The sequence below is a fragment of the Callorhinchus milii genome, unplaced genomic scaffold, assembly GCF_018977255.1.
Source record: "Callorhinchus milii isolate IMCB2004 unplaced genomic scaffold, IMCB_Cmil_1.0 Scaffold7, whole genome shotgun sequence".
Taxonomy (NCBI): domain Eukaryota; kingdom Metazoa; phylum Chordata; class Chondrichthyes; order Chimaeriformes; family Callorhinchidae; genus Callorhinchus; species Callorhinchus milii.
Genome location: NW_024704748.1, coordinates 27,202,356 through 27,270,269, shown reverse-complemented (window position 1 = coordinate 27,270,269; position 67,914 = coordinate 27,202,356). Strand labels below are relative to the sequence as shown.

Here is a 67,914-nt window from a genome sequence, read left to right as displayed (position 1 = left end):
GCAGGTCAGCCATCATCCCCCCATACCCCCCCCTCTGTAACCCACCCGTAAAATCCCTCGCTATCTGTCCGTCCATCCGTCCATCTGTCTGTCTGTCTCTCTGTCTCTCTCTGGCTGTCTCTCTCTCTGTCTGGCTCTCTCTGTTTAGCTCTGTCTGTGTGTCTGTCCGTCTGACGGTTTCTCTCTGTCTCAATTTGGTTTGGAGACTCTTAAGCCCGGTGATGGGTTTCCATGTGAGTCAGAAATGAGGCTGACCAAAGCAAATCTTTCTCTCTGTCTCTCAGTTTCTTTCTCTCTGTCATTCTTTCTCTCTACATCCATCTTTCTCTCTCTTTCTTTCTCTCTCTCTCTCTCTTTCTCTCTCCCTGTCTCTGTCTCTCTCTTTCATTCTCCCTGTTTCTCTCACTCTCTCTGCTTTCCTCACTGTCTGCGTCTGCTCTCTCAGGTACACAGGGGAATTAAAGGGATGATTCTGGATGAAAACGGCAACGGAATCGATGAAGCTGTCATTTCTGTCGATGGGATTAACCACGACATGACCTCAGGTAATCCCAGCCCCCAATTCTGTGATGATGAGGGGGAGCAGGAGGGAGGGGGGTGGGCACTAACTCAGCCACCAAAGATGGGGTTCTCCCCACCAACTCGCGGAGTTCGAGTTCCGGCCCAGTGTGACCGAGGAGCTGCCCATCTTCGTCGGTGATGTGATTGAAGTGCTGAGCGTGGTGGACGAGTTCTGGCTCCTGGGAATCAAAGATGGCGTCACTGGTAAGTGTGGCTCAAGCCCGGGGGATGGAGGGCACACTGGGAGACAGCCCTGGGGAGGGAGGGCACACTGGGAGATAGCCCTGGGGAGGGAGGGCACACTGGGAGACAGCCCTGGGGAGGGAGGGCACACTGGGAGACAGCCCTGGGGAGGGAGGGCACACTAGGAGAGAGCCGTGGGCAGAAGCCAAGGCTCTGGGAAATGGTCCCAGGGCATGAGCCCTTGTGAAGCGTTGGGAGCCATTCCATCTATCAGTGGTCGGGCCTTCTGCCTTTCTGCCACACCCTCTGGAACTCCATCCCGGAACCCCTCCGCCTCACCCCCTCCCTTGCCTCCTTCGAGGCCCGTCTCAAGTCCGTCCTCTTTGACCGCTCCTTCGGTCGCCCTCCCACCCTCTTTGCCCTCCACCCCTTTTGATTCCAACCCCCAGCTCAGGTGCAAACCCTCCGTCAGTCTCTCTCTGCTGATGGGATGATGAAGGTCTCTCTCCTTTTCCTCAGGACAGTTCCCGAGCAGCTTTGTGAAGCCGGTCTTGCTGCCGATCACCAAGCAGGGGGAGAGGCTGTACGTCTGTACCCATGATTTCCAGGCCTGCGCCCCTGGAAACCTGCCCCTCAAACGCGGTGAGTCACGTGTTCCGCCTGCTCGCTCTGCTGTTCGAGACCCAACACACGACTTGCTCTCAGCCGAGGTCGGGGGTGGGGGGGGTCGAGTCAGCGCAAAGTCAAATCCTAGGGTTCTGGAACCATGGGTGGGAATGGGGAACCCGGTTCTGAGGCCCGGCCGTCACTGAGGGAGGAGTTGGCGGAGGGGGAGGGTGGGTAAGGGAACGTTCTCACTCAGAACTGTGAGCCGTGAGCAAAGTAAGTGACCCGATTTGGCCACCAGAGGCCGCATCTCTCCTGCCCACAGCAACGTGTCCTCTCATGGACTCCACATCTCCACCATTAACTCATTCTCTCCCAGAGCCTCAAGCCCAGGAACTTCTTCCCTTCCTCCAAACACGTCTGAGTTCTCCTCTCTTATCCCACTCGCTGCTCTCTCCCCATTCCATCTTTTGGAGGGGACGTTAAACCGAGGTCCTGTCTGCCTGTTCAGGTGGATGTTAAAGATCTCACGGCTCTTGTCCTGGCCAACAATCCCCCAAGTAAAATTGGTGGCTTACTCCGTGGCTGTTCGTGTGCTATGCACAAATTTTGCTGCAGTATTTGCCTCCAAATACACAGTCACTCCATATCACAAAATCCTGTGAAGCACTTTGAGACATCCTTCCAGTGTGATAAGTCTGTGCTGGGGCTCTCTCCCCCACTGGAGCTCTCTACTCTAACCCCATTCCCTGCTCTCTCTCCCCATCGTGTCTGTGCTGGGGATCGCTCCCCCACTGGAGCTCTCTACTCTAACCCCATTCCCTGCTCTCTGTCTCTCTCTCCCCATCGTGTCTGTGTTGGGGCTCGCTCCCCCAATGGAGCTCTGTACTCTAACCCCATTCCGCCGTCACGGTGCGGTGAGCGAGGCTGACTCCGCTCTCTGTCTGTACAGGGGACGTGGTGTTGGTGGAGGATTCTCCGGACGGTTCCTGGCTGTGCGGTGCCAGCTGCCGGGGATGCCGGGGGAGTTTCCCGGTCTCGTGTGTGCAGGAGCTGCGGCTCTCATGCCGGACACGTTGCTTGTCTCACCGATCGGCCCCGGAGCTGCCTGCACATGGCCTGGGCCACGCCCGGGCCCTCATCCCGCTCCGGCCACAGCTGTCAGAGGAGCTGGAGTTCACCGAGGGCGACATCATCACCATCGTTGGCGTGCCGGAGCCCGGCTGGTTCCAGGGCGAGCTGGATGGCCGGCGGGGGATCTTTCCGGAAGGTTTCGTGGAGCTGATGGGTCCGCTGCGGGCGGGGGAAGGGGGCGCGGGGGAGAGTGGTCAGGGGCCAGGGGACTGGAGTCAGGGGGAGGGGAGTGAGGGGATGGGGGAAGGGAGTGAGGGGATGGAGGAGGGGAGCGAGGGGGTGGGGGAAGGGAGTGAGGGGGTAGGGGAGGAGAGTGAGGAAGAACCGGGAATTTTCGGGGAAGCCTTGTATGATTTCAGCGCTCTGGAGCCGGAGGAGCTGGACTTCCGGAAGGGAGACCGGATCCGAGTGCTGCGGAGTGTGGAGGAGGGCTGGCTGGAGGGGGAGGTGAACGGGAAGAGCGGGATTTTCCCAATCCGCTTCGTCAGGCTGCCTCCAGCACCGGGAAACCCTGAGAGCATGAGGTGGGATCCCGGAATGGGCCGGGGCGGAGAGGGGGAGGGGGGAGTGGAGCCGGACATTGGATCCGCAGAGACGGGAACGCCAGGGTGGGACCAACCGCTGCTTCCCCCCGAGCTGGAGCTGCAGCCAGGATTCCGGGGGGTGATCGTGTATCCGGCCGGAGTGGGCGACGAGGGAATCCCCCACTGGCCCCCTCGCTCATCACCTCAACCCCCGGTGACTCCGCCCGGCTCGGGGGAAGGGCCAGCCTTTCAAAGGGGGGTCAGGGTCTGCCTCGAGGCGGAGAGGAACCCAGCTCAGCCATGGGACACGTCTTGCCCCCTCACCCCCACCCTCGGCCCCACACTCCCCGCCTCCCTGGGCCTCGTGACCTCTGATCTGGACTCGGTGTGTACTGAGCAGATTGAGGAGTTTGGCCGGAGCCTGCAGCCCCCCCTCGGGCTCCCCCAAATCACCCGCTATTTCTCCATCAGCGACTACAGCAGCGAGGAGGACGTGACGCGAGGGGCCGGGACCCCGTCCAAATCCCTGCGACCGGCACCCCCTCCCCCACCAGCCAGCCCTCGGCTCCTCGCCCCGCCCTGCCTGCGCCCCTCCCGCCCTGCGCCCCTCCCTCCCCCTCAAGCCCCCGGCAACCGCAGGAGGGACAGCGCCTCGCCCCAACCGGCCCGGGAGTCTGGCTTCGAGCCCGTGGACCTCCCCGGCCCAACCCATACCAATGGGGCCCAGAGCAGCAACTCCCAGCCCCAGGACACAGAGCCGGAGCCAGAGCCAGACCAGGCCCAGGAACCTTTCTCCCACCGCCTCCTGGCCCAGGCACAGCAGCTGCAGAGCGAGCTCCAGATGTTGGAGCAGAGGCGGGAGGAGCTGCAGGCGCTGGTGGACAGGCCTGGGGATGAGACCACCGGCTCCCAGGCCCGGCACGACCTGCTCACCTGCAACCAGAGCATCGAGACCCTGACCGTGGAGCTCCGCAAAATCACAGGTACCAACTCGCTAACACCCCATGTCACTCGTGTGCGTGTGTGTCACTCTCTATCTGTGAGTGTGTCACTCTGTGTTTGTGACTCTCGCGATCTGTGTGTGTGACTGATTGACTTGACTGGTTCAGATCATACCTCTCATACTGTCCACTAGCCCCCCCCACCAACTTGTGCAGCGTTCCTTGGGGCTGTGTCCTTGTTCCCCTCCTCATCAATATCTACGTGCTCCCTCTTGGTGACATCATCCGCAGACATGGGGTTAACTTCCACATGTATGCGGATGACACCCAACTCTACCTCTCTGCCTCCACCCTTAAATCCAGGACCCACCGCTGTGCTGACAGATTGTCTGTCGGACAACAAGTCCTGGATGAGAGCGAACTTTCTACAGTTAAACATCAACAGGACAGAGGCCCTCCTGATTGGCTCCCGTCAGCGCCTCCACACCTCAGGCACTGACAGCATCACCATCCGTGGGGCTCACTCCCCCTCACTGAGCCAGTCCAGAACCTTGGGGTCTTGTTTGACCCTCAGCTCTCCTTTCTACCCCAGATCTGCGCCATGACCTGCTCTGCCTTCCCCACCTCCACAACGTTGCCCGGCTCCGACACTGTCACACCGCAGGCCCCCGAAACCCTCATACACGCCTTCATTACATCGAGGCTCGACTGTGAACTCATGCCTTGTCGGCCTCCCCATCTCCTCCCTCCACAAGCTGCAGATCATCCAGAACTCTGCAGCCCATGTCCTCTCCTACACCAAGCTCCGCGACCCTGTCACCCCCATTCTCGCCCGACCCCACTGACTTCCCATCTCACAGAGGATATAGTTCAAGATCCTGGTCCTCACCTTCAAAGCCCTCCATGGTCTTGCTCCCCCCGACTTCTGCAGCCTCCTAACCCCCTACCATCCTGCTCGCTCCCTCTGCTCAGCGGGCTCCAGTTTGCTTCACGTCCCCCGCCTCACTCGCCCCACTATTAGCAGGTGGGCCTTCCGCCACTCTGCCCCCACCCTCTGAAACTCTAAGCCACAGTCCCTCCGCCTTCCTTGCCACCTTCAAGACCCATCTCAAGACCCTCCTCTTCAACCATGCTTTCAATCCCCCCGCTTCCCCCCCGCGGCCCACCCTCCACCCTCCCCGACCCCGACCCCCAGCTCGGGTCCATAACTCTGTCTGTCCAGCACCTTGGGACGTCCTCCCAATGTGAAAGGCGCTGTACACATGTCATTTTGTTGTTGTTCGTTGTTGTGTGTGTCTCTCTCTCGGGGTTGGGCTGAGTTACATTCTCCAATGACCCATTCACATGGCAACATTCCACCGATGCTGCCTCTCAGTTTGTTAAACCTGATTTTCTGCTGATTCCTTTACCCAAGAATTTCCTTCATTTTACACCACTCCCTCCTGGTGCAGTGCCTTCCGATAACAGGCAACGATTCCCTGCCATCTGCCCTGTGTGTGTGTGTGTGTGTGTGCCTGTATGGCTGTATGTGTATGCCTATGTATGTGCATGTGTTTGTTTGTATGTCTGTGAGTGTATGTGTGTGTGTGAGAGAGAGTGCGCGCGCGTGTGTGTGGTGGTGGGGGGGACATGATGGGGAGAGAGCAGGGAATGGGGTTAGAGTAGAGAGCTCCAGTGGGGGAGAGAGCCCCAGCACAGACACCATGGGGGGAGAGAGAGAGAGAGAGCAGGGAATGGGGTTAGAGTAGAGAGCTCCAGTGGGGGAGAGAGCCCCAGCACAGACCTATCCAGACAGATAGAGAGATTAGATTAAAGTGAAATAGTGTTGTTACAAACTGTTGGATTAAAACTCGGTGACATTGTGATTGTGGAATCCACTCAATATTCCACGCCTCACCCCTCAGCCCCGCCCTGCCCACCCTAACCCTGCCCTGCCCGGCCTGCCCTGCCCGCCTGCCCTGCCCTGCCCTGCCCGCCCTACCCTACCCTACCCTGCCCTGCCCTGCCCGCCCTGCCCTGTCCTGCCCGCCCTACCCTGCCCTGCCCGCCCTGCCCTGCCCGCCCTGCCCTGCCCTGCCTTGCCTGCCCTGCCCTGCCCGCCCTACCCTGCCCTACCTGCCCGCCCTGCCCTGCCCACCCTACCCTGCCCTGCCCTGCCCTGCCTGCCCGCCTGCCCTGCCCGCCCTACCCTACCCTACCCTACCCTGCCCTGCCTGCCCTGCCCTGCCCGCCCTACCCTGCCCTGCCCGCCCTACCCTGCCCGCCTTGCCCTGCCCTGCCCTGCCCTGCCCCACCTGCCCTGCCCTGCCCTACCTGCCCTGCCCTGCCCTGCCCGCCCTACCCTGCCCTACCTGCCCGCCCTACCCTGCCCGCCCTACCCTGCCCTGCCCTGCCCACCCTACCCTGCCCTGCCTGCCCTACCCTGCCCGCCTACCCTGCCCTACCTGCCCGCCCTGCCCTGCCCGCCCTACCCTGCCCTGCCCTGCCACCCTACCCTGCCCTGCCTGCCCTACCCTGCCCGCCCTACCCTGCCCTGCCCGCCCTGCCCCTGCCCTGCCCGCCCTACCCTACCCTGCCCTGCCTGCCCTGCCCGCCCTACCCTGCCCGCCCTGCCCTGCCCTGCCCGCCCTACCTGCCCGCCCTGCCCTGCCCGCCCTGCCTGCCTGCCCTGCCCTGCCCGCCCTGCCTGCCCTGCCCTGCCCGCCCTGCCCTGCCCGCCCTACCTGCCCGCCCTGCCCTGACCTCCCCTGCCCTACCCTACCCTGCCCGCCCTGCCCTGCCCTACCCTGCCCGCCCTACCCTACCCTACCCTGCCCGCCCTGCCTGCCCTGCCCTGCCCGCCCTGCCCTGCCCTGCCCGCCCTACCTGCCCGCCCTGCCCTGACCTCCCCTGCCCTACCCTACCCTGCCCTGCCTGCCCGCCCTGGGGAGTGTGTGCGGGAGTGTTGGTGTGAGAGAGAGTGTTTGTCAGTGGGGTGGAGGGCTAAAGTCCAACTTGTCGCTGCCTTTATTAGTATTTTTATAGCTTGTGTTCATTCCTTCACTCCCTCTCTCTCTTTCTGCTTTCACACTCACTCTCTTTCACACTCACTCTCTTTCACACTCACCCACTCTCTCACACTCACCCACTCTCTCACACCCACTCCCCCTCCCCCTCCCTCTCCCCCCGGGGCTCTGGGGTTGTCAGACCGGTCTCCCCAGTGATGGGAACATTACCAGTGACCGCGGTTGGAGCCAATGTCAGGCTGACAGACAGCTCCGGGGCGGGGGGCGGGGCCTGGGCTGGCTGTGTGGGCGGGGCCGGCGCTGTGATTGGTGCTGGGGGTAGGGGCGGGGCCTGGGCTGGCTGTGTGGGCGGGGCCGGCGCTGTGATTGGTGCTGGGGGCGGGGCCTGGGTTGGCTGTGTGGGCGGGGCCGGCGCTGTGATTGGTGCTGGGGCGGGGCCTGGGTTGGTTGTGTGGGCGGGGCCGGCGCTGTGATTGGTGCTGGGGGTAGGGGCGGGGCCTGGGTTGGCTGTGTGGGCGGGGCCGGCGCTGTGATTGGTGCTGGGGCGGGGCGCGGGGCGGGGCCTCAGCCTCCCAGCTGGTCGGGGCTGAGCCCCAGTCAGTGTCGGCTCGGGCTCTGGGATGGGGCTCGGGCTCGGGCGCGCGGGCGGCCGCCCCCTGACACCCGGACCATGAGCGGTGCTCTGCTCCTCAGCCAGAGGGGCTTCTGCACACGGCTCGGAATGAGCGGGTGGGAGTGTGAGGGGTCCGACCCCCCCCACGGCACCGACTCGCTGGTCAGGAACACACGTTACCGCAGGACGGCCCCCGGGTCACTCCGCCGCCCCGTCTACATCCACCCGCCCCGGCACTACCCAGGTGACGAGAGGCCGAGCCTGAGACAGAGGAGCAGTCTGTGCGTGTGTGTGTCTGTGTGTGTGTGTGAGTGTGTGTCAGTTAGTCTGTGTGTGTGTCTGTGTGTGTGTGTGTGTGTGTCTGTGTGTGTGTGTCAGTTAGTCTGTGTGTGTGTGTGTCTGTGTGTGTGTGTCAGTCAGTGTGTGTGTGTGTCTGTGTGTGTGTGTGTGTGTCAGTTAATCTGTGTGTGTGTGTGTGTGTCTGTGTGTGTATCAGTCAGTGTGTATCTGTGTGTATGTCTGTGTGTCAGTGTCTGTGGGTGTGTGTGTCAGTGTCTATGTGTGTGTGTGTGTGTCAGTCTGTCTGTGTCTTGTCAGTGTGTCTGTCTGGATCGGTGTGTGTCTGTCTTGGTCGGGGTGTGTGTGTGTGTGTGTGTGTGTGTCTTGGTCGGGGTGTGTGTGTGTCTTGGTCGGGGTGTGTGTGTGTGAGTGTCTTGGTCGGGGTGTGTGTGTGTGAGTGTCTTGGTCGGGGTGTGTGTGTGTGTGTGTGTCTTGGTCGGTGTGTGTGTGTGTCTTGGTCGGGGTGTGTGTGTGTCTTGGTCGGTGTGTGTGTGTGTCTTGGTCGGGGTGTGTGTGTGTGTGTGTCTTGGTCGGGGTGTGTGTGTCTTGGTCGGGGTGTGTGTGTGTCTCGCGCTCTCTTGGTCACCTTTGATATCTCTGGTGTTTGATGCCTCTCATTATTTGATGAGATAAACTGTGCTGTTTATGTTGGAGCTGACACTGAAACTGCTAATAATAATAATAATCCTGGAATCTGACACAGCGAACGCCTTATCACAGCTGCGGCACAGCTCACAGTGTTTGGTGTCAAGTGGAGAGGGGTTGTTTGTAGGCGAACGTGGCAGCCAACGTGTGTACAAATGTGTTTGCGGATCACATTCCAGGTGTCTGTGGGGAGTGGGTCCCCTCTGCCCCCACACAGAATGTCAGTGATATTGGATTGTGTCAGAGTTTCGCTGTGAGTGTAATTGCAGTGAACGCCCTAACCCTAACCTCTCCCTGGTTATTCTCTCTGACACTGTGTGTGTGTCTCCCTCTTGGTCTCTCTGTCTCTATTTTCCTTTCCCTCTCTTTCTCTCTGTTCCTCTGTCTGTGTTTCACTCAGTTTCTGTCTCTTGCTCTCTCTGGTGTCTGTCTCTCTCTGTTTGCCTCTTTCTGTTTCTCTTTCTGTCTCTCTCTGTTTGTCTCTCTGTTTTTCTCTCTCTCTCTCTTTGTGTTTCTGGGTTACACACAGGCACACCCTGTCCTGTTCAGCCTCTGACTAATCTGTTGGCAGATTAAACCATTAATGGATTTAACAAACTCAAGTGTTGAGAGAGACGTGCACAGACAGACAACAACAACAAATTACATTTCACATCGGGAGGATGTCCAGGGCACTGTAGATGGAGAGAGACACACACACACAGATAGACTGACACACAGACAGCGAGACAGACATACACACACACACGGATAAACATACAGGCACAGAGAGCTGAACACACACACGCGGTGAGCACGTTGTCTGTGGCCGGTAGACGTGTCTATCTGCTGCTATTCTGGGAGCAGCTGGTGCTGATTTCCCGCCCTGTAATCCCGGGAAGAGCCCGGCTCTCCGATTGGGATTTATTCCAAGCTGCAAATCTAATTAGCAACTGGGGTGGACAGATGGCGTGGGGTGCAGCCCCCGCTCAGTGCTCAGTGACTGACCTTGCGTGGGGGGCGACGTTGACCGATGCAGCTGAAACTCTTGTCCGTACCTTCGTCGCTTCCAGGCAGGTCTATTCCAGCGGCCTCCCCGCTGGTGTCCCCAGGCTTCACCGTACACAAATGTAATTAATCCCACACTCCGGCGCCCGGATACTCACCTGCACAAAGCTCTGCGCCCCCATCACCCCAGTCCGTGCCAGACTCCGCTGCCTCCCAAATACCAAATGGATCGATTTCAAGATCCTCTCACTGGTTTCCAAATCAACCACAACCCGGTTGTTAGTCGATTGGTGAATGGCTTTTCTGGAGGTAATAACCCCTTCAAAAACATTTTTTTTCAATTATAATAATAATAATGTGATCACCTAATCCACAACAGTCTGTGGGACAAAATATACGACAGTCAGTTCACTTTACAGTATATTCTGTGAAGTTTTGAGATGCCTCAAAGACGTGACAAGGCGCTGTATCAAGTGCAAGGATGGATTACTGATTATTATTGGTGTCTCGCGCCCGGGTCAAGGTCCAGAGCGCAGAGCAGCCGTCAGTCAGGATGACCTTTGCCCTCCAGCGCCCACGGGCCTTTAGCAAACGTCTGAATTATTTAAATAGAAACGCTCCCTCTCGTCGGCGTGGCAATGGCAAGGGCACCGGTGACATTTCGGGATGGCCCGTAACTGGCATTTGCCCGTAAACAGCTTCCCTCACCTTTGTTATTCCCTGACGCTGTCTCTCCTGGTCGCTTTTTTTCCTCTTTGTCTCTCTGTGAGTGTGTGTGTGCGCGCGAGTGAGCGTGTGCGTGTGCGTGTGTTTGCGTGTGGGAGGGGAGGGTGGGTTCGCGTTTCAGTGACTGGAGCAAATTGCAGCTCATAGTGGTCACCATAGTCACCGGTGCTGGCCTCACAACAGGGTTTCTGGTAATCACTGTAATTATAGGCCTTGATTTCCCTGCCCCCACTCCCCCCCCACTCCCCCCAGTTTATAGTTTTTTTATAGACTATAAAAGATTTTTTTGGTGCCTTTGGCAGATATTTTACATGTGCCACAAACAGTGAGGGAGCAATTACACCGGGAGATTGTCTGTCGGCCAAGCGACCGGGAGAGAGAAACTACCTTCTCTTTTCCAATAGCACCACAGGATCTTTAATGGCCACCTGAACGGGCAGGCGTTTGGTTTAAGGACAGCATCTCCAACAATGCGATGCTCCCTCCCTCCCCCCCCAGCACTGAGCTGGAGCCTCAGCCTAGATTGTCAGCTCAGAGTCCCCAACGTGGGGCTTGAACCCACAACCACCCGAGTTGGAGGCACGGGTGCGAGTGGCTGAGCCTTTTGTTGTGGTCAGCCGGGTGCTTGACACGTGCGGAAACCCATCACCGTGCTTCAATATTGCAAACCAGACTGAGAGTTCCATAAATCCCACCAACACATGGAAATTCCAGAGGTGTTAATTGGAATGAGATGGTCTCTCTCTCTCTCTCTCCCCCTCTCTCCCTGGAGGGACACATCCTGTTTACCTAATTCTGGAATGTATTAGCACAGGTTGGCAAGAGCCAAGGCTCGGAGACCCCAGAGTCCCTGTCCCCAGTGACTGGTTGGCCCTTCCATCGCATTGTTGGAGATGCCAGTGAGCCGGGCCGGGCCGGGCTGTCATCAGCAGTGAGTGCCCTGGGATACTGTGGACCCTCCTGGCTCAGGAACCGGACTAGAGACCGTCACCGGGGGGGGATCCATTCTGATATGCCATTGCCAAACATGTCACCTTGGAGCCAGTTCCACTGCAAGGAGACCCCACTCCCACCTCCCCCCCCCCCACCCCCGCCCCAAAGAGGATAAGGAGAGCTGACTTGACAGAAAGCTGTAACCTGGGTGGGGGGGGGGGTGCTGGCACCTGCCTTTGTTCAGTGGGTGTATTGGATGCCCACGTGGTCAGGTCTTTCTAACGTGCCCATTGTGCTAACCTGTCCCAGCACGTCTCAAACACTTCATTGTGTGTTTCCCTGACAAGTTTCTCCTCTCTCTCTTTCAAACTCTCTCTCTCTCTCTCTCTTTCCTTCCCAGATGATAAACTCGCTCACGGCTGTTTGTGAGACATTTGCTGCTCGCAAAATTGGCTGCTGCCTTTGCCCACAAATTCACTATATTTTACACTAAGGCACTGTGAGACGCCCTTCACTCCTCACCTCCCTCCTCCACTCCTCACCTCCCTCCTCCACTCCTCACCTCCCTCCTCCACTCCTCACCTCCCTCCTCACCTCCCTCCTCCACTCCTCACCTCCCTCCTCCACTCCTCACCTCCCTCCTCCACTCCTCACCTCCCTCCTCCACTCCTCACCTCCCTCCTCCACTCCTCACCTCCCTCCTCCACTCCTCACCTCCCTCCTCCACTCCTCACCTCCCTCCTCCATTCCTCACCTCCCTCCTCCACTCCTCACCTCCCTCCTCCACTCCTCACCTCCCTCCTCACCTCCCTCCTCCACTCCTCACCTCCCTCCTAACCTCCCTCCTCCACTCCTCAGGAGGTGTAAGAGGGAGGTGAGGAGCCTCTGGGGGTGGGTGTCTCTGGGCAGTGATCAGGAACGAGGGGGGGACCTGGCAGATTTCCTCCACCAGACGCTCAGAGCTGATGTGACTGAGCCTGAAATTGTTGCTTGTGACTGTGCCACGAGTCTCTGCGAGGGGCTCCGAGGGGTCACGAGGGGCTCTGAGGGGTCGTGAGGGGCTCTGAGCGGTCATGAGGGGCCGGGCACAGATCGGGATTATTATTTTCCGGCTGATTGCGGAGACGTCACTGTGCACAGACCGGCTGCCGCGTTCGCCCTCACTACAATCACTACAATTCATAGTGAGTCCTGTGACGCTGTGAGATGCGGCTTCTGTTGGAAAGGCACCGGGTCAAATATCAGAATATTTTAATAATAATAATCCTTCCATTTGATACAGCAGCTGATCATGTTGTGGAGACGTCTCAAAGCGCTTCACAGGATTTACTGTAAAGTGGATTGACTGTATTTTGTGGGAAAAAGATTATTATTATTATTTACCTGCCCCCAATCCCCAAGATATCAGACTCCGAGGTCTCTCTCTCCTCGCTCTCTTAGGGGAAGTCTTTGTCTGTTCCCATCTATTCAGATGCTAATGTGAGCGGAGCTGTAAATGGTCTCCTGTGTTTGGGGGGGAGAGAGACAAGGAGAGCTCCTCAGGTCCCCCACCCCCTCCCCCGGGATCTGTAGGCAACCCTGAGGGAAATGTGACTGGAGACGCCCTGTCAGGGAGAGAGAGGTATCACTGTGCCTGTGTGTGTGAGTGTCTATGTCTCTCTGTGAGTGTGTGTCTCTGTTGTGTGTCTGTGAGTGTGTGTCTCTGTATGTGTGTCTGTGTCTCTCTGTGAGTGTGTGTCTCTGTCTGTCTCAGTGTGAGTGTTTGACTCGTGTGTAGGTCTCTCGCTTGTGAGTCTCTGTGTGCCTCTGTTGGTGTGTAACTCGTGTGTGTCTCTGTGAGTGTGACTGTGTGTGAGCGCATGTGAGATGGGCTGAGAGGAACGTCCAAGAGGTGGGGGTTGAAGGATGGGAAAGTTTAGCTGGTGACAGGGGAGGGGGTTGCAGGATCAGAGAGTGGGGCTGAGATCAGTGGCACGGAGGAGACTGTGTATGTCTCCCAAGTTTTTGTGTGTGTCTTTGTGTGTGTTTGTGTCTCTCTATCCAGTATAGGTGTGAGTGTGTCTCTCTAGTATGTGTGTGTGTCTCTAGTATAGGTGTGTGTGTGTCTCTCTTGTATAGGTGTGTGTATGTCTCTCTAGTATAGGGGTGTGTGTGTGTGTCTCTCTCTTGTATAGGTGTGTGTATGTCTCTCTCTAGTATAGAGGTGTGTGTGTGTGTCTCTCTTGTATAGGGGTGTGTGTGTGTCTCTCTCTCTAGTATAGGTGTGTGTCTCTCTCTCTCGTATAGGGGTGTGTGTCTCTCTCTCTAGTATAGGTGTGTGTATGTCTCTTTCTCGTATAGGGGTGTGTGTGTGTGTGTCTCTAGTATAGGTTTGTGTGTGTCTCTTGTACAGGTGTGTGTGTGTCTCTCTTTCTAGTATAGAGGTGTGTGTGTCTCGGACTGAGTGTGGTTTACAGCTGCACCTCAGTCAATCAGAGCTTGCCATTTGATGGCACGCCCGTCATGAATACTTAACCTCCAAACTGTGATGAAATTGTCTTAAAGGAACAAGGCAGCTCAGTGAGCAGTGTTCCCCTCCACACACAGTCACTACACTTAACAGCGGTTTCTATCAGTCACTGAGACGTGTGATATTAGTCTGTGGCTCAGGCCATAGTTAAACAGAATCCAGCCAACTCCATCTTAATCCTGATCAATAATACCATCGGGAGCCTCACCCCTGTCACTGTCTATATCAGGGCTGAGTGTGAGAACCTGTGTCACGGTGTCAGCCTGACCTAGTCTCGCATCTCCAGTCAGCAGGTTGTGGGTTCAAGCCCCGTGTCAGGGATTCTGCGCTCACAGTCCCTCCAGGCTGACGCTTCAGTGCAGTGCTGCGGGAGCGCTGCAATTGTCAGAGACGCTGTCCTCAGATGAGGTGTTAAGCCGGGCTCCTGTTGTGCTGCTTCAGGTGTTCAATGTCCCGCTGCGCTGTTGGAAAAGAGAAGACAGTTTCTCTCTCTCAATGTCCTCGCCGACAGTTTCCCAGATAAAATTGCTCGTTCACTTCACGGATGTTTATGGGTTGCTGCAGTGTGCAAATTGTCTGCTGTGTTTGCTAACAAAGTCACTGAGCTGTACAGTGAAACTCTTTGAGACATTTTGATGTATGTGTTGTATTAGGCTGAGAATTAGTGCCTGTTGGTGATTCCACTGTTCACACCCACAGGCTGAGAGAAGGTGTACACATGAAGGCCTGGGAGCGTGTTAACACTTTGTCACAAGGGGCCAATAAGGCTGACATCCGTGGGAAAATTTGAGAGGGAATTCAATACAAAAGATAACAGAGAGAGAGCAGGGAATGGGGTTAGAGTAGAGAGCTCCAGTGGGGGAGCGAGCCCCAGCACAGACACGATGGGGAGAGAGAGAGCAGGGAATGGGGTTAGAGTAGAGAGCTGCAGTGGGGGAGCGAGCCCCAGCACAGACACGATGGGGAGAGAGAGAGCAGGGAATGGGGTTAGAGTAGAGAGCTGCAGTGGGGGAGCGAGCCCCAGCACAGACACGATAGGGAAATGGCCTCTCTGTGTAATTGCTATGATATCCTCTCTCTCTCTCTCTCTGGCACAGACATGACGCTGCTCTCTGCTCAGGCCAGCTCTCTGGAGGCCACGGGGCTGATCCCGCGGGAGAACCCGGAGCAGAAGATGCTAGAGAAGCGAGCGAAAGTGATTGAGGAGCTGCTGCAGACGGAGGCAGATTATATCAAGGACCTTGAGATGTGTGTGAGCACCGTACTCACCCCACTGCGAGAGAGCCAGGTCAGCTTGGCGCTTCCTTCACCCCCCCACCCTCCCCCCTGCACTGCCCGACTGCCGAGTTAGCGAGGGGTAAATCAGATAGGGATTTCCCCCCAACACACTTTCCCTCCCTAATAATTGCCTGGTTCCCCTCACACTGTCTGTGTGTGTATATGTCTGATGTGTTTGAGGGACGGACATTGCTGTGTGTAAAATGCCACAAACGTTGACAGCGATTCCCAGTGAAGAGAGTTTTCCCTGACGGGCGAGTGTGAGTGTGTTGACAATGACGACGATGGTGATGGAGATGTTGAAGAAGATGATGATGTGATGATGATGATCTGGTTCCCAGGTACAGAAGGTGGACTGCGAGTCTTTATTTGGGAACATTCTCACTGTCATCGACCTGGCCACGAGATTGCTCACATCACTGGAGGAGACAGACACAATAGGTAATATATATAGAACTTAACATGTAGGAGCAGGCGTAGACCATTCGGCCCTCCGAGCCTACCCCACCATTCAATCATGGCTGATCTTCTAATCTAACTCCAGCTAATAATAATAATAAATAATCCCTCCAAAAACAAAACAATAATAAATTGGTCATTTTCAATCTACGACTGTTTGTGGGACATTGCTGTGCGCAATTGGCTGCCGCGTTCGCCCACAAATATACAGTCAATTCACTTTACAGTGTGTTCTGTGAAGCGCTTTGGGACGTCCTCCCGACGTGAAAAGCACTATATCAAATGCAAGGATTATTATTATTATTATAACCTGACGCCCTGCTTTATCCCCATATCCCTTAATCCCTTTTGCAATAAGAAATCTATCTATCTCAGTCTTGAATATGTTCAAGGACTGAGCGTCAACAGCCCTTTGGGGTAGTGAGTTCCATACATTCACCACCGTTTGAGTGAAGAAGTTCTTCCTCAACTCAGTGTGAAAGGGCTGCCTCTGATTTTAAGGTTGTGAGCCCTGGTTTTAGTTTCTCCAATCGGGGAAACAATCTCCCACTATCTACTCTATTATGGCCTTTGATGATTCATAGATTCATAGAATGTTACGGCACAGAAGGAGGCCAATCGGCCCATCGAGTCTGTGCGGCTCTTTGACAGCAACTGACTTTTATTAACCCCACTCACCAGCTTTCTCCCCATAACCCTGCAAACCCGTCTTCCCCAGATACCTGTCCAGTTCTCTCTTAAAAGCTGTTATCGAATCGGACTTCACTGCCCTTTTGGGCAGATCATTCCAAATCCCAACAACTCGCTGAGTGAAAACATTTCTTCTAACCCTAACCTCCCCTCTGCTTCTTTTGGTAGATATCTTAAGACTGTGACCACAGGTCACAGACACACCTACCGGCGGAAACAGCTTTTCCCTATCTCGCCTGTCGAAACCTTTCATGATCTTGAAGACCTCTATCAGGTCCCCGCGTAACCTTCTCTGCTCTAATGGGAAATGTCCTAACTTCTCCACTGTCCTCATAGCTAAGGTTCCCCATTCCTGGTATCATTCTCGTGAATCTCCTCTGCACCCTTTCCAGTGCCTTAATGTCCTTCCTGAGGTAAGGTGCCCAGAACTGGACGCAGTACTCCAGCTGAGGCCTAACCAGTGTTTTGTACAGATTAATCATAACCCCTACTCTTACACTCTATGCCCCTACTAATAAAGCTCAGTACACCAAATGCCTTTTTTACTGCCCTATCTACCTGCTCTGCTACCTTTAATGATTCGCTTACTTGAACACCCAGATCTCTCTGTACGATCACCCCCCCCTTAAGATTGAGCTCCAAGTCTATATTGCCTCCTATCATTTTTCCTCCCTAAGTGTATCACCTCACACTTATCCACATTGAAATCCATCTGCCACATGTCAGCCCATCCCACCATTCTGTGTATGTCTGCCTGCAGTCCGTCACAATCTGCTTCACTATTTACTGCCCGACCTAACTTGGTATCATCTGCAAACTTGGAAATAGTGCTCTCTATGCCCAAGTCCAGATCATTAATATATATTAGAAAGAGCAGTGGTCCCAATACCGATCCCTGGGGGACACCGCTGCACACCTCCTCCCATTGCGAGAAACACCCATTAACCATCACCCTCTGCTTTCTGTCACTCAGACAGTTCTTAATCCAAACTGCCACTGTCCCCTTAATACTGTGGGCCTCTAATTTTTGGATTAATCTCTTATGCGGTACTGTGTTAAAAGCCTTTTTGAAATCCATGTAAATAACGTCCACCGCATTTCCCTCATCAACCCTCGCAGTCACCTCTTCAAAACATTCTATTAGATTTGTTAGGCAGATTTGCCTTTTCTATAGGTTTCTATGAGATCCCCTCTAATTCTTCTATATTCTAGAGAATATAGGCCCAAATTGGTCAGCCTATCCTCGTAACTCATCCCCTTCATCCCTGGTACTAACCTACTAAATCTACGCTGCACCCCCTCTAAGGCAAGTACATCCTTCCTTAAATGAGGAGACCAAAACTGCACACAGTATTCCAGGTGTGGTCTCACAGGGCCCTATACAGTTGCAGTAAGACTTCCCTACTCTTATACTCTAATCCTTTCATAATGAACGCTAACATACCGTTCGCCTTCCTAATTGCTTGCGCACGCGCGTGTGTGTGTGTGTGTGTGTGTGTGAGAGAGAGAGAGGGTGGGGGGACAGTGTTTTAAGGGGAAAAAATGATCTTAACAAAATGAGAATATTGTTTGATTTCCACGCTCCCCCCCACCCAGGCCCTGTGTTCCTGAGATACCGTGACGAGTTGGAGGAGGTTTACAATGTTTATTGTCAGAACCACGAGGAGGCCATCGCTTTGCTCGAGGTGTACGAGAGAGAGCCCGAGATCCAGGCTCAGCTCAGCTCCTGCCTCCAGGAACTCCGGTACGCAGCCTGGAAAGGGGCGGGGGGGGGGGGGGGGGGGAGATGGGCAGGAGCTCGCCGGGGCCGGAGCTCATGGGAGTAAGCCCCCCCATGTCACTGACTTTGAGCCCACAGTCCAGGCCAACGCTCCAATGCAGCCCAGGGCAGGAGAGGGCATTGTCGGAGATTCTGTCCTTCACGTGAGATGTCAAACCGAACTCCTGTCTGTGCCCAGTCCAGGCGGATGTTGAAGATCCTGCGGGGCTGTTGGAAAAGAGAAGAGATTTTCTTTCTCTCTCTCTCTCTCTCTCTCTCTCACTCCCCAGTGTCCTGGCCAGCAATTCCCCAGATAAAATCGCTCATTTACTTCATGGTTTTTGGAGGTTGTTGCTGTGTGTGAATTGGATGCCGTGTTTGCCTCCAAAACAGTGTCACTATCTTAACACAGAGAGACCCAGACACACGCACACACAGACCCATGACACACGCACACACAGACCCATGACACACGCACATACAGACCCATGACACACGCACACACAGACCGAGACCCAGGTACACGCACAGACTCAGGCAGACACATGCACAGACCCAGACAAACGCACAGATCCAGGCACACACACACACACACACACACACACACACACACACACATACATACATACACGGAAGTGTAGACAGACAGAAAGACACGCAGACGGACGCAGTGAGTCTCTTGTGAAGTTTGCAAACTGCTCTTCTTGTAATCCCGTTTTCTTTCCCCCATTTATCCCCCGCTCCCCCTCCCCCACAAACACAGGACAATATATCGTCAGTGGTAAGTGAGACCCGTGCGTGCAACCTTTAACCCTTAACCTTTATCACAGCTTGTGTGTTTGTTTGACCCTCACCAATGCTTCAGTCTAACAGACGAACGATTTCATGGCTGATCGCTCCTGCGGGTTCCATAAGCTTTTGCTCTGTGCCTCACTCGCTCCTTTATCCCACGTTTCGCCCACAAAGTATAGTCACTTCACTTTACAGTATATTCTTTGAGACGTCTCAACGATGTGATCAGGCGCTGTATCCAATGCCAGGCGCGACTGGGAGAGAAAACAGAGTTTAATTCGTCCCGGCGTCCTGGCCGACAGTCCCTCAAATAAAATGGCTCACCTCATGGCTGTTTGTGGGATGTCGCTGTGCGGAGATTGGCTGCTGTTTGTCACTGCACTTTACAGTAAAATTGTGTGAAGCACTTTAAGACATCTCGATGGCGTACATCAGGAGGTGTATCAAGGGTGAAGATTTCAAACAGAATGTAGCATTGCTGAAACTATTGCACCCTCCGCAGGGCACACATGGCATTACAGCAGCTGTGTGTATGGGGGGGTGGTATATGGGTGTGTGTGTGTATGGGGGTATGTGTGTATATGGGGATATACATGGGTGTGTGCGTGTACATGGAGGTGTCTGTGTATATGGGGGGATGTATATGGGGATGTACATGGGGGTGTGTGTGTGAATATGGAGGGGTGATTATGGGGGGTATATATGGGGAGGGTGTATATGGGTGTGTGTATATGGGGGTTGTATATTGGGTAGTGTATGTGGAGGCTATGTATAAGGGAAGGTTGTGTATGTGGGGGGGTATATGGCAGGGGGTTGATGATCTCGGAGTCCTGCTAACCCTCTCTCTGGCTACATTAGGGGCAAAACCAACTACATAAACCTGGGCTCGTTCCTGATTAAGCCGGTGCAGAGAGTGATGCGATACCCACTGCTGATCACTGAGCTGCTGGGCTCCACCCCAGCCTCGCACAGCGACCACCAGCCCCTCGCACTCGCCCTCTCCTCCCTCAGGGAGCTCAACGTCCACATCAACGAGTGCAAGAGACGCAAGGACCTAGGTAAGAGATGGGCTCGACCTCATCACCCCCTCCCCCAGCACAGCCTAACCCTCCCCTCATCCCTGACGCCTCACCCCCCCACCCTGACCATCACTCTCTTTCACACTCTCTCTCCCACACTCACTCTCTCCTCTCTCTCCCACTCACTCTCTCCTCTCTCTCACACTCCCTCTCTCTCCTCTCTCTCTCACTCTCTCTCTCTCTCTCTGTGCAGTGTTGAAGTACCGTAAAGGGGACGAGGATTCTCTGATGGACAAGATCTCAAAGCTGAGTATTCACTCCATCATCAAGAAATCCAACCGTGTCAGCAGCCACCTCAAGCACCTGACAGGCCTGACCCCCCAGGTAACCCCGGCCCCCACAGGCAACCCCGACCCCCCCAGGCAACCCCGGCCCCCACAGGCAACCCCGCCCCCCACAGGTAACCCCGCCCTCCCACAGGTAACTCCGACCGCCCCAGGTAACCCCGGCCCCCACAGGCAACCCCGACCCCCCCAGGTAACCCCGGCCCCCCCAGGTAACCCCGCCCCCCCACAGGTAACCCCGACCGCCCCAGGCAACCACGCCCCCCCACAGGTAACCCCGCCCCCCCAGAGGTAACCCCGACTCCCCACAGGTATCCCCGACCACCCCCCCAGGCAACCCCGATCCCCCTCCCCAGGCAACCCCGTCCACCCCAGGCAACCCCGCAGCCCCCCAGGCAACCCCGCAGCCCCCCAGGCAACCCCACAGCCCCCCAGGCAACCCCGCCCTCCCACAGGTAACCCCGACCCCCCAGGCAACCCTGCACACCCCAGGTAACCCCGCACACCCCAGGTATCCCCGTCCCCCCCCAGGTAATCCCGCAGCCCCCAGGCAACCCCGCACCCGCCAGGCAAACCCACACCCCCCCCAGGCAACCCTGCACCCCCAGGCAACCCTCCCACCGCCCCCACCCCGGGAACAGTGGGGCACTGACCGTGGACAGATCTTGTTAGTGTTCAAACATCTCGGGTGAGATGGCTGACCGCCCCCTCTCTCTCTCTCTCTCTCTCTCAGATAAAGGACGAGGCTTTTGACGAGGCTGAAAAGCAGTTTGGAGGCCTGGAGCGGCTGATAAAGTCCTTCGTCCGGGATGTGTCCCTGTACCTGCAGCACATGAGGGTAACTTGGAGGAGGGGGTGGGTGGGACAGTCAGCGCCACCGCAGGAGTCATGGCAACTGGGGGGGGAATCACCGTGATTACTCCCCAAGATCAGAGACTCACTGGGGGGCGATTCCATAGTGAAGCGCGGCACAGCCAGGCTGACTGCCCCCCCCTCACGATCCCTCTCTCGCACACACTCTTCTCTCTCGCACGCTCGCTCTTTCTCTTCCTCTCACACTCTCTCACACACACTCTCTCTCCCACACGCAAACGCTCTCTCTCACACACTCATTCCCACTCTCTCTCTCAGGAATCGGCCTCAGTGACGGTTTTAGCTGCGATGAGTATGTTGGACCTGCACCGGGAGCAGAGTCGGACCGATCTCGAGAGTTTCCATCGCGTTCAACGCTGCATCAGCGACAAACTCTTCACCGACTTTGTGAGTGACCACGTCTCACACCTCACTCTCTGTCTTACTCCCTCTCATTCTTTCTGTCTGTCTCGGACTCACTCACACTCTCATGCTCTTTCTCTCACTCTCTTTCTCTCTCTCTCTCCCTCGCTTCCTCTTTCTCTTTCTCCCACTCTCAGTCTGCTCTCTCCTCTCTCTCTCTGTCAATCTCCCTCTCTCACTCTCCCCCTCATTCTCTCTCTCTCTCGCCCTCACTCTCCTCTTTCTCCCAATCTCTCTCTCCCCGGAGCAGAAGGAGCGTACAGAGCGGTTGGTGACCGGGCCGCTGAGTCAGCTGCTGACCATGTTTGCGGGGCCGCACAAGCTGGTGGGGAAGCGCTTTGACAAGCTGCTGGATTACCACACATGCCGGGAGCGAGCGGAACGCCTGGGTGGCCGCCGGCCGCTGGAGGAGCTGCAGGCCGCTCGCAACGACTACGAGGCCCTGAACGCCCAACTGCTGGCCGAGCTGCCGACCTTCCACACCAAAGCCCAGGACCTCTTCCTCGCCTGCGTCCGCAGCTTTGCCGAGGCTCATCGCGAGTTCGTGAGGGTCACGCTCGATGAACTCGAGCCGCTGGCTCAGGTACGGGGACGTAGGAACCAGAGGAGGCCATTCAGCCACTCCAGCCTGTTCCACTATTCCATTAGATCATAGCTAATCCGTACCTCAACTCCAACTATCTGCCTTTGTTCCATATCCCTTGATACCCTGACCTGACAAACATCTATCTGAGGGGTGGGGGTAGGGAGGGGCTGACCAGCCGCTGGGATCCCAGTCCGGACTGACGCTCCAGGGCAGCGCTGGGGGAGAGCGAGCTGGATGGTTGATTGAGATGTGAATCCGAGCTCCTATCTATGACTGTTCAGGCGGGTGTTAAAGATCCTGCTATGCTGTCGGGACAGAGAAGGGAAGAAGGTCAGACCAGTCACTGGGGCAGGGAATCCTCCCACTCAGCTCTCGCTAACCCTGCGAGCCAAAGCCCTGATGGATTGGGTGGTCCTCGCTGGACAAGCAGCGGGAAAGCTGGACAAGCAGCGCTCTCAATATGTGGTTTAGCTGATTAGACTCCAGCAGGTACCCCAACACACTCTCTGGGGTCTCTAAATCTTGGGCCAATCTACGCCTAAAACTTTTGGGAATTCGGTAAGCAGGGGGTACGTGACTTCTGGGAGTCGTGCACATTCCATTTGAGAGACAGGAATCTCCGTGTGTAGGCGGCACGTGTGGAACTCTCTGGTTTGGAGACTCGTTAAGCACAATGATCCCCCAGTGCCTCGGCCTTCGCTTCCTCCCTTTCCTCCTTCAAGGCCGGTCTCAAGACCTTTCTCTTCGACAGTGCCTTCAGCTCCACTCTCAACTCTCTGCCCCCTCCTCGCTCCCTCCCTTCCCTCCCCTCACCCTGACCATGTCCCCCCTCTTCGGCCCCTCCCTTCCCTCCCTTCACCCTTTTCCCCCCTCTGCGCCCCCTCCCTTCCCTCCCCTCACCCTGACCATTTCCCCCCTACTCGGGTCCTGACCCAACTGTCCAGCGCTTTGTCCAACTGTCCAACTGTCCTCCCGACGTGAAAGGCGCTCTGTAAATGAAATCTTGTTGTTGTTGTTGATGATGGGTTTTCTGTATGTGTTTGACAGCGGCTGAACAAAAACCACCTGTCATTCTTAGTCGTTCTCTCTCTCTCTCTCTCTCTGCTCTCTTTCTTTTTCTATTTCTGCCTCTCTCTGTCTTTCTGTTCTCTCCCTCTCTCTTTCTCTGTCTGTCTGTCTGTCTGTCTCTCTGTCTGTCTGTCTGTCTGTCTCTCTCTCTCTCTCTCTCTCTCTCTCTCTCTCTCTCTCACGCTGACTCTCATGGTGTTGCTCTCGGTCTCTCTCTCCCCCGCAGATGACCGCTCTGGGTCGCAGGGACGCGAGCATCGTGGCGATGTTCCAGGAGCAGCACGGAGCTGTCCTGCAGCAGCTACAAGTCTTCAGCTTCTTCCCGGACTCTCTGCCCCCGGCCAGGCGGCCGTTCGAGCGCCGGGTGATAGAGCGTCAATCCTGCCGCGGGCAGCCGGTGAGCACCGCGCAGCCTCGGGACTCGGCTCCACCACCCCGGCCCCACCCTCCCTGGCCCCCCCCACCAAGGCCCCTCCCCCCAGGCCCCGCCCCACTCGCTGCGTATCAGTTCCTGACCTCTCGCTCAGTGAGGATTGTGACCTGTGCCCCAGTCTCTCGGGGGGTGGGGGGGTGTGATGGTGTCTCTGTGGGGGCGGGTGGGGGGTGTTTGAGGTGTGACGGTGTCTCTGGGGGGGGAGTGGGGGGTGTTTGAGGTGTGACGGTGTCTCTGGGGGGGGAGTGGGGGGTGTTTGAGGTGTGATGGTGTCTCTGTGGGGGTGGGTGGGGGGTGTTTGAGGTGTGATGGTGTCTCTGTGGGGGTGGGTGGGGGGTGTTTGAGGTGTGACGGTGTCTCTGTGGGGGTGGAGTGGGGGGTGTTTGAGGTGTGACGGTGTCTCTGGGGGGGGTGTTTGACATGTACCTGGTGTCTGGCAGGCGGCACAGCCGATGCAGACGGAGGAGCAGAGGGCAGGGCTACTGGCGCGGTTCGAGCCGGAGAAGCTGTACCAGGCCAATCGTAACTTCAACGCTGCCCAGGAGCTGGACGTGACCCTACAGGAGGGCGACCTTGTTGCTGTCATCAAACTGCAGGACCCCATGGGCAGCCAGAGCCGCTGGCTCGTAGACAACGGAGGTCAGGCCTCAGCTTGTCACTGAGGAGCGCGGGAGGGGTGGTAGGGGGGTTGGGGGAGCTTCTTGGCTGGATGGGGTACTGGGGGGCACGGGATAATAATAATAATAATCCTTGCATTTGATATAGCGCCTTTCACGTCGGGAGGACGTCCCAAAGCGCTTCACAGAACACACTGTAAAGTGAATTGACTGTATATTTGTGGGCGAACGCGGCAGCCAATTGCGCACAGCAATGTCCCACAAACAGTCGTAGATTGAAAATAATCAATTTATTATTGTTTTTGGTTTTGGAGGGATTATTATTTTATTGGGGGGCCAGGGTATGGGGGGGCGTAGAGTACTGGGGGGCCAGGGTATTGGGGTCGGGTGTCACTGGGTTGAGTAGCCCTCACCTCTCTCTCTCTCTCTCTTGCCCTCACAGTGATGAAGGGCTTTGTGTACAGCTCGTTCCTGAAGCCGTACAGCCCTCGCCGGAGCCAGTCTGACATCTCGGTCGGCAGCCATTCCTCCAACGAGTCCGGTTACGGCGGCTCCTCCCCCATCATCTCCCAGCAGAACAGCAGCTCCCAGCAGCCGGCTCCGAGCCCCAGCCCCAGCCCGGCACAGCGTCCACAGGGCAACAGCAACAGTACCCCCAACCCCAGCGAACCCGGCCCCACCGCGGATACGAGGGCCCCCTCCCCTCAGCGACGGAACCTTCCAGAAGCTCCTGCCTCCCCCCCGCGGAGGCCGGCACCGGGTGAGCCCTACGTGAGGTCCAACGTGTCGGACTCGCTGGTGACCTACTGCACCATGCCGGCCCGGCGCTGCTCCCCCAGCGAGCCCTCACTCCCCCACCGGGCACAGGGTGCGGGCAAAACCAGGGGGCTGCGCAGGGCAGCTTCACAGGAGGATTATCTGGAGAGTGACGGTCGGGACCCCAAGCAGCAGGTGAGTGGAGAGCGGGGGGAATGAGGTGGGGGTTAATCCCTGTTATCTCCAGCAGGGAGCCAGTTTGGGGGTCACACACAGACACACACATACAATTCCATAGGCTCTGGTGCATTATACAAAGGTATTTCTATTGTACCGGCCCTGGTTGTCTGGCGGAGTCCAGGCTTCTTGTCACCTGTTCACAGGCCGGAGCTCAGCAGAACTAATGGCCTGGCCCAGCGCCTGCCCGCTCTGTCAAGAGGCTTTTTNATGCCCAGCCGGGTGTCTGTCACACACAGAAACCCGTGACCGGCCGGGTGTCTGTCACACACAGAAACCAGTCACCGTGACCGGCCGGGTGTCTGTCACACACAGAAACCAGTCACCGTGACCAGCCGCGTGTCTGACCCACACGGAAACCCGTCACCGTGACCAGCCGCGTGTCTGACCCACACGAAACCCGTCACTGTTGTTGAGAGTCTCCAGAACAAACTGAGAATTGCATGTATCCCACCTATACATGGAAATCTTAGAGATTGGTTGTTGGAATGCAATGCGCTCTCTCTCTCTCTCTGTCTCCAGGGCGGGATGCCTCCTGCTGACCCAATTACGGACAGTATTAGGCGCAGGTTGGCAGCCTCTGGGCTCTCCCTGGTCCTCATGCTGCACCGCTGCCCTGGTCACACAATCTCAATGGCACAGCCCAGGGTGGGGTTGCCGTCTGTCTCTCTCTCTCCCCCGGTGACGGTGCTCTCTGTCCCTGTTGCAGGTTTACTACGCCCTGTATGATTTCCGCGCTCGCTGCTATAATGAGCTGTCGCTGAGGAGCCAACAGCGGGTGCACATCCTGCGCTTTCACGACAGCAACGGTAACCGGGAGTGGTGGCTGGCCGAGGCCAGCGGCCGGAGGGGCTACGTACCCGCCAACTACATCAGGAAAACTGAGTACACGTGAGCCGCTTGGGGAGGGGGGAATGAGGTGGGGGTTAATCCCTGTTATCAGGGCAGCTGCAAACAAAAGGACCATCGATGGGGACCCAGCAGGAAAGGCTTCTCCTTCCTCTGAACCCGGGCATCGCCTTCTTTGTGGACGTTTGTTTCAGGGGAACGTTATTGTGTTAAAAAACTTTTTTAAAAAAAAGGAGAGGGTAAGGTTTGTATTCGGCTGAGAGGGTTTATGGGGGTGGGAAAGGGGTCTCTGTGGGACCTCGCTTTACTCAAAATGGCCAACTTACGTCACTACCCTCAACACCGAGGCTCTCTGCAGAGTTTTGATGTAAAACTTAAAGCAAAGCCGAAATGAGGCATTGCTTTAACTTCCCTTCCTCTGGCAGGAAACTGGGGGGAGGGGGAGCAGAGGTTGACCACAGGCCAATCTGTGACCGTCTAGTGGTGCGGGTGGGGGGGGCGGTGGGGAGAGGGGATCCTGAGATGTTTTGTTTTAACGCACCAACATTTTTAAATCTACTTTGTCCCCCCCTTCTCCCCGTGACGTCTCTATATAATGTTTTTTTAAATAAAATCCTGGTTCAAAATAACCACAGGAACGGCTGCAGCCAATTAAAGTCAGGCTGGAGGGCAGTTGGGATGAGGTGGAAAATCTTAAACTTGCAAAACAAATAGCGAACCTCCTCGTGTGGGGGGGTGCAGGGGAGGTGCTTGGGTGCAGCCGAGACATGAGGGGAGGGCTGGGAGGGGTGTGTTGGTGAGTTTTATACGATTAGTATTTGTATTTTACACTAGTGAGTGTGCGAGCCTCAGTGCCTCCGGCAGGAATCATCGCCTCCTAATGATGAGGTGCCGAGACGCTGAATTTGATCAAATGGGGGCTATGATTCTCAGTGTTACCCACAGAGCGACTTCCCCAGGGACTAACCTTCTCACTGGCTGGCCCACTGCCTTGGGACGTCACCAGCCAATCTGTCATCTTATGGGGGGGTGGTCACTAACCCTCCGACCTCCCTCTGTCTTTCACTTACCCCAACCCTCCAGCAACCCGGCCCGTCCCAAGCCTGTGTCGGCAGCTAAATCATGGGTTGGAGTTGCTGGGCCAAGACCAGCCTCGGTCGGGATCTTTTCTCACTTGTAAATAAAGGATGTGTTGCTCTGAATCGTGGCCGCCTCTGTCTCCTGTGTGCAGCTCCCGCGCTTGCTCGCTCTCACCTGGGGCTCAGGATGGATTCAGTCACCCAGAGGGAACAAGGGTTAACAGGTGGGGGGGGGTTGGGGATTTGCAGGACACTGGTCTGTCAGCAGCAAAGCCTCGAGTCTTGCAGCAAGAACTCATGTGACGAGTGTGGGTCGTGTCAGTTTGATTGTGGGCTGGAGCCTCGGGCACAAACCCAGCCTCATACATCTCCTCCCCATCATTCAGTCAAGACTGGAGCCAATCCTCAAGACATTGCTCTTTTATTGTTGTGTATCAGCCTGGCTCAGCCTGATCTCGCCTTTGAGTCAAAAGGTTGTGGGTTCAAGACCCACATCGGGACTTGGCATCACACAGTCTAAGCTGACATTCCATTACAGTGCCGGGGAGGTGGGGGGTGTTACATTGTCGGAGGTGCCGTCCTTCAAATGAGATGTTAAACCGAGGCCCCGTTTGCCTATTCAGGTGGGTGTTAGAGATACCGCGATTCTATTCAAAAACAGAAGGGAGTTTCTCTCTCTCTCTCCCCCAGTGTCCTGGCCAACAACCCCCAATAAAATTGGTTGCTCAATGTTTGTGGGACGCTGCTGTGCCCAATTGGCTGCTGCGTTTCGCCCACAAAATACACAGTCACTTCCCTTTACAGTGTATCCTGTGAAGTTCTTTGAGACATCTCAAATGCAAGAATTATTATTATTTATTAGACATACAGCATTGCCAGGCCCTGCGTGCTCCCGGCCAGGCTGGTAGTGAGGCACTCCCTCAAGACCAGTATTGTTCCTCCTGAGTCCAGCCAGGCACTGCAGCAAGACATCAGAACATCACCGTCCACACTGGCCGCTCAGAGCCTCTTCATCACCTCACAGGTGTAACCACCAGCTCTGTGACCGACCAGCAGCCGCTCAAACCCAACACCTCCCCATCCCTCCTCACTGTCAGTCTCTGGGAGTGAGGGTTGTTGGGGTGGGGGGAAGTAAGAGCTGCCAATGGGCAGCCTCTGTTGGCCCCGGTGTCACAGCGCTGTGTTCTCCTGCGACATCAGTCCCGCGTCACACACCATACGGTAGAAATGGCTTCTTTGCTGGAGCAGAGCCTCGGGGGAGTCAAACTCAACGATCATGCCAGCGTCCAGCACCATCACCCTGAAACATCACCAAAACCACCAATGATATCAGCACCCAACGTTGTCAACACTCGCCATCTCTCTCTCCCCAGTGTCTCCCTTCCTCCCTCTATCCATCCCCACCCAGTGTCTCTCTGTCCCCATGTGTGTGCGTCTCCCTCCCTCTTTCTCTACCCTCCCCTACCCCTTCCCTGTGACTCTCTTATCTCCCTGTGTGTCGGATGGGCAGGGCTGGTAGTGGGCAGAGCTAGTAGTTGGCTGGGCAGGGCTGGTAGTTGGCTGGGCAGGGCTGGTGGTGGGCAGGGCTGGCAGTGTGGGCTGGGCAGGGCTGGTAGTTGGCTGGGCAGGGCTAGCAGTGGGCTGGGCAGCGCTGGTAGTGGGCAGGGCTGGCAGTGGGCTGGGCAGCGCTGGTATTTGGCTGGGCAGGGCTGGTAGTGGGCAGGGCTGGTAGTTGGCTGGGCAGGGCTGGTAGTGGGCAGGGCTAGTAGTTGGCTGGGCAGGGCTGGTAGTGAGCTGCGCAGGGCTGGTAGTTGGCTGGGCAGGGCTAGCAGTGGGCTGGGCAGGGCTAGCAGTGGGCTGGGCAGGGCTAGCAGTGGGCTGGGCAGCGCTGGTAGTGGGCTGGGCAGCGCTGGTATTTGGCAGGGCAGGGCTGGCAGTGGGCTGAGCTGGTACCTGGTGCTGTCCATGATGGTGTGCAGTCGATGTGCGATGGTGAGCACGGTGCAGTCGGCAAACTCGGTCCGGATAGTTATCTGAATGAGATTGTCCGTCTCCAGGTCCACAGCGGCCGTGGCCTCGTCCAGGATCAGGATACGGGATTTGCGGAGGAGGGCGCGGGCGAGACACAGCAGCTGGCGCTGCCCCACACTGCGGAGAGACCATACCCTGCATTAGTGAGGGTCCTGTCATCACCACCAGCATCTCTGGGGGATTCTCCACGGGGAACGCGGGAGGGAGGGGAACTGCTTGTTCAGGTGGACGTTAAAGCTTCCTGTGACGCTATTCGAAAAGAGAAGGGAATTTCTCTCTCTCTCTCTCTCCGGTGTTCTCACCAACAATCAAAACTCAAAACACTGCAGAGGCTGGAAATCTGAAAACAAAAAGAGAAGTCGCTGGGAACACTCAGCAGGTCAGCACTCCGAACTGACAGAGTCGTGGACCTGAAACGTTGACTCACTACTTTCTCCATAGATGCTGCCTGACCTGCTGAGCGTTCCCAGCGGCTTCTGTTCTTGTTTTCATATCTCCCAAATGGCTCCATGGCTGTCTGTGTACTGCTGTGTGCACACCACCTGCCACATTTTCCCACAGGGAGTCCTGTGGCTCAGAGGTTAGAGCACTCGCCTCACAAGTGCGAGGACCTGGTTTCGATGCCCAGGAAAGACAAAACGTTGGGCAAGTTTCCTCACTCCACGCGTATCTGTTTACTTAGGAGGAAGTAGGAACCCGGTTGTTAGTCGATGGGTTGATTGATTTATGAGGGTAATAATCCCTTCAAAAAATAATAATAATTTGGTCATTTAATCCACAACTGTTTGTGGACATTGCTGTGCGCAATTGGCTGCTGTGTTTTGGCCACAAATATACAGTCAATTCACTTTACAGTACATTCTGTGAAGAGCTTTGAGTCCTCTCGAAGACGTGATAAGGCGTTATATCAAATGCAAGGATTATTATTATTCTCCAGGGCAGGGTCTCAGGGTGGGGGGGGGCGGCTCTCACCGGGGGGTGGGGCTGGGGGTCCTGTACCTGAGGTTCTCTCCGCTCTCGCTGACCTGGTGTTGGAGCTGGGAGGGTAAGGTGCTGACATACTGTTTGAGGTGAGCGAGCTCCAGCGCCTGCCACACTTGCTGGTCCCCATAACGCTCAAAGGGGTCAAGGTTCATCCTGAGTGAGCCAGAGAACAGCACCGGGTCCTAGAGAGAGGGAGGGAGGGAGGGAGAGAGGGAGAGGGAGAGGGAGGGAGAGGGAGAGAGGAGAGGGAGAGAGGGAGAGGGAGAGAGGGAGAGAGGGAGAGGGAGAGAGAGGAGAGAGGGAGAGGGAGGGAGGGAGGGAGAGGGAGGGAGAGAGAGAGAGGGAGAGAGGGAGAGGGAGGGAGAGAGGGAGGGAGAGAGAGAGAGAGGAGGGAGGGAGAAAGGGGAGAGGGAGGGAGGGAGAGGGAGGGAGAGAGGGAGAGGGAGGGAGGGAGAGGGAGGAGAGAGAGAGGGAGAGGGAGGGAGGGAGAGAGGGAGGGAGAGGGAGAGAGAGAGAGGGAGACAGAGAGGGAGAGGGAGGGAGAGAGAGAGGGAGGGAGAGGGAGGGAGAGAGGGAGAGGGAGGGAGGGAGGGAGAGAGGGAGAGGGAGGGAGAGAGGGAGAGGGAGGGAGGGAGGGAGAGAGAGAGACAGAGAGGGAAAGACAGAGAGACAGAGCAACACAAAAGCCGTTAGACAGCCCCGACACGAGGGCTCCCGTGTCCCAGCCTCAGCCCCACTTCCTGGAGACTGTCTCATTCGCTAATTCCCCGCTGCGTAAAGCAACACTTCCTGGTTTCTGCCCTGAAATGCTCCTTTTTGCTAAACTAAACTCATATCTTTTTGTTGTACTGTCTTTGAGGCCGAAAGTATCGATTTTCAATCCAATGACAAACCTCTCTTAAGGTTCACACACCCGATGCAAACACCCCTCCCACTCCCCCCCATACACACCCCCCACCCCGCTCCCTCCCATACACACCCCCCCACCCCGCTTCCACCCCCATATACAGCCCCCGCACTCCCCCCATACACCACTCCCCCCCATACACACACCCCCTCCACCCCGCTTCTGCCCCCATACACACACCCACCCCGACATATACGCCCCCCACACAAACACCCACCTGGGGGATGATTGTGAGTCTGTGCCTGAGATCGTGTAAGCCAATGGTGGCGATGTCCAGCCCATCAATCAGGATCTGGCCGCCCGCGGACTCGATAATACGGAAAAGGCAATTGGTCAGCGAGGACTTCCCAGCGCCCGTCCTGCCCACAATCCCAATCTGAACATACACATAATTATTACTATACACACCACATGCCATACACAACAACAACAACAACTTGGATTTATATAGCGCCCTCCATGCCGGGCGGCATCTCAGAGCGCTTAAACACACACAATATAATAATAATAATAATCCTTGCATTTGATATAGCGCTTTTCACATCGGGAGGACGTCCCAAAGCGCTTCACAGAACACACTGTAAAGTGAATTGACTGTATATTTGTGGGCGAACGCGGCAGCCAATTGCGCACAGCAATGTCCCACAAACAGTCGTAGATTGAAAATGACCAATTTATTATTGTTTTTGGTTTTGGAGGGACTATTATTAGGCTCTGTGTGGAGTAAGGAAACTTGCCCAAGGTTTGGCCCTCTGCCTGGAATTGAACTCAGGTCTCTCACTTGCAAAGCGAGTGCTCTAACCACTGAGCTACAGGACTCCACTGTATACACACGCACCCGCTATATACATAAACATATACACACGCACACGCCATATATACACACACAATATATGCATCATATACACACACACACCAGACTCATACATACACACACCAGATACACACATACATATACCATTCATACATACACACAGACATACACCATACACACATACACACACAACACAAACACATACACACACAGAAACACACACACAAACAAACAGTTAGAGGAATAACTTTTGCACCAGGAACATTTACGAAGAGAACTGATGATTGAACTTTTATCATGATGACAAATAATGAAGCTCATTCCTGTCGGGTGTAGTGACTGAATTTTATTGGCTAAAGCGAATTTGCACACAGCCAAGAAGTGACTGTCTGTATCTGGGGTTGTTGGCCAGGTGTTGGCTGGTGAATGTGAATAGCGCCGCGGGATCTTTAACATCCACCTGAACAGAGCACAGACTGGGACTCGGTTTAACATCTCATCCAAAGGACGGCACCTCTGACAATGTGGTGCTTTCCCCCAGTGCTGGAGCGCAGCCTGGACTCGGAGTTTAAAGTCACTCACACTTACACCCATCCCTCTCACACTCACACGCTATTACCTTCTCGTTGCTGGCGATGGAACTGCTCAGGCCGTGAAGAACGAGCTCTAGTTCAGGACGGTAACGAGCCTTATAGTCAACAAACTGGATCCTCCCCTCCACCGGCCAACCCTGGGGAGGCCGACAGTCTGACACCCAGGCCCCCTGCAACATGCAAACACACCGTCAGACAACACGCAAACACACCGTCAGGCAACACTGGGGGAAGGGGAGCGAGAGAAGAGGAAGAGGGGGGAAGAAGTGGGCATGATGGGGATGTGCGGAAGGGGGAGAGGGAGCACTGACATACCCTCGTAGAGCCCCTCCCGGTTCTCTGTGTACCTCATTCTGCATCCTAGTGTACTCCGACACTCTCTCCACAGACACAATGTTGGTCTCCAGCTCCGCAGTCTGTCTGACCAGCCAGTTCAGGACCTGTGTCACCTGATGCCAACACAATCACACGTGAGGGCTCAGTGACCACACCCTCCACTGCCAGCCCACCCTCCGCAACCCCTCCCCTGCCAGCCCCTCCCACTCATAGCCACACGCCTCATATCCACACGTCCCTCACCCGCACGCCCTTTGTGGACTCACATTCAGTGCGTAGGAGATGGAGAGCCCCACCAGCCCACTGTCCAGCTTGTCTCTGGCGATGACGGCAAACAGTGCGGAGAAGAACACCACCAGATTCCCAACCAATTCCAGCCGGATCGCCAGCCATCTGTGTGCACAGTGATCAGATCAAAACAGGAAGTCAAGTAACAGTGATACAGTAAGTGATGCAACAATGACAGAAGGCGGCACGTCAGATGGAAACAGGAAGTGATATGATACAGACAAAGGAAGTGATGTAATATTGACTCATGAAGTACAGGAGCACACTTACCTGTTGGAGATAATCCAGGGATAAACACACTTCTGATTTTTATCCAGGATGGTTTCATTGTGTTTGAGGAAGCGTTGCTGATGACCATAGGCACGGATCACGGACAGCCCGGCCACTGTCTCCCCAAAGTGGGAGTAGATGGGAGACCTTGTGACAGAGTCCAGACGCCTCAGCTGCCGCGAGGTACACACATAGAAACGCTGCAACGGGAAAGCTTGGTGTTACAGCGATCGAACTACACGCACAAAGAGAGAATACACACAAGCAGCTTCTCGCTGAGGCTTACAGCACAGAGGCTCGCTCTCCGCTCCCCTCCAATCTGACTCGTGGAGTAAAAACACTGTCCCATTTTTGTGCTGTGCTGTACACTCTATGTCAATCCCTGCTCTCTCTCTCCCCATCGTGTCTGTGCTGGGGCTCGCTCCCCCACTGGAGCTCTCTACTCTAACCCCATTCCCTGCTCTCTCTCTCTCTCTCTCTCTCTCTCCCCATCATGTCTGTGCTGGGGTTCGCTCCCCTACTGGCGCTCTCTACTCTAACCCCATTCCCTGCTCTCTCCCCATTCTCTGCTCTCTCTCTCCCCATCGTGTCTGTGCTGGTTTTGGCTCCCCACTGGGGTTCTAGGCTCTATCAGTGCTCTCTCTCCCGCTGGCTGGTACCTGTATGAAGTAATAAAATACGGCGAGAGGGACAACAATGGCTGTGAAGTACGGAGTGGCAAGGCAGATCACGAACACCGTGCTCAGGACGCCAAACATACAGGACAACCAGGAGCGGAAGGACATTCCGATCACCTCATCAATCGTGTAAATGTCCTGAGATCACAAAAATGGCTTTGTTAATATAATAATAATCCTTGCATTTGATATAGAGCCTTTTCATGTCTTCAAGACGTCTCAAAGCTCTTCACAGAATACACTGTAAAGGGAATTGACTGTATACTTTGTGGGTGAAACAATGGGGAAGGAAGGGGCAAGGCCGAAGCCAATTGTGCACAGCAGTGTCGCACAACCAGTCGTGGGTTGAGTGATCACATTATTATTATTATTTTTTGAAGGGATTATCACTCCCGGAAAAGGATCTGTCAGTCAACTAACAACCGGGTTCCTATTCACTGCTGGTAAACAGAGGCGTGTGGAGTAAGGAAACTTGCCCAACTTTTCGCCCTGCCCGGGAATTAAACCCAGATCCTCTCGCTTGCGAGGCGAGTGTTCTAACCACTACAATTTACATTGAATCCTGTGAAGCACTTAGAGACGTTTTGATGACATGATAAGGCGCTGTCGCAGATGTAAAGGATTATTTAACATTATTAAGATAATGGCCGTTTGTGTAGTGAGTGTGTATTAGGCAAAGCGACGTCACACAAACTGCCAGGAGGTGAATCGGCGATTTATCTTGAGGTCACGAGGAGTCAGGGTTACCTTGGCGAACCGGTTGATGATCCTCCCGGTGGGCGTGGTATCGAAGAAAACCATGGGTGCCCGTAGAATGTTCTGGAGCAAGGAAGCGTGCAGGGATCTAGAGGCTGCGATGGTCGCTATTGTCATGAAGAACGCTGCCAGGAACACGAAGACACCTGGGGGGGTGGGTGGGAGAGAGAGAACATCAACCAGGAATTGACTTAAACTCACTCCAAATCCTGCCCCCCACCTACCAATCGCTCCTTGACCCCTCGACGACGACAACAACTTGCATTTACACAGCACCCCTCACGCAGGGTGGTGTCCCAGAGCACTTGACAGTGGCGGAGCATGATACTGAGCTGGGGGAGGTGACCGTTGTCACGGTCAAAGAGGAAAGTCTTCACCTGAAGATAGCGATAATCCTTGCATTTGCCTTATCACGTTTTCCAGATGTCTCAAAGCGCTTCACAGAGTATACCGCAAAGTGAATTGACTGTATATTTTGAAGGAAAACAATGGGGAAGGAGGGGGCAAGGCTGAAGGATAGAGGAAAAGTGTTCCTGAGTTTCGGGGAGTAGTGGCTGTAAGCTTGGCTACTGATGGTGGAACAGAGGGCACGAGGGACATGCAGGAGGCCAGAGCCAGTGAAGCAGAGGCACCGGGTAGTGGGTTGGGGGTAATCGGGTCAGAGAGGTAGATTTGAAAATTAGTGTGAGGATCTTGATATCGATCTGTTTGACTACAGGGAGCCTGTGCTAGAACTGGTGTAAAGGGGTACAGAGTTTATTACAGGTCAGTATGCTGGTGGCAGAGTTTACGATCAGCTGAATCTTGTGGATGGTGGAGCTGGGGAGACCGTCGAGGAGGCCATTTGAGAAGTCGAGTCGGGAGGTGATGAAGGCGTGACAACCTCATGGACTGAAGATGGGGAGGAAGGGGGAAGGCGGAGGGATAGAGGGAGAGTGCTGCAGAGTTTCGGGGGAGGTTGTTTGTGTGTGTGTGTGTGTGTGTGTGTGTGTGAGGGAGGGTTGACACATTCCTCCTGCCACCTCACTCCCCCTTCCCCACTCCCCTTACCCTGAGCAATGCCCAGCGCTCCAAAGACGGCGATTCGCTGGTCCCGCTTGGTAGTGGGGTAGGTCTGGTTGAAGTAGGTGATGGCATCGTTGGTCCAGTCGCTGAGCCACAGGTTCTGGCCGATGGCAGCCACATTCTGAGCTACGTACATCAGTGAAATGAGCAGACAGAACAGCCAGCCCACAGACCGCAGGTACTGCAGGTATACTGCAAACCTCACCTGTACACGCACACGCCAATCATACGCCACACGGCAACCACACACCATGTGCCAATCACACACATACACCACACATACACACCACTCGGCAATCACACGCCACACGGCAATCATACGCCACACAGGAAACACGCACCACACAGCAATCACACATCACACACACAGCACACATATAGACACCACACACATACACAGCATACACACACACACCACACATAGACACCACACACACATGTCAAATACACACACCAAATAGGCATACAGGTAAGAAAAAGAAAAATAACCATGAGAAACCATAGCAATTTACAACACAGAAGGCGGCCACTTAATCAAGCCGCTTGTTTAAGAGCAAACTTTGTTTCAGAGGTCAGAGGGCAGCCGGTACCTGGCCTGTTTCCATGGTCTCCTTCTCGATCAGTCGCTGCCCCTTCACCACCTGGGCGGATCTGCCGTCCGCTCTCGCAGACATGTTGCTCCTCACAGAGTTCCTCAGCAATGTGCCGGCTTTGTTCTTACTGAAGAGACGAGAAAACAACATTGAAGGTAGTGAAGCCCCTGAGAAACAGCCCCACTCTGTGAGATCAGGGTGGAGGGGTGGGGAGGGAGGTGACACAAGGTGGGTAGAAAGATGGAGAGACCCAGAGGGGTGGGGGAGATGGTGAGATATGGGGGTAGAGATGGTGAGGCGTCCTGACCTGCCCTGTCTGTTCCACTGACGTGCCCGCTGACTGTTCTCCCGTTTAAGCGTTGCCGTCACTACGTCATCAGGGTATTCGTCCATCTGTGACTCCTGGTCGTCAACCATCAGCACATCATCTGCTGTCACTGCACTGACTGTGAACCAATCACACACTGACTGAGCGAGTGTGAATGGGTGTAAGCAGATCTGAGTAGGTGTGAACGAGTGTGGAGTGGGTCGCACATGGGTGTGAGTGGGTGCGAGTGGGTGTGAGCGAGTGCGAGTGAGTGCGAGTGATACTGACCTGTGGCCTCACCCTCCTCGGAGCTGCTCTGCCCGCTGTAGGTGACCAGGAAGTTGGCAAAGGCCCCGTGGCTGACCCTGAGTGCTGCGAATGTGCCGACTTCAGACACAGCCCCAGCCTCCAGCACCACAATCTGGTCAACATGTGGCAGGAAGGTCAAGCCATGCGTCACCAGCACCCGTGTCTGTAACACCAACAGCCAGCGGTCAGCACTGGGGGTCAGTCAGTCACTGGGGGTCAGTCAGTCACTGGGGGTCAGTAATCGGGGGGTGTCAGAAGAGGGCGGCATTTACCACTGAATTTACCACCAGTCCACGAGGGGAAGATCAGGATTGGTTGGTTGGATGGATAATAATAATAATAATAATAACAATCCTTGCATTTGCTGTAGCTCCTGATCATGTCTTCGAGACGTCTCAAAGCGCTTCACAGGATATACTGTGAAGTGAATTGACTGTATATTTTGTGGGTGAAACATGGCAGTCAATGGCGTACAGCAGCGTCCCACAAACAGTCGTGGATTGAGTGACCAAATTATCATTCGGAGGATTGTCAGCCCGGACACCGGGAGAGAGAAACTCCTTTCTCTTTTCGAATAGCATTATGGGATTTTTTTTTGGAAGGAAGTATTACCCCAGAAAAGTGATCCGTCAATCGACTAACAACCGGGTTCCTACTTACTGCTGGTAAACAGAGGCGTGTGGAGTAAGGAAACTTGCTCAACGTTTCACCCGGGTCCTCTCGCTTGCGAGGCGAGTGCTCTAACCACTGAGCTACAGGATTGGTTGAACAGACTGATGGGCAGTGTGGCCCTAACCCACTCACTCTGTGCTGCAGGAGTCCTCTGGGCCCGATCACACGGTTGAAGATGTGTTTGCCAACGTGAGCGTCCACTGCGGAGAGCGGGTCGTCCAGGATGATGATGTCGGCCATGCTGTAGACTGCTCTGGCCAGGCTGACCCTCTGCTTCTGTCCTCCACTCAGATTAATACCCTGCAACACAGCCATTGTCATTGTCACTCACTCCCTCACTGCTCACTCTGTCACTGTGTCACTCAGTCCCAAGGACGTCCCAAGGCGCTGCACAGTTAAGAGTTTGCACCCAAACTGGGGGTTGGGATCAGGAGGGGTGGAGGGCAAGAGGGATGGAGGAGGGAAGATGACCGAAGGCACGATCAAAGAGGAGGGTCTTAAGACAGTCCTTGAAGGAGGCAAGGGAAGGGGTGAGGCGGAGGGGCTCCAGATGGAGTTTCAGAGGGTGGAGGAAAGAGGCTGAAGACCTGACCAGGGATAGTAGGGCGGGCAAAGCGGGGGACATGAAGCAGGCCTGAGCCCGCGGAGCAGAAGGAGACCAGGTTGTTACGTTATTAGTAGGTCACAGAGGTAGGGAAGAGCAAGGCTGTGGAGGGCTTTAAAGGTGAGAACGAGGGTCTGGCTCCTCCTGTCCAGAGTGAGGAGTGAAGAGTCTCCCCCCACCCTCCTCCTACTGATACCTTCTCTCCGATCTCGGTCTGGTCACCGCCCGGTAGCAGGTCCAGGTCGGGGAGCAGGGCACAGGCCTCCAGCACCTTCTGGTACCGAGCCTCCTCCAGCTCCTTCCCAAACAGAACGTTCCCACGCAGAGTGTCGTTGAGAACCCAGGCCTGCTGGGGCACGTAAGCCACTGAGCCCTGGGGGGGGGTGGGGGCGGTGGAGAGCGTCAGTAACACCACACATAGCACAGGTTTCCACCCCCACCCCCATCCACACACAACCCCTCACACACACCTCACACTGACTGCTGGGGCCCATAGGCCACTGAGCCCTGGGGGAGAGGGTCAGTAACTCAACACACACTGCCCTCACACCTCACCCCCCCCACCCCTCACACGCCCCGATCACACCTCCCACTCTCGCTCTCTCCCTCACCCCCTTCATCTCTTCTCTCCCTCCCCCCTCTCTCTCTCCACCTCCCCCATCTTCACTCTCTAACACCCCTCTCTCCCTGTCCCTCTCTCTCCCTTCTCCCCCCAACCCCTATCTCTCTCACTCTCTGTACCTTGATGTTGATGAAGCCACTGATGTTCTCCATCTCGCCCAGGATGGCCGACACCAGTGAAGACTTCCCACAGCCGACCGGCCCCACCACAGCCACCAGGCTCCCTGGGCGGATCTCCAGGTTGACACTGTGGGGGAGAGGGGGGAGACGGGGGGGGGGGTCAGAGAGACAGGCTGACATTGCAGGGGGCGGAGGGGGGGAAGCATGGGAGATGGCGGGATAGGGAGACAGAAGCCCACTCTCACAACCGTGCCCCCGCCCCACCGCACCGGCCATTCCCACACCATATTAATTTCCAACCACAAACCCCCTGGTAGTTCACATAATTGAGTCGTCCCCATTCCCGGACCCCAAAACCCCTACCACCCTCGGCCCCGTGTTGTCAGTCAGCTCACATCCCAGGACTCACTCTCTGACGGCCGGCTCCTCACCAATGGCCCAGGTGAAGGTGGCTTCTGTCAGGCTGATTGCCGCATCTACACAAAACAAACGGTTACAAGTCACTCCCCATCGTGTCTGTGCTGGGGATCGCTCCCCCACTGGAGCTCTGTACTCTAACCCCATTCCCTGCTCTCTCTCTCTCTCTCCCCATCGTGTCTGTGCTGGTGTTCGCTCCCCCACTGGAGCCCTCTACTCTAACCCCATTCCCCACTCTCTCTCTCTCTCCCCCCATGGTGTCTGTGCTGGGGGTCGCTCCCCAGGGGGTGATGTTGGTGTACCCACGGTGACGTACCGCGGCTGGGGTCCCGAAGGATTGCAGAGTTGTCCGCGTCCTTGCCTGAGAGGAACTTCTCCAGTCGCTTGCAGGAGACATTGGCCTGAGGGAGAAACCGGGCAGAGCATCAAACAGCCAGACAGCCCTTCCCCTCTCCAGTCAGCACCGCCACCCCCTCCCCGGGCGGAGAACCACCGAACTCAGGGCTCCGTGGGAGGGTGTGTGTGTCAGCCCGGCTCAGTGTGTGTCAGCCCGGCTCAGTGAGTGTCAGCCCGGCTCAGTGTGTGTCAACCCGGCTCAGTGTGTGTCAGTGTGTGTCAGCCCGGCTCAGTGTGTGTCAGCCCGGCTCAGTGTGTGTCAGCCCCACTCACTGTGTGTCAGCCCGGCTCAGTATGTGTCAGCCCGGCTCAGTGTGTGTCAGCCCGGCTCAGTGTGTGTCAGCCCGGCTCAGTATGTGTCAGCCGGCTCATGCGTGTGTCAGCCCGGCTCAGTGTGTGTCAGCCGGGCTCAGTGTGGTGTCAGCCCGGCTCAGTGTGTGTCAGCCCGGCTCAGTGTGTGTCAGCCCGGCTCAGCGTGTGTCAGCCCGGCTCAGCGTGTGTCAGCCGGCTCAGTGTGTGTCACGGCTCAGTGTGTGTCAGCCCGGCTCAGTGTGTGTCAGCCCGGCTCAGTATGTGTCAGCCCGGCTCAGTGTGTGTCAGCCCGGCTCAGTGTGTGTCAGCCCGGCTCAGTATGTGTCAGCCCGGCTCAGTGTGTGTCAGCCCGGCTCAGTATGTGTCAGCCCGGCTCTGAATCAGAAGGTTATGGGTTCAAACCCTATGTCGGGACTTGAAATCACACAGTCTAAACTGATGCTCCAATGCAGCTCTGGGGGGTGTTGCATTGTCAGAGGTGCCTTCAGATGAGACATTAAACTGAGGTCCCGTCTGCCTGTTCAGGTGGATGTTAAAGATCCCATTGTTCTATTTGAAAAGAAGAGGGAGTTTCTCTCTCCCGGTGTCCGGGCTGACAATCCTCCGAATGCTAATTTGATCACTCAATCCACGGCTGTTTGTGAGACATTGCTGTATGCAATTCGCTGCCGCGTTTCACCCACAAAATATACAGTGAATCCACTTTACAATATGTTCTGTAAAGCGCTTTGAGAAATCTCAACAATGTGATGAGGCGCTATGTCAAATGTAAGGATTATTATTATTATTATTATTGAGCCATTGGATCCCTGTCACAGAACAGATCAATTTCAAGAACCTCTCTCTTGTCCATCCCCTCCCACTCCACCATTGGTGGCAGCGCTTTCAAACACTCCACCCAATCTGTTCCCCAATCTCTCCGTTTTGCCCCCTCCTTCCCCTCTTTTAGATCACAAGTGCTCCTACGTTAAGCACTCCGAGACACTGCCCCGCGTGAAGGGGGCTGTGTAAATGTAAGTTGCTGTTGTTGTTTTAGTAATAGTCCCTCCAAAAAACAAAAACAATAATAAATTGGTCATTTTCAATCTACGACTGTTTGTGGGACATTGCTGTGCACAATTGGCTGCCGCGTTCGCCCACAAATATACAGTCAATTCACTTTACAGTGTGTTCTGTGAAGCGCTTTGGGACGTCCTCCCGACGTGAAAAGCGCTATATCAAATGCAAGGATTATTATTATTATTATTGAGCTGTTACCTGCACCATGGAGGAGATGACCATAGGCAGCATGCCAATGGGGAAGCGCAGGATGTTGAACAGTGCGATGGAGGTGAAGGCCTTCTGAGCATCTAGAATATTCCGGGGGTCCACCGCCACGTAGACGGCAAAGCTGACCAGAGAGATCTGCACAAGAGGAGAGTGTGAGCGGCTCCATGACCAATGATAACATGAGCGACAATGTGAACTAAAGCCCCCGCCCCTGAGACTGTCAGGTCAGGGGACCAAGGGATACGGGGCAAGGGCGGATAATTGGAGTTGAGGTACAGATCAGCCATGATCTTATAGAATGGCGGAGCAGGCTCGAGGGGCTGAATGGCCTCTTCCTGTTCCTATGACTGATACAGAAGCCTAGGGCTGCGTTGAGGCTGGGGGCCGGCCTTATTCAGCTGATCAAATTCCCCCCCAAAACGTTAAACAAAGTTAGGAACCATCCTAGAGACTGAAACTTTACATATCAAAATTCATCAATTGAAAGAAAATGGCAGCAAATTGAGCAAGAATGTGGAGTCCTGTAGCTCAGCGGTTAGAGCACTCGCCTCACAAGCGAGAGGTTCCATTCCCGGGCAGTGCAAAATGTTGGGTAAGTGTCCTTACTGCACGCGCCTCTGTAAGTAGTAAGTAGGAACCTGGTTGTTAGTCGATTGGCAGATCACTTTTCTGGGGGTAATAAGTTCTTCATCAAAAAATAATAATTTGGTCATTCAATCCACGACTGTTTGTGGGACACTGGTCTGTGCAATTGGCTGCCGTGTTTCGCCCACAAAATACACAGATACTAGACTGTACAGTATATTCTGTGAAGCGCTTTGAGACACTATATGAAATGCAGGGATTATTATTCAAAGCCCCCCCTTGCCCGGGAGAGTGGCGCCGCCTACTGGCGGTTAGTAAGTAACACAAGGAATGAGACCAAGGCCGTGGCACCGTGGCCAGTCTGGCTCCGAGCGCAGGTTACCGGCAGCTTAACCCTCTCAGCACTCACCAAGAATGGGGTGCAGGTGAAGAGGAGGATGGAGACGGAGAAGATGTAGGAGGATTTCTTCATCGCCCGCAGCTCTTTATTGCGAATGCCGAGCACCTGATCCTCAAAGGACGGCTCCCAGGCGTAGAACTTCAGGATCTGAGCCAGGCATAAGGGGTGGAAGGTGATGGTCTGAGATTTACACAGCGCAACTTCCCCAGGGCAGCATCCCAGAGCCCTTGACAGCGCTGGATCATAACACCGAGCCAGGGGGAGGGGGAGGCGCGACTTGAAGATGGGGATAGAAGGGGCGAGGCGGAAGGATAGTGGAGGAAGAGTGTTCCAGAGTTTTGGGGGCGTAAAAAGCGTGGCCATCGATAGTAGAACGGAGGGCACGAGGGACATGCAAGAACCTGAAGCAGGTCGAGCAGAGGCAGCGAGTTGTGGGTTGGGGATTAAGCAGGTTGGCGAGGTAGGGAGATGCCAGGGCATGAAGGGATTTGAAAACGAGCCTGAGGATCCTGAAATCGATCCATTCAGCGATAAGGAGAGTTTGAGGCCAGTCACGCCTCAAGTTTCCTGGTGACGCACCTCACAAAATATTACACCAACACAGACACGATGGGGAGAGAGCAGGGAATGGGGTTAGAGAGCTCCAGCGGGGTCATCTCCCAATTACCTTCATCCCATTGAGGATTTCGGTCATTAATTTCATCCTGGTATCTTTACGTTTCATGTTCTGCGTCTGGTCAAAACAGAGTGTTTAGAAATCCTGAAGTCAGACATGTGATGTTAAGAACATAAGAATTTGCGGGTGAAAGAAGATCACGGTCCATGCAGTTTGCCTTCCATCATCCTGGCAGTCGCTTGACATGTCGTGTCCCAAACTATATATTGTATCCCGAGGATATTTGTTGGACTGGCAGTGGGTGGGCTGGCGAGCAGGCGGGTGCTCTGCCGGGCGAGCGAGCGTGCCATGTTACCTGCAGTCTCTTGGTCCTGATGGCCAGCATGCCGTTGATGGGGATGAGCAGCACTATGACCCCCATGCCGGCCAGCACTGAGGGGCCCAGCTCCTGCCACAGGAAGATCAAAGACACCATGATCTGCAGCGGGGCCCCCCACAGCAGGTGGATGAAGTTGGTGACATCATTGAAGCGCTGGGCGTCCGCAGACATCAGGTTGACGATCTCACCCACTGTGGACTCCTTGCGGACAGCGTTGGAAACAACAAGAGCCTGGGGGTGGGGGGGTGGGGGCATTATCAGGGGTCTCAGAATAATAAATAATTATAAATAATCCTAATCATCCTCACATTGTGACCCAACATCTTTTACCTCGGAAGGATATCTCCAGAGTGCTACTCGCTGGACAACAAAGGATGTCCCCTGTGAGAGTCCAAGCCCCCACATTGAGTCTTGGAATCACAGTCTAAGCTGAAGCTCCAATGCAGTGCTGGGGGGTGTTGCGCTGTGGGAGGTGCCGTTTTTGGGGTGAGATGTTAAACCGAGGTCCTGTCTGCCTGTTCAGGTGGATGTTAAAGATCCCGCGACGCTGGTGGAAAAGGGAGTTTCTCTCTCTCTCCCGGTGTCCTGGCAACAATCCCCCAAATAAAATTGTTGACTCTACACGGCTGTGTGTGGGACGCTGCTGTGCGCAAATGGCTGTTGTGTTTCACCCACAAAATACACACTGTCACTGCACTTTTCAGTATATTCTGTGAAGTGCTTTGAGACATCTCTGGGACGCTACACTGCGTGAGGGGCGCTATATAAACGCAAGTTGTTCTAGTTGTTGTCTCGATGATGCTATATCAACTGCAAGGCTTATTATTATTTTCTTCCTTCCCTCTCTTTCCCTCTCTCCCTCCCTCTCTCTCTCTCTCTCTCTTTACCTTCTTGTACACAGCGGCTGTGATGGCGGTGCGGACCCTCATTCCCAGCAGGAAGCAGTTGCTGAAGTATTGCTGGAGGAGCAGCGACTGGAGCACAGCTGTGACGAACAGCAGCACTGCGTACAGATACCCTCTCCATTCGTACTGAGCCTTGTCCTCAGTGAAGGTCACCAACAGCCTGGGCACCACAGCACAGTCACACTCACCCCTCACACCAACAGCCTGGGCACCACAGCACAGTCACACTCACCCCTCACCAACAGCCTGGGCACCACAGCACAGTCACACTCACCCCTCACACCAACAGCCTGGGCACCACAGCACAGTCACACTCACCCCTCACACCAACAGCCTGGGCACCACAGCACAGTCACACTCACCCCTCACACCAACAGCCTGGGCACCACAGCACAGTCACACTCACCCCTCACCCAACAGCCTGGGCACCACAGCACAGTCACACTCACCCCTCACACCAACAGCCTGGGCACCACAGCACAGTCACACTCACCCCTCACACCAACAGCCTGGGCACCACAGCACAGTCACAGTCACACTCACCCCTCACACCAACAGCCTGGGCACCACAGCACAGTCACACTCACCCCTCACACCAACAGCCTGGGCACCACAGCACAGTCACACTCACCCCTCACACCAACAGCCTGGGCACCACAGCACAGTCACACTCACCCTCACACCAACAGCCTGGGCACCACAGCACAGTCACACTCACCCTCACACCAACAGCCTGGGCACCACAGCACAGTCACACTCACCCCTCACACCAACAGCCTGGGCACCACAGCACAGTCACACTCACCGCTCACACCAACAGCCTGGGCACCACAGCACAGTCACACTCACCCCTCACACCAACAGCCTGGCCCCACAGCACAGTCACACTCACCCCTCACACTAACAGCCTGGGCACCACACAGTCACAGTCACACTCACACCACACAACATGGTTCATGAGTTGGTGTGAGTGAGTGCGCATGATGTGAGCGAGCGTGTGTGTGTGTCTCTGAGAGTTTGAGTGTGTGTGAGTGTGTGAACGTGTCTGTGTGTGTAAGCGGGGGGGGGAGCGGAGGAAGGGGAGCGAGAGCGGGGGGAGGGGGAGCAGGGGAAGCAGAGCGAGAGCGGGGAGAGGGGGAGCGGGGGGTGAGGGCAAGGGGAAGCAGAGGCGGGGGAGAGGTGGGGAGATGGTAAGCGGGGGGGGAGGGTGGGGGGAGACAGTGCACGTACTTGAGGAGCTGGGGGTTGATAAAGATCATGACGTCGTGCAGCAGTTTGAAGATGGCCGCCTTGAGCAGGATTCCTCGATAGGTCTTCAACAGAGTGAGCACCAGCCACCCCTTTACCGTCCGCAACTCTGAGTCTTCTGCCTTCACCCCTTTCTCCTTCCCTTTCTCCTTCCCTTTCTCCTTCCTTTTCTCCTTCCCTTTCTTCCTCTTTTCTTCCTGTAAAGACAAACATTGAGTGACAGTGACGGGCGAGGCAGAGACCTGTGGGCGAGCGGGGGGTTTGTTGGTGGGGGTCGGGGAGATGTTCTGAAGCGAGGACAGAGCATAGCAACGTCACTGTGTGTTTACGTGGGCTGAGATCTCGGTTCAGCGTCCGACACCCAGCGAACAGCACCTCTCTCTCCCTGGAGGGACACATCCTGCTTACCTAATCTTGGCCCATGTTAGGTGCAGGTTGGCAAGAGCCAACGCTTTGGGACCCCAGAGTGTGTATTGGGGTAACCAGCGAAAATCAGCTTGTCATTGATATCACTGTCCCACTGCTTGTACAGTTAGGACCATCCTACCTGTTAGGGCTTTGGCTGCAGGGTTAACAGGAGCTGAGTGGGAGGATTCCTTGCCCCAGTGACTGGTCTGCCCTTCCGGGTTCTGCCGATGAGCAAAGCAGTGCCCTGGCTCAAACCCATGACCTTCCTGCCGCGTGGCGCAGTGAGGCGAGAGCACGAATGGCTGAGATATGTGTGTACCATGACCAGCACGTCCTGGCTGGCGCCCTTCCTCAGTCCGTTCAGCTGTCCACTGCCATCACCACTCGCTCCTCTTCGCTTTGTTTCCATCTTCGCCTGAGCCTTCCTTAGCTCCCGGGTCATTTGACGCTCGAACTCAGCGTGGATTTTCTGTGTGGTGTCCGCCTGGTTCAGCTCCCACAGGTGGCTAGTCTCCAGCGGCTTCCTGTAGCCTCTCACCATCATCCTGAAACCAGTCAGTGCTCACTCCTCATTCCTCATTCACACCACAGCCTGTCCTCACCAGCAGACCTACCTCTCTGATGTGACTACAGTAAAACTCAGTGGGTATAAGGTCTGAGTTTATTCACAGTAAGTATAAGTCGTATTTCGGCGCCTTGGGATGTCCTCCCGATGTGAATAATAATAAATAATCCTAGCATTTGAAATAGCGCCTTATCACGTCTTCTGGACGTTTCAAAGCGCTTCACAGAATACATTGTAAAGTGAATTAACTGTATATTTGTGGGCGAACGCGGCAGCCAATTGCACACAATAGTGTCCCACGCACAGTCGTAGATTGAAAATGACCAATTTATTATTGTGTTGTTTTGGAGGGATTATTATCAGGTGTGTGGAGTAAGGAAACTTGCCCAAGGTTTCGCCCTGACTTGCCTGGAATTGAACCCAGGTGTCTCGCTTGCAAGGCGAGTGCTCTAACCACTGAGCTACAGGACTCCACGAAAAGCCGCTCTACGCATGTAATTTTGTTGTTGTTGTATTAGTCAAGACCATAATGTGTAATATTAATAATACTCCTTGCATTTGATACAGCTCCTTAAGACACTGTTGAGAAGTCTCAAAGCTCTTCACAAGATATACTGTAAAGTGAATTGACTGTGTATTTTGTGGGCAAAACGAGGCAGCCAATTGCGATCAGCAGTATCCCACAAACAGTGGTGAATTGAGTGACCACCTTTTTTTGTTAGGATAAGTCATATCAATATCAATAATCTACACTGCGAGAGTTTAATTCAATGTAGCCGGTAAGTGGACGTGCAGTGACAGGTCAAGACTACATGCCCATGATTCAACACTGCCGGTAAGTGTGTGAGTAATGGAAGGGAGCAGCGTTAACCAGTTAAGAGGTGATTAATATGAGTCGTGCAAAGAAATCTAAGTGGTTTTGATAGGAAACTGAGTGGCACTTGGGCCTGTGTACGATTTAGGTGATTATATGACTTATACAGGAGAGACTTATGCGAGTTTTACTGTACTGACGAGAAGTTTCCTCCCCTCACTCGGCCCCAGACTCGATCGCCCACACTCCCCCCGCAACATCTCTGAGCCCAAGGATTCCCCGTCTTGCTGTAAACCCCTCTCGTCAACCCCTCCCCTCTCCCCTCCCTCCCGTACCTGTCAAACCAGCTATATGTCACTCTGCTGAGGAAAGAGGCCATCAACTCCGGGTTCTGAAAGAAAACACACGCGAGGTGTCAGCTGTGTCCAAACTACCCAGTCACTGACGCCATTAACCGGGAGAGAGAAATGGGAGTAATGAGAGCGAGTGGGGAGGAGGGGAAGAGCAAAGGAAGTGAGAAGTTCCACGGTCTGGGAAAGAATACGGTGGAGCAGATGCTTTGAGTCTTCATTTGAACCCTATTTAAGTTGATATTGAAAAGAGGCAGAAACGCACTGACCTCCTTGCCGGCCGCCTTGGTCTCTGGGGGGACGTCAGATATGGAGCCGATGACGAGGGAGGCCGTCTCGAGAGCATAGGAGATAAGGAACAAGGAGAATCGAGGCAGGTCAGTCACTTCACCCTGAGAGGAGCGGAGAGGAGCAGAGACAGTGAAGACAGCAGCCAGGCACCAGCGCTCAGCCAGACAAATCCACACACACGCCAATTCTGTCACTCTAGACCCCTCCAGCCTCCTCACTCTACTCTCACTCCAGAGCCACGGGTGAGGAAGACTCCTTGGCCCTTTTGATCTCATCTTTCCTGAATCCCTGCCCGTCCATCCTCCCATTCCAGCTCTCTCGTAAGCGAGCCCCAGGCTCCTGCGCTCAGTACGGGCGGAGGTCAGGACGGTACCTGATCGATGGCCATTCTGATGATAGTCTGGAGAGTGAAGACTCCACAAAGGACACACAGCAGCCAGAAGATGAAGAGGAAACCGGAGTCCTTGGCCTCCCCACGTCTGGTGCTCTCGTGGATTAGTAACACCAGGAGCTGGAACAGGAGTGAAAGTGGATTAGGAACTCCACACTGCAGTGAAACCATTTTCTATAGTATTCGCTCCAAGACTGTTGGTGCTCAATTGGCTGCTGAGTTTCGCCCACACAACACAGTCAATTCACTTTACAGTGTATCCTGTGAAGCGCTTTGAGATGTCTCTGTATCAGGCGCTATATCAAAAGCAAGGATTATTATTATTATTATTATCCATTGTGATGCCATTGTGGGTTTCAAGAGAGAAGTAGACAGGTATATGAAGGATAGAGGTTAGTAGGGGTTTGGGGATAGGGCAGGGCAGTGGGATTGAACAGCAGACTCGATGGGCCGAATGGCTTCCTTCTGCACTGTAAATTTCTCTGATTTTCTCTCGGTGACACTGGGACTACGTAAGAAAGAACTTAGGTGATTATCTCAACGTCTCAAAGCGCTTCACAAGATTTACTGTAAGGTGTAATGACTGTATTTTGTGGACAAACACAGCAGCCAATTAGCGCACAGCAGTGTCCCACAGATAGATTTGAAGTGAACAATCCCTTTTATCTGGGGGATTGTCGGCCAGGACACCAGGGGGAGAGAGAGAGAAACTCCCTTCTCTTCTCCAATAGTGCTGCAGGACCTTTAACGTCCACCTGAACAGGCAGACGGGGTTTAATGTCTCACCCGAAGGACGGCGTTTCCGACAATTCAGTGCTCCCTTTCTCCCTCCCCACCAGCGCTGTGCTGGATGAGCTCAAAGTCCCAATATGGGGGCTCGAACCAACCAGTCTTTGTTCAACCACCCACCCCTTACTCTTACCCAAGACACTGTGTAGATGCAGGGGTTCACATAGAGAACGGTGGGGTTCAGCTCTCCGGGGATGGGGTCTTTCAGGCCCCCAAAATCTTCCAGCAGTGAAACAATCAGCCCCAGGACTGAGCACAGCACCAGCAGAGATACCAACAGCTAGTGGAGGGAAAAGAGGGATCAACAGATAAGAGTGGGATCCCGACAGGCACTCTGAGAGGGGGTGTGAGGAGGAGGGGGAGCGAGGGGGGGAGCAAGTGAGGGGGAGCGAGGGGGGGAGCAAGTGAAGGGGAGTGAGGGGAAGAGGGAGCAATGGGGGAGTGAGGAGGGGGAGTGAATGGGGCTGGGGAAGCGAGGGGGAGGGAAAGCGAGAGTGAGGGGGGAGGAGGAATGAGGGGAATTAACCTGTTTGACTTTGTAGAGTGTGGAGAAACCAACCACGGAGTTCCTCAATGGGAACAAGTGCCGGAGGAGCCAGGGCCCAGAGAGCCAGAGGAGGCCGAGGGGAATCCACACAAGGACTGTCTGCTCCAGGCACACCGGCAGGTCAGGGTCCGGTCGCTCCAGGTACGAGGCATTCTGCGTAAGAGAGGACAGAATAATAATAATAATCCTTGCAACCCCAACCATGGTCAGATAAGCACACAGGTCTTGCTTTATTATTTATTTTGGTCAGCCGGGTGTCTGACACACATGGAAACCCATCACTGTTGCTTAAGAGTCTCCAAACCAAGCTGAGAATTCCATGCATCCCACCTGCACATGGAAATCCCAGAGATAGACTGTTGGAATGAAATGTGCTTTCTCTCCCTGGGGACACACCCTTCCCCTCACGTTCCCCAACTAAAGATAATAATTCTCCCAGCACCCCCTACCCCCGCGCTCCCACGGGAAAAGCCTTTCTTCACATTTGTACTGTCAAAATATAAATAAAATACAGTCAATATAAAATCTTGCATTTCTTGCATTTGCATTTGACATAGCACCTTATCATGTCGCGACGTCTCAAAATGCTTCACAGGATATACTATAAAATGGTTTGAATGTCTATTTTGTTGGGGATATACAAAATACAGTTACTCCACTTTACAGTATACCCTGTGAAGTGCTTTGAGATGTCTCGATGACACGTTAAGGCACCGTATCAAACGCCAGTATTATTATTTATTATTATTATAATGTCATTGTCTAAAAGTGTCTCACATAGTGTGGAGTGTAGTGATTAGTTTCTGCTCAGGCAGCAGTAATCTGTGCTCGGGGTCATACCCAGAGCGATGAGATAAGTGGCTTGTTTATGTGTAGAGCAAGATCGGCAGGGATACTGGGAGAAAGAAACTCCCTTGTTTTCATCCAAACTATAATGAAATCTGTGCGTGTCTCCTCCCTCCCATTCCCTCCCTTCATTATCTTTGATACACACGATCTTTGTAACTTAATATAATAAAATAATAATCCTTGTATTTGATATAACACCTTATTGCATCATTGATCCGTCTCAAAGCGCTTCACAGGATGTATTGTAAGTGTAGTGATTGTATATTTTGTGGGCGAAACGCGGTAGCCAGTTGCGCACAGCAGTGTCACACAAACAGCCGTGGAGTGAGTGACCAAATTTTTTGGGGGGATTGTTGGCCAGAACACCGATAGAGAAAGAGAAACTCCCTTTTTTTCCCCAATATCACTGCAGGATCTTTAACTTCCACCTGCACAGACAGTCAGAGCTTGGTTTAATGTCTCAACCAAAAGACAGCATCTCCATTAATGCAGCGCTCCCCCCAGTGTTGCACTGGAGCGTCAGCTTAGACTGTGTGATTCCAAATCCCATTTCGTTGGGTGTTCCACATCCATTGGGGGAGGAAAGTGGAGAAAAGTTCTAATCTGTAGTTTTTTATTTTAATATACTGTCAGTGTCCTGACTAAGATTCTGAAAGGAATAGATAATGTAGACCAGGATAACCTCTTTTATATTGTACTGAACAGTGGAAACAGACGTCACATCCTACAATTGAAGGGGGTTAATTCAGAACAAATCTGAGGAGACACAACTTCAGGGAACGAGCAATAAACTTGTGGAACAGGCTCCCTGGAGAGAGAGAGAGAGACAGACAGACAGACAGACGGTGGAAAAATAATGTGTTGTTTGTTTCAAGAACAAATGAGATTGATTTCTGCTAAAAAATAATATCTGGGGATAGATACAGTATATAGTTTGGGGACACGACATGTCAAGCGACGGCCAGGATGGTGGGAAAGAGATAGATGAACCTCAGTCTTCATTCACCAGCAAATTCTTATCTTCTTATGTACTGTTCACCAGCTTCAGCCTAGACTGTGAGCTCAAAGTCCCTGATGTGGGGACTCGAACCTAACAAGCCCCTAACCCTGTGTCCACTAAAATCTTCCACCCCTCGATCTGACACCCAGACTCACTGCATATTCTGTCTCAATGTTACTCACCCAAAAGGTGGAGCCACAGTACTTATCCAAGACTGAAGACATTCCTCTCTCGCCAAAGCAGGTCCCGAGCCGACTGTCCGCTTATATAACTCCCGACTATGGTCAACAGTGACTTGGCAGATGAAGAAGAGCGAATAAAGATGACAGAATGTTCCGGGAGCCAGAGATGATTGGGATATCAGTGAGAGAGAGACACTGGGCATCGTCAGTCACAGAGTAATAACAGATCAGTCTGTTAATCTTTAACTTGCTCTCAGTTAAGTTGTCCAGTGGAGGGCGGTTGGGGGGGTCGGGTGAGAGGAAACAATTACCCGAGTTCATTAGCAGTCGTTCTTAAGTTAAACATCTAACAGCTATCTCACAGTGGGCCAGTCAGCAGCGGGTAAACCTTGGCCGGTCGGGGAAGTAGTCAGAGACGGGAGGTTAATTATTACTGTTAACTCAATCCTATGGAGGGATTTTCTGCTCTTCACTGACAATATTGAACCTTCGCACAAATTTAGTTGCTGGGAGTTTCATCAGGAATGAGCTGGTAAAATATCCCGAACTTTTACCCTTCAATCTCGTTCAAAGTTATCAGCCGATGTCAATTGGTAGCTCTCTGTCCTCTCTCTCTCTCTCTCTCAAGTCGGAAGGTTGTATGTTCAAACCTCAAGTCGGGACTTTGAGACCACATTTGAACATAAGGAATGCTGGATGAAAAAAAGACCAAGCTCCGTCCAGTTGGCCTTCCACCTTCTTGGTGATCGCATGAGCTCCCTATGTCCCATAATGTTATTTCCTATAAGAACATAAGAAATAGTGTCCAGGCTGACTCTCAGCGCAGTGCTGGGGGGCGCGGGGGGCAGGGGGGAGCGCTGCATTGTCGGAGACGCTGCCTTTCACAGGAGAGATATTAAATCGAGCTCCCATCTGTGTGCCTGTTCAGTGGTCACTCAAAGATTCCGTCGCATTTTCAGGTAAGGGAAGGGAGTTTCTCTTTTGACCCAACAATCACCCGGATAAAATCAGTCCGTTCACTTCACGCTGTGTGCAAATCGGCTGTCAAAAATACATAGTTGCTACACTTTACAGGAAAAATAATAATAATCCTTGCATTTGATATAGCGCCTTTTAACACATCTTCGAGACATCTCAAAGCGCTTCACAGAATATACTGTAAAGTGAATTGACTGTATATTTTGTGGGCAAAACATGGCAGCCAATTGTGCACAGCAGTGTCCCACAAACAGTCCTGGATTGAAATGACCAATTTATTATTATTATTTTTTTTGAAGGAATTATTACCCAGGAAAGCGATCCGCCAATTGAATAACAACCGGGTTCCTACTTACTGCTGGGTAAACAGAGGCGTGCGGTGTACGAAATATTTTGCCCTGCCCGGGAATCAAATGCAAGGATTGTTAATATTATTCCTGATCTGGAGGCGAGAGTGTAACGGAGTCAGGATGACAAAGCATGTGTTGACAGAGAACAGGGCAGACCTTGCCCCTGGTGAGGTGAATAGCCGTGGTACCAAACAGCAATGAGTCAGCACTTTGGGGAGAGGTGAGAAAAGGTGAATCGGATAAATTAGTGTTGCTCTGCACGCTCACAGCTGATACACAGAGGGACTTTCCTCCCCCGGCACAAACCGAAGCCTGGAGACTGACGCCTTGTAATTGGTTTATTGAAACAATCCTCAGATTGTAAGAGTCTCTCGTTCAACAACAACAACAACAAATTGATTTACACAGCGCTTTTCATGTTGGGAGGATATCATAAGACACTGGACCGTCAGGGGGTTTGCACCCGAGCTGTGGGTTGGGAGGGGTGGAGGCCCAGGGGGGGTGGGTGGAGGAGTGAGCGAAGGCGTGGTTGAAAAGGTCTTCAGAGGCAAGGGAGGAGATGAAGTGGAGGGGTTCCGGGATGGCAGACAGCAGCGTGAGCAGGTGGACGGGCAATCGAGAGCTGGGGTTGTGGTCACCCCCTCTCCCACAGCCCCTCTGTTCACACCCCCAAAGCTCCGCACCCCCCACTCCAACCCATCCCCAAATCACAGATGGCACAGAGGTGAGGCCCAGTGTGTGAGCTCCGCTCTTTAATGATGGCAGCCCCGGTCACCATGTTCCTCAGCCTCAGATACAAACATCACCCGGTTTCTTCCCTTCAGCCCCCGCGGCGTTCCACATCGCCATGCTCCCCGCGGGACCACCGTGCGGGGCTTCTCGCGCTCCCCACCCCACGGGGGGCTACACCATGTTCTTGGCGATGGCGTTCAGCGCCCGCACACGGTTCACATCAGCCACCTTCATACTGTACTCGGGGGCGGCCATCGGCGCTGCCATCCCAACCCCCGCATTCCTGCCCACAGAGAGACCAGGGGTCAGAGCAGCCCCGCCCCAACCCAACCCCGCCCCTAACCAGTTCAGCCCCGCCCCCAACCATAGCTCAGCCCCGCCCCCAACCACAGCTCAGCCCCGCCCCCAACCACAGATCAGCCCCGCCCCCAACCACAGATCAGCCCCGCCCCAACCACAGCTCAGCCCCGCCCCCAACCACAGATCAGCCCCGCCCCCAACCACAGCTCAGCCCCGCCCCCAACCACAGCTCAGCCCCGCCCCCAACCACAGGTGAGCCCCGCCCCCAACCACAGCTCAGCCCCGCCCCCAACCACAGATTAGCCCCGCCCCCAACCACAGCTCAGCCCCGCCCTCAACCACAGATCAGCCCCGTCCCCAACCACAGCTCAGCCCCGCCCCCAACCACAGCTCAGCCCCGCCCCCAACCACAGATCAGCCCCGCCCCCAACCACAGATCAGCCCCGCCCCCAACCACAGCTCAGCCCCGTCCCCAACCACAGATCAGCCCCGCCTCCCATGACCCAGCCCCGCTCTATTCCATGACCCAGCCCCGCTCTATTCCATGACTCAGCCCCGCCACATGACATCATATACAATGCAATAATACACAATACACTGTATACCATTCACCTTGTCTCACACACAGGATATTATGCACAATGTCTCAAACACACGCTCTCTCAAGCACACGCTCTCTCAAACACACGCTCTCTCAAACACACGCTCTCTCAAACACACGCTCTCTCAAACACACGCTCTCTCAAGCACACGCTCTCTCAAGCACACGCTCTCTCAAACACACGCTCTCTCAAACACACGCTCTCTCAAGCACACGCTCTCTCAAACACACGCTCTCTCAAACACACGCTCTCTCAAACACACGCTCTCTCAAACACACGCTCTCTCAAGCACACGCTCTCTCAAACACACGCTCTCTCAAACACACGCTCTCTCAAACACACGCTCTCTCAAACACACGCTCTCTCAAACACACGCTCTCTCAAACACACGCTCTCTCAAGCACACGCTCTCTCAAGCACACGCTCTCTCAAACACACGCTCTCTCAAACACACGCTTTCTCAAACACACGCTCTCTCAAACACACGCTCTCTCAAACACACGCTCTCTCAAGCACACGCTCTCTCAAACACACGCTTTCTCAAACACACGCTTTCTCAAACACACGCTCTCTCAAACACACGCTCTCTCAAACACACGCTCTCTCAAACACACGCTTTCTCAAACACACGCTCTCTCAAACACACGCTCTCTCAAACACACGCTCTCTCAAGCACACGCTCTCTCAAACACACGCTCTCTCAAACACACGCTCTCTCAAACACACGCTCTCTCAAACACACGCTCTCTCAAACACACGCTCTCTCAAACACACGCTTTCTCACACACACGCTCTCTCAAACACACGCTCTCTCAAACACACGCTCTCTCAAACACACGCTCTCTCAAACACACGCTCTCTCAAACACACGCTTTCTCACACACACCCTATCTCAAACACACGCTCTCTCAAACACACGCTCTCTCAAACACACGCTCTCTCAAACACACGCTTTCTCACACACACCCTATCTCAAACACACGCTATCTCACACGCCCAAAGCCAATGCTTACACTTCACCTGAATTTCATTGCGGAGTCTCTTGAGGATCGAGCCGAGCAGTGAAACTCTTGCGCTCCAGAACCTTCTAGAATACGCATGACGTTCCTCTCTGTTATGCCACCACCTGGGGAGCACAGGGGACAGTGGGCAGCTGGTCCACACCAAAGCCGAAATCACGAACACACATCAGTCACTGAACGGCTGCCATTACCTGGGACCACAAGGATTCTCTCTTTAGCCTAAACACAGAGCAACAAAGAAAGATAGTTCAGGGTTAAAGCACACAATCTTAGGCGCTTGGTGTAAGATTTTATGAGGATCAGAGTGAGGGGTAGAGGGGGAGGGGCCGAGGTTGAGGGGTTATGGGGCTGAGGGTGAGAATGATATCAGGACTTAAATGGTTAAATTACGAGGACCGGTTGCATAAACTTGGTCTGTATTCCCTTGAGTTTAGAAGGTTTGAGGGATGATCTGATTGAAGTGTTTAAAAGGATAAAGGGATTTGATAGGGGAGCTACAGAGAAACTATCTCCTCTGATGGGAGAATCCAGAACAAGGAGTCATCTTCTTAAAATTAGAGCCAGGCCATTTTGGAGTAAAGCGCTCTGGGACGCTACCCTGCGTGAGAAGCTCTATATAAATACAAGTTGTTGTTGTTGAAATCAGGAAGCATTATTTTACACAAAAAAACTGGAACTCTCTCCCCCAAAAGGCTGTGGTTGCTGGATCCATTCACATTTCCAAGACTGAGGTGAATAGATACTTGTTAGGTCCGAGTATCAAGGGACATGGGACAAAGGCTGATAATTGGAGTTGAGGTACAGATCAGCCATGATCTAATAGACTTGAGGGGCTGAATGGCCTCCTCCTGTTCCTCTGTGCTCAGATGGTATTATTTTGATTCTAGCTCACTGTGTGGTGTGTCTCCTGCTACACTGGGTGCCGGTGATAGTTGAGGGGTCGAGTGATTTTCTGCCCCCGCTCCACCCACCCCCCAGCACTTCCCCCCGGCCCCCCCCCTCCCCGCACTGACCTGCTCCACCAGCCTGCGGATGGTGGGCAGCCCCTCCAGGGCCGAGCTGTCACAGCCGCTGGTCAGCACCCGCTCAAACCCCAGGGATATCAGCGACTCCAGGGCCAGAGAGGCCGAATGGGCCATGTCGAAGGCTGTAAGAGCACAGCGAGGAGAGGAGACACAAACACAGAGGTTACCTCACAGCACTCGCTCCTTCAATCTTCAAATACACACTGCAAACTGGCCAACTCACACTCCCCTCCCTTCGCCTCGCCTCAGGGGTCAAAAGGCTGGAAATTCAAATAATAATAATCCTTGCATTTGATATAACGCCTTATCATGTCTTTGAGACGTCTCAAAGCTCTTCACAGAAGATATTGTAAAGTGCAGTGATTGGGTATTTTGTGGGCGAAATGCGGCAGCCAGTTTCATAAGCAGTGTCTCACAAACAGCCACGGAGTGAGTGAACGATTTTATCTGGGGGATTGTTGGCCAGGACACCAGGAGAGAGAAACTCCCTTCTCTTTCCCAATAGTTCCCTTAACGTCCACCTGAACAGGCAGACGGGACCTTGGTTTAATGTCTCCCTGAAGCATGGCATCTCAGACAAGGCAACACCCCCCAGCACTGCATTGGAGCGGCAGCTTAAACTATGTGATTGTGAGTCCTGACATGGGGCTTGAACCCACAGCCTTCTGACTCAAAGGCAAGAGTTACAACAACAGCAACTTGGATTTATATAGCGCCATCCACGGCGGACGGTGTCTCAGAGTGCTTCACAGTAACAGATCCCGGGGCTGTGCCCGGGGGAAGGGGAGGGGTCAGGGGGAAGGGGAGGAAGGTGACAAAAGGCGCTGTCGAAAAGAAAGGTCTTCAGCAGAGACCTGAAAATAGGAAGAGAGGAAACGAGGCGAAGGGAGTGAGGAAGGGAGTTCCAGAGCCCGAGTTACACCCTCAGACATATCCCAGAGAAGCACGGAGCCTCCCGCGCCCCCTGCGCTCACTGCTCACCTCTGTGAAACGTCACAGGCAGGGGTCGTGCTGCAGCTGTAAAGTAGAAAGAAACAGATTAGAAGCTATGTGGTGTGTGTATGTGTGTGTGAGGTATGTGTGTGGGGGGATGAGGTGTGTGTGTGATATGTGCGTGTGAGGTATGTGTGTGAGGGGGGGGTGAGGTGTGTGTGTGTGTGGGTGGGGGGTATTTGCTTACTGTTGGTAAACAGGTGTATGGAATAAGGAAACTTGACCAATGTTTCACCCTTCCCGGGAATCGAATCCTCTGCTTGCAAGGCGAGTGCTCTAACCACTAGGTGACAGGACTCCATCAAACCTCCTTCCGCCAAAGTCCTGTAATGTCACCCACTCTGCCCAGCCCACGGTGCCCAGGCCTGGCCTACCCAGTAGCTCCATGCACACTGCAGTGTCCACCCTGCCGTCTTCTGTCAGGGCCCCGAAGACCAGCCCGTCAGCCCTGCTGCTCTTGGCCAGTTTGATGTCAGTTTTCATCACTTCCATCTCCTGGTCCGAGTACAGGAAGTCCCCTCCGCGCGGGCGGATCATGACAAACACAGGAATTTCCACGTATTTTTTAATCACCTGCAGTAAACCTGCGGAGACCAGAGTGTGAGGGCATGTGAGACAGCACAGAGTGGGCAAAGCACACACAGCAGATCGCTAAACCAATGGCTCCTAAAAAGACACAATATCACAGAGAGTCTTTACTGTCACGTATAGAGAGTGTTTTTTGTGGGTAAACATGGCAACCATTTGCATAATCTTGAGGTAGCTGTGGATTGTCAGTCAAGACACCTTCTCTTTTCCAACCGTGCTGCGGAATCTTTAACGTCCACCTGAATAGACACAGATGGGCAGCTCAATGTCTTGGGACATCCTCCCGACGTGAAAGGTGCTATACAAATGTAATTGGTTGTTGTTGTTTAACGTCTCATCTGAAGGGCAATGTCTCTGATAATGTGGTGCTCCCCCCACCCATCTCCCACTGCTACACTGGAGATCAGCCTGGACCATGAGCTCGAAGCCCCTGATGTGGGGACTTGAAGCCACAACATCTGTCCCTGAGGCAAGTGATGCTGCCTAAAACCTGTCACTGGGGGAAGGGAATCCTCCCACTCAGTTCCCGTTAACCCTGCAAGCCAAAGCCCTAACAGGTAGGGTGGTCCTAGCTGGACAAGCGGTGGGAAAGCTTGCTGGACTAAATCAACGGCAGGTTATGTGGTTTTAGCTGGTTAGACTTTAGCAGGGCCCCCCAAGCCTCTTTCCAACCTGCGCCTAATACTGGCCAGAATTAGTTAAGTAGGATGCGTCCCTCCAGGGAGAAAGTGTGCATTCCATTCCAACAATCTATCTGTGGGATTTCCATGTGTAGGTGGAATGCACAGAACGCCCAGTTTCGTTCACATGCTCTTAAGATGGTGACAGGTTTCTGCGTGTGTCAGACACCCGGTTGAGGGGGAGACAGACAAGCTTGTGGCGCTGTGTGTTGCTCACCTAGGCTGGGGGTGGTGCCTCCTTCCATCAGGCTGGAGCACAGCTCGATCCTACTCGCTCCTGGAAACAATGGGACAATAATGATATTAATCCTTGTATTTGATATATATCAGGTCTTCAAGACGTCTCAAAGCGCTTCACAGAATATACTGTAAAGTGAATTGACTGTATATTTTGTGGCCGAAAGGTGAGATATCAAACTCTAGGCAGCTGTGGACATGCCCTGCCCTGAGTGCCGTCTCTGGGGGGGGACCAGGCGTCACCACCTGTTGTCAGGTATTCCCCAAATCTTTCCTCCTTCTCTTCCAATGACAAGTATAGCTTGCCAGTAGCATTGACAGCGCTCTCAATGACAAGCTTTAAGGTCTTAGCTGGTTAGACTCCAGCAGTTACGCCAATGCACACACTGGGATCTCGCCAATCCTTGGCTCTGGCCAACCTGCACCGAATATTTTCCGGAATTAGGTAAGCAGGCTGCGTCCCTCCAGGGAGAGTGTGTGTATTCCACATCAATAAATTTCCATGTGTATGTGGGATGCAGGGAATTCTCAGTTTGGTTGGGATACTCTTAAACATGGTGATGGGTTTCTGCTTGTGTCAGACACCCGGCTGACCAAAAATAAATCTCCTCTCTGCCTCTCTGGCTAAGTGTTCCCTATTCTCTCTCTTTGAGTCCAACCCCGTAATGTGAAGCTCACGTGCTCTGATCACATACCTCCTCTCTCAGCATTGATTGCGGACTCTACCGAATCCACACACACTTCCATCAGCAAGCCTGAGGTCGCCATCCCACCCTGCAGACCAAAGGCCAGAAATCAAGACTTTTTATAAATAAAAAGACACTCACTTTCCAGAGTACAATACAATGTACAACAGGAGTCCTGTAGAGGTTAGTGTGCTCTCCTCGCAAGTGTGAGGACTTGCGTTCAATTCCTGGGCAGGGTCACTCAATCTACCACTGTTTGTGGGGCACTGCTGTGCGCAATTGGCTGCCGCATTTGCCCCACAAAATACAGTCACTCCACTTCACAATAAATTCTGTGAAGCGCTTTGAGATGTCTCGACGACACGATAAGGTGCTATATCAAATTCAAGATTATTACATATATTTATTATGTCAACGACATCGCCGCCTAGGAAGGGAAACTCGATTCTGAGTCTTGAAGCTAGAATGTTATAAGTGCGAGTTAATTCAGCCCATTGTGTTCACACCAGCTCCCTGAGTTCCTTCCCAAGGCAGTCAGTAACTCACACAATCATTCTCATATTTAATTTTATCGTCTTATCATATTGAGTTATCTCAAAGCATTGCAGGATTTTAGTGTGAAGTGCAGGGACTGTGCATTTTGTAAGCTATTTGTGCACAGCATAAACAGCCATGAAGTGAGTGACCAATTTTATCTGGGGAGTTTGTTGCCAGGACAGTGAGAGAGAATCGCTCTTCTCTTTTCTAACAGTACAGTGGATTTTTAACATGAAATCATAGAATTCTACAGCATATGGAGTCCTGTAGCTCAGTGGTTAGAGCACTCGCTTTGCAAGTGAGAGACCTGAGTTCAATTCCAGGCAGAGGGCGAAACCTTGGGCAAGTTTCCTTACTCCACACAGAGCCTAATAATAATCCCGCAAAAAAACAAAAACAATAATTAGATTGGTCATTTTCAATCCACGACTGTTTGTGGGACATTGCTGTGCGCAATTGGCTGCCGCGTTCGCCCACAAATATACAGTCAATTCACTTTACAGTGGGTTCTGTGAAGCGCTTTGGGACGTCCTCCTGACGTGAAAAGCGCTATATCAAATGCAAGGATTATTATTATATTATTATTATATATATAGCACCTTATCGCCCATTGTGCCTGTGCCAGCTCTTTGAAAGTGCTACCAACTAGCCCAACTCTCCTGCTCTTACCCCATAGCCTATCCACCTGAACAAGGTACAGATGGCCTTGGTTTAAATCTGTTTTTGTGGACACCAATTGGGCAATGGAAAGCCACTGCGATGAGTCTGGGTCTGAGACTCTAAGTTATGAGGAGAGACCGAGAAAATTCTTAGTGATTAGTGATCCAGGTCATTAAAATGATGTCATAGACAGAAGACATTTCTATTTTATTGTGTCCAATTATCTTGCTAATTTCCTCTGCGTTGGTATATTCCTCTCTGCCCCCGTCTGACCTCCTCTCACTGGGGGGGGTGCTTCCACAGGGTCTGATTGCCCTCCAGTACCCCACGTGGCCATCAGTATTTATGTGTAAGTTTGAGAGTGAGAGAGGGCAGGTCACTGGTCTGTCCGTGTGAAGGACGCTGCAATAAATACATTGTTGTTCAGGTCCCTTTTTAAAGTTATTACAGAACCCGGATAATACTTTGGGATGGATCCCGACAGTAGAACAAGAGGACACAGGTTTAGAGCTAAAGGAGCAATTTCAGGACAGACACCAGGAAGGTTTTCTTAATTTAGAGGGGAATTAACAGGGTTGCCGGGAAGTGGTGGAGGCGAGAATACTGGGATCATATAAAACAAACAAAAATTAGCATTTATGCAGCACTTTTCAAGCGAGACAACATCTCCGAGAGCACATTTAAAGGCTTGATGTGGTGATGGCGGGATGGCAGGGCTACAGGGGGTCAGTGTGTGTGTGTCTCTCTCTCTCACCCTGACCGCGCTGAGTGGGCTGTTCTGTAGTGATGAGATCAGATGAGCCGAAGGACCTTCTTCATCCCAAAATGATCTTGTGATCTCGGGAGGGAATGTTGTGTATGGAGAAAGGTGCAGGGTTGGGCAGTAAAGATCAAAAAAAGGCAAAGTATTTATTAACAACAACAATCTTTCATCTGACATGGCACCTTATCGCGCCGAGAGGACGTGAGCGTCACAGGATTTCACTGTAAAGTTTAGTAACTGTGTGTTTGATGTGCATCCAAATTACATACAGCGACGTTGACGCAAAGAGCCATGAAATGAGCGAGTGATTTTATCCGGGGGATTGTCGGCCGGGACGCCGGGAAAGAGAAACTCCCTTCTCTTTTCCCCAATGGTGAGCTGGGCTCAGCGGTAGCTCTGTCGCCTCTCAGTCAGAAGGTTGTGGGTTTAAGCCCCACACGTCAGGATTTGGAATCACGAAGTCTCTAAACTGACGCTCCAATGCTATGGGATGTATTGCACTGTCTGAGATTCTGGCCTTCGGGTGAGACGTTAAACTGAAGCCCCGTCTGTCTGTTCAGGCGGACGTTAAAGATCCCACTGTGCTATTGGAAAAGAGAAGGGAGTTTCTCTCTCTCTCTCTCTCTCCCTGTGTCCTGGCCAACAACCCCCAATAAAATGGGTCACTCAACCCACGGTTATTTGGGGGGACGCTGTTGTGCTGCTGCGTTTCACCCACAAAACACAGTCCACTACACAACACAGTCACTACACTTTACAGTATATCCTGTGAAGCGCTTTGAGACGTCTAGAAAACGTGAGAAGGCGCCGTATCAGATGCGGGACTGTTGTTGTTGTGTTATTGTTGTGTGACTGTTGTTGTTATGATGGGGCCGCGGCCTCTTTAACAGAGGGCGTGAGGTCTCACGTCTCAACCGAAGGCGGCGCCTGTGACCCCGCGGCTCCCTCTCTCCCCCAGCGCTGGGCTGTGAGCTCAGAGACCCCCCGGGGGAGGGGTGTGGGCCGGGCGGGCCGGGCCGGGCGGGGCGGGCGGTTACCTGTGTCCGCGGGGCCTGGTGTCCGGGCCTGTGGCAGTGGGTGGGTGACTGCCGCTGACGCCGGGCTGGGAGCCGCCATGACGGTCATGTGACCGGGGTGAGTGGCCGCGGCCCCGCGAGCGCGGGCGCTGATTGGCTGTCTGCAGCCATGTGACCGGTGTGTGTGTGTGTGTGGGGTGAGGTGAGGAGGGTGAGCGGCGTCGCCATGTTGTGGCCGCGGGTCAGCGGCGGCCTCAGCGCCGTCCGGGTGAGAGACACTGACCTGCAGCCGCCTCTCAGCCGCTCACACTCTCGGCCTCCTGTCAGGATATTCTGTGTTAACATTTTGTGATAATAATAATAATAATAATAATAATAATAATCCTGGCGCCTGGTATACCTCAGTCTAGAGCCCCCCCCCCCGGGGGCTCCGGCTGACCTCCGGCCCGGGGGCCGCCGTGTGGAGACTGCAGGGGGTGGTGGTGATTGACGAGGGGTTTTACTCACTTATCTCTCGTCCCCCCTCAGGTAACACTGCGGTGGAGACCGGCGGCTGTGAGACGGGCGCGAAGCTCTATCGCCACCGAAGCCTCTGTCCAGCCCGCGGCAGCCTCCGTGCCGAACGCCGGCACTGACCGGATCCTGGGGAAGTGGCTGATCGGGTGCAGTGGGATGGTTGTGGGGGCGGTCGTGCTTGGTGGAGTGACCAGGTTAGTCGTGGAAGAGTCATTCTTAACGTAAGAGTTTTGAAGATCCCACAGCGCTCATTCAACAAGAGTTTCTCTCTCTCGCTCTCGCGCTCTCCCGCTCGCTCTCTCCCGCGCTCGCGCTCTCGCTCTCTCACTCGCTCTCTCCCGCTGGCCAACAGTTCCCCAAATAAAATCGGTCGCTCACTCCATAGCAGTTTGTGGGACACTGCTGTTTAGTGTCGCCCACTAAATACACAGTCGCTACACTTTACGGTATATTGTGTGAAGCGCTTTGAGACGTCTCGAGCACACAATAAGGCGCTATATCAAATGCAAGGATTATTATTATTCGTCACAGTTGTCGTTCCTCGGAGCTGGGTCTGTGCACTCATTTTTGCAGATTCCCCGAGCAATTCTCTCCCTCTTCGGAAATGACTGACTTGTATTGAGGAACGGGTTCCACAGGCTTCCTTATCTCGCCCAAGTGGTCACCCTCTTACTCCCGCCCCCCCCACCCCCGGGTAAATAGTGGGATGTTGTTTGACTCACTGTATAACCTCACCCGAGCACTGAGAGAGGTTTGCTTTCTCCCCTCCAGGCTGACAGAGTCTGGCCTGTCCATGGTGGACTGGCACCTGATTAAGGAGATGAAGCCTCCAAGTTCACAGCAGCAATGGGAAGCTGAGTTCCAGAAATACCAGCAGTTTCCAGAATTCAAAGTGTAGGTGATTGCCCCAGCAACTGGACTGTGCCCCTGCCCGGGGGAGTGGACGCACAGGCCAGCCAGGCATGTGGGGTGGGCTGTGTGCTCGCTTCCCTGGCTGGGCTGTGTGTGTGTGTGTGTGCTTCCCTGGCTGGGCTGTGTGTGTGTGTGTGCTCCCCTGGCTGGGCTGTGTGTGTGTGTGCGCTCCCCTGGCTGGGCTGTGTGTGTGTGTGTGCTCCCCTGGCTGGGCTGTGTGGGTGTGTGTGCTCCCCTGGCTGGGCTGTGTGTGTGTGTGTGTGCTTCCCTCGCTGGGCTGTGGTGGTGTGTGTGTGCTCCCCTGGCTGGGCTTGTGTGTGTGTGGTGTGTGTGTGTGTGCTTCCCTCGTTGGGCTGTGTGTGTGTGTGGTGCTCCCCTGACTGGGCTGTGTGTGTGTGTGGTGCTCCCCTGGTTGGGCTGTGTGTGTGTGTGGTGCTCCCCTGACTGGGCTGTGTGTGTGTGTGCTCCCCTGGTTGGGCTGTGTGTGTGTGTGTGCTCCCCTGGCTGGGCTGTGTGTGTGTGTGCTCCCCTGGCTGGGCTGTGTGTGTGCTCCCCTGACTGGGCTGTGTGTGTGTGTGTGTGTGCTCCCCTGACTGGGCTGTGTGTGTGTGTGTGTGTGCTCCCCTGGCTGGGCTGTGTGTGTGTGTGTGCTCCCCTGACTGGGCTGTGTGTGTGTGTGTGCTCCCCTGGTTGGGCTGTGTGTGTGTGTGCTCCCCTGGCTGGGCTGTGTGTGTGTGTGCTCCCCTGACTGGGCTGTGTGTGTGTGTGTGCGCTCCCCTGACTGGGCTGTGTGGGTTGAGCAGGGATTTATATATCTTGTCTGAGGAGTGAGGAAGTTCATTCCAAAGCTCCAGAAATGAACGTTTTTCTCTCTCTCTCTGCCCCCAGCCTGAACCACGACATGACTGTGAGTGAGTTTAAGTGTATCTGGTACATGGAGTATGCTCACCGCATGTGGGGCCGTGCAGTGGGGTTGGCCTACATCCTGCCCGCTGCGTACTTCCTCAGGAGAGGCTGGCTCTCGGCGGGCATGAAACTGCGGGTGGCAGGTCTCTGCAGCTTTGTCTGTTTCCAGGTGGGTGACTGTGGGTGACCTGTTCTGGGGGACGGTGGGCGCTGGGAGCTCCTGTCAATGTTGCTTCATATCTCTCGCTCTCTCTGTCAGGGTTTGCTGGGCTGGTACATGGTGAAGAGTGGGCTGGAGGAGAAGAAGGATTCTCACGACGTCCCCCGGGTCAGTCAGTATCGTCTGGCTGCTCACCTGGGCTCTGCACTGCTGCTGTACTGTGCCAGCCTGTGGACTGGCCTTTCTCTGCTGCTGCCTCCCAGACAGGTACAGGTTCATTTCGAAAGGTTTAGAATATAAGAGTAGGGAAGTCTCGCTGCAACTGTATAGGGCTTTGGTGAGACCGCACCGAGAGTATTGTGTGCAGTCTTGGTTTCCTTATTTAAAAAAGGACATACTTGCCCTCGAGGGGGTGCAGCGTAGATTCACTCGGTTAGTTCCTGGGATGAGGGGACTGACCTATGAGGAGAGGCTGAATAAACCAGGGCTATATTCTCTATAGAGTACAGAAGAATTAGGGGAGATCTTATTGAAACTTATAAGATTCTTAAAGGGCTGATAAAGTAGACACTGAGGGTCTGTTTCCCCGGTGGGAGAATCTATAACCAGGGGTCACAGTCTGAAAATTAAGGGTCAGCCTCTTAGAACAGAGTTGAGGAAACATTTCTTCACACAGAGGATAGTGAATTTATGGAATTCACTACCCCAGAAGACTGTCGATGCTCAGTCCTTGAACATTTTCAAGGCTGAGACTGATAGATTCTTGAAAAATAGAGGGATTAGGGGATATGGGGATAGGGCAGGTAATCAGAGTTAGGTGAGAAGATCAGCCATGATCTTATTGAATGGCGGAGCACGGGCTCGAGGGGCCGAATGGCCTACTCCTGCTCCTAATTCTTATGTTCTTATGTTCTAGGTGGGCCCAGCGCATGTTTGTTATACCCCAGTCCTCGCCCCAGCCCTGTGTCACAGTATTAAAGTCCCTTAATCCCAATGCAAAGGGGAGTGGAAATCTGAACTCTCTCCCCTGAAAGGCAGGAACCATTCACATTTTCATGACTGAGGTGGATAGATGTTTATTGGGTCAGGGTAACAAGGGATATGGGGTAAACGGGGGTAATTGGAGTTGAGGTACAGATCAGCCATGATCTTGTAGAATGGCAGAAAAGGCTCGAGGGGCTGAATGGTCTCCTTCTGTTCCTATGTTCCAAGCCCAGAAGAGTACTGTACTATTGTATTGGACTATTGTGGCCTTTACTGACCTGCTCAGCCGGTGCTTCGGTGCTGTAGTTGCCGTTCTATGGGAATAATTAAGATTTGGGTCACAGACACATACATACGACTGTCAGCACGCTTGTGTATTTTATAGTGAACCAGCCTTTCATACACAGCTGCCCAACACCCGGCAGATGGCGCTGATGAGACAGTTTGCCCGTGGGACAGGAGGCCTTGTGTTTGTCACCGCGCTCTCAGGTAATGGGCTGTGTCTGTGTCTGCATTGGCATATGGCGAGGGGCGGGGGAGGGGGGCTGTCTATTACCCGCTGTTTAAACGTGAACTGGAGTAAGTTACTTACTGGGAGTTGCTGCTGGTCATGCTGCACATTGGAAAAGGAGGCCATTCAGCCCATGAGCCTGTTCTGGGCTTTGGGATTGTTGGGGTGGAGGGTAGTGGTAGGAGGATTGGATGAAGGTTCAGTCACCGGCACCAGCACTGCTTTCTTCCACCTCTGACGCATCGCCCGTCTCCGCCAATACCTCTCTCTGAAAGCTGCCGAATCCCTGGTCCAGGCCCTTGTCACCTCTCGGCTGGACTATTCTAACGCCCTCCTCGCCGGCCTCCCCTCCACTGCCATCCATAAAATCCAAACCATTCAAAACGGGTCGATATGGCTATAACATAAAGTTGAAGGATTAAAATGCTGTCTGACATTATTTGTGTGGCCAGCGCAGTGGGTGCTGTGAGGAGGGGCTGTATGATGTCTTCACTGTTACAGGAGCGTTTGTAGCTGGCCTAGACGCTGGCCTGGTCTATAACTCCTTCCCGAAGATGGGAGAGCGCTGGGTGCCCGATGACCTGCTCGCCTTCTCCCCAACGCTCAGAAACGTCTTCGAGAATCCAACAACTGTGCAGTTTGACCACAGAATCCTGGTAAATTTTGCCCACAAAATATACAGTTACTTCACAGTATATTCTGTGAAGCGCTTTAAAGCGCCTTACAGATGTGATAAGGCGCTGTATCAAATGCAAGGATTATTATTACCTGTCCAGCTCAGGCCTCTCGTCCTGTCTGCCAGGGCTTTGGCTGTGAAGGTTGCGGACAGTTCCACACTGTGTCTGAGCAGTGTTCCTGTATTACTCTCCTTCAGGCTAACACTCTCTCTCACTTTCTCTTGTGTGTCAGGGTATAGCCTCGGTGACGGCAGTGACTGCCCTGTACGCACTGTCCCGGAGGATGCCGATGCCTAGGAGGACACAGATGGCAATAGCCTCCCTGCTCGGCATGGTGTACATCCAGGTAATGGAGCCCGACTGCTGTGTAAGGCGTAGAGACACAATCCATTACCGTCAGATAAGATGGGAGCAAGAGGGGACATCAGCTGTTGAGTGGCAATACCCACACACTGGCAGCAAGCTGAGGGCT

The 67,914-nt window shown here is 54.0% G+C and overlaps 4 protein-coding genes across 8 annotated transcripts in view; 2 read left to right on the top strand and 2 right to left on the bottom strand.

Annotated features, from left to right (window-relative positions):
• The first annotated feature begins 7,569 nt into the window (after positions 1–7,569).
• On the top strand, positions 7,570–26,374 carry LOC103186588 (dynamin binding protein). 2 transcript variants are annotated; one of them, XM_042337016.1, is made up of 14 exons: positions 7,570–7,811; positions 14,804–14,994; positions 15,326–15,425; positions 17,730–17,877; positions 18,656–18,673; positions 19,543–19,742; positions 19,957–20,087; positions 20,781–20,885; positions 21,179–21,307; positions 21,573–21,905; positions 23,203–23,373; positions 23,850–24,048; positions 24,469–24,977; positions 25,729–26,374. In XM_042337016.1, the coding sequence occupies exons 1-14, from the start codon at positions 7,625–7,627 to the stop codon at positions 25,912–25,914; spliced, it is 2,607 nt and encodes an 868-aa protein (XP_042192950.1). In that variant the 5' UTR covers positions 7,570–7,624; the 3' UTR covers positions 25,915–26,374. The 2 variants fall into 2 exon arrangements, with proteins under 2 accessions (XP_042192950.1, XP_042192951.1); XM_042337017.1 differs by lacking the exon at positions 18,656–18,673.
• A 1,410-nt stretch (positions 26,375–27,784) lies between these two features.
• On the bottom strand, positions 27,785–51,811 carry abcc2 (ATP-binding cassette, sub-family C (CFTR/MRP), member 2). Of its 2 annotated transcripts, XM_042337011.1 has the most exons (32): positions 51,608–51,811; positions 49,556–49,729; positions 49,163–49,309; positions 48,223–48,360; positions 47,828–47,950; positions 47,544–47,599; positions 46,149–46,374; positions 45,404–45,618; positions 44,156–44,333; positions 43,245–43,499; positions 42,941–43,006; positions 42,283–42,420; positions 41,277–41,423; positions 39,628–39,712; positions 39,304–39,370; positions 38,895–39,021; positions 38,350–38,526; positions 37,682–37,849; positions 36,857–37,040; positions 36,569–36,707; positions 36,259–36,388; positions 35,654–35,873; positions 34,595–34,749; positions 33,830–33,985; positions 33,171–33,370; positions 32,879–33,005; positions 32,624–32,725; positions 32,303–32,446; positions 31,087–31,245; positions 29,978–30,144; positions 28,901–29,095; positions 27,785–28,247 (listed from the first exon to the last, which is right to left on the bottom strand). In XM_042337011.1, exons 1-32 carry the CDS (start codon positions 51,647–51,649, stop codon positions 28,118–28,120), a joined length of 4,737 nt encoding a protein of 1,578 aa, XP_042192945.1. In that variant the 5' UTR covers positions 51,650–51,811; the 3' UTR covers positions 27,785–28,117. The 2 variants fall into 2 exon arrangements, with proteins under 2 accessions (XP_042192945.1, XP_042192946.1); XM_042337012.1 differs by lacking the exons at positions 27,785–28,247; positions 28,901–29,095 and adding an exon at positions 29,227–29,318.
• Positions 51,812–53,262: 1,451 nt separating this feature from the next.
• cutc (cutC copper transporter homolog (E. coli)) lies at positions 53,263–63,355 on the bottom strand. Of its 3 annotated transcripts, none has more exons than XM_007905678.2 (9): positions 63,284–63,355; positions 59,810–59,888; positions 59,095–59,154; positions 57,984–58,193; positions 57,598–57,633; positions 56,605–56,738; positions 55,783–55,810; positions 55,590–55,695; positions 53,263–53,950 (listed from the first exon to the last, which is right to left on the bottom strand). In XM_007905678.2, the coding sequence occupies exons 2-9, from the start codon at positions 59,880–59,882 to the stop codon at positions 53,839–53,841; spliced, it is 759 nt and encodes a 252-aa protein (XP_007903869.1). In that variant the 5' UTR covers positions 59,883–59,888; positions 63,284–63,355; the 3' UTR covers positions 53,263–53,838. The 3 variants fall into 3 exon arrangements, with proteins under 3 accessions (XP_007903869.1, XP_007903870.1, XP_007903868.1); XM_007905679.2 differs by lacking the exon at positions 63,284–63,355 and adding an exon at positions 63,060–63,084; XM_007905677.1 differs by lacking the exon at positions 63,284–63,355 and adding an exon at positions 62,798–62,870.
• Positions 62,946–67,914, top strand: part of LOC103186568 (cytochrome c oxidase assembly protein COX15 homolog) — a 6,335-nt gene continuing 1,366 nt past the window's right edge. Inside the window, exons 1-8 of the mRNA XM_007905680.2 lie at positions 62,946–63,044; positions 63,305–63,486; positions 64,064–64,186; positions 65,093–65,279; positions 65,370–65,537; positions 66,662–66,743; positions 67,267–67,421; positions 67,675–67,788. Of these exons, the coding sequence (XP_007903871.1) occupies positions 63,003–63,044; positions 63,305–63,486; positions 64,064–64,186; positions 65,093–65,279; positions 65,370–65,537; positions 66,662–66,743; positions 67,267–67,421; positions 67,675–67,788 (1,053 nt within the window). The 5' untranslated portion in view covers positions 62,946–63,002. The remainder of the gene's footprint in view (positions 63,045–63,304; positions 63,487–64,063; positions 64,187–65,092; positions 65,280–65,369; positions 65,538–66,661; positions 66,744–67,266; positions 67,422–67,674; positions 67,789–67,914) is intronic.

Excerpts from the sequence above, each read along its gene's own strand:
- abcc2 (XM_042337011.1), bottom strand. The coding sequence starts at position 51,649 with ATGTCTTCAGTCTTGGATAAGTACTGTGGCTCCACCTTTTGG. Across the intron at positions 38,527-38,894 it reads GTGGCTTCATCAACATCAAG|GGCTCAGTGGCTTACGTGCC; the intron begins GTACAGAGAGTG and ends ACCCCCCCCCAG. Across the intron at positions 35,874-36,258 it reads AGACCATGGAAACAGGCCAG|GTGAGGTTTGCAGTATACCT; the intron begins GTACCGGCTGCC and ends GTGCGTGTACAG.
- cutc (XM_007905678.2), bottom strand. The coding sequence starts at position 59,882 with ATGGCGACCTCAGGCTTGCTGATGGAAGTGTGTGTGGATTCGGTAGAG. Across the intron at positions 58,194-59,094 it reads AGGCACCACCCCCAGCCTAG|GTTTACTGCAGGTGATTAAA; the intron begins GTGAGCAACACA and ends TGGTCTCCGCAG. Across the intron at positions 56,739-57,597 it reads GCCTGTGACGTTTCACAGAG|CCTTCGACATGGCCCATTCG; the intron begins GTGAGCAGTGAG and ends GTGCTCTTACAG.
- LOC103186588 (XM_042337016.1), top strand. The coding sequence starts at position 7,625 with ATGAGCGGTGCTCTGCTCCTCAGCCAGAGGGGCTTCTGCACACGGCTC. Across the intron at positions 7,812-14,803 it reads CCCGCCCCGGCACTACCCAG|ACATGACGCTGCTCTCTGCT; the intron begins GTGACGAGAGGC and ends TCTCTGGCACAG. Across the intron at positions 15,426-17,729 it reads GGAGGAGACAGACACAATAG|GCCCTGTGTTCCTGAGATAC; the intron begins GTAATATATATA and ends CCCCCCACCCAG.